The sequence below is a fragment of the Diceros bicornis genome, chromosome 30, assembly GCF_020826845.1.
Source record: "Diceros bicornis minor isolate mBicDic1 chromosome 30, mDicBic1.mat.cur, whole genome shotgun sequence".
NCBI lineage: Eukaryota > Metazoa > Chordata > Mammalia > Perissodactyla > Rhinocerotidae > Diceros > Diceros bicornis.
Window position 1 is genome coordinate 10039317 of NC_080769.1, and position 72089 is coordinate 10111405.

Sequence of the window (72089 nt, forward strand, 5' to 3'; positions counted from 1 at the left end):
TCAGGGAGATTTTTAACCTAAGAGGTGTATCAAAAGACTTTTATGTTCTAAAACTTCAGCACAATATATCACACTTTTAAAAAGTCTGCACAAAGTGTTTAATAAAGGTCTTTTTTCCAAGTGCAAAATTCAACTCTAGACAAACTCACCTTGGGAAGGTGGAGCTTCCATTAGCATCTATAAGACCATGAGAAGAAGCTGAGACTCCAAATTTGATTAAGTTCTTAAGACTAGTCATTATGAGAGCACTTTTAAAAATTTTTCCTATTTAGAAGTTTTTCCAATTTAAGGATCCATCCTCTGACCACTGATAAGTGGGATCTTAATAGTAACTCAAACCATAAGCACTTATGGCATAGCTATGGATGCAAGAGACATCCCCAAAAGAGAGCACAAAAGCAGCCCTCACAAGATCCAGAACCTTCACTCCCTAAAACAGTCCAAGAAAACAAAGGCCTCCACTGCGTGGGCAGTAGTGCACTAACAAGTAATGAAGGTTGAGATGACAAACGGCCCCAAATGGACTGGGACCCCTCATGACAAACTTTCCTGACAGCTGATACAGCCAGACAAAGAGAGTACATCTTGGAACCCCAATATACTTGACTGGCCATCAAGATGCATGCTGGTACATGTTTCTTCTGGAAGGCAGAGACCAAAGAGGTCACAGAGCCAAGCTCTCAAGACATAGAAAAAGACAAATTATTAAAACCCTCGTCTTATAAGCACATTAACAGCTTTAGCTAATCCTTGGGGTCTCTCGGAGCCAAACTTATACCCAGGATGGAGGTGCCGTGGGATTGGGGATTGTGTGGTGTTTTACAGAGTACCGTAATGCACAGAAATTTTCTTGAGGTTAGTGGGGGACCTATTATCATCTACCATATTCCATGACCAACCTATCTTATCATGGGAATTTTCTTGAGGTGGCAAGTGCCCTAATGGCTCTTAACTGCTAGACTCATGCCCACCAATTTTGTTGCCTTTTTGGCTTCCAAAATGCCCCTTAGCAATAGCTTTCACCTTATGTGCATACTTAACCTACAGCAAAGTTTACTGAGGGCCCGTCCAGACAACAGTCTTATGGAAATGCCTGCATCTTGCCCTATGGTTTTTTCCTTTTTATGACAAATGACACAAAAGACAGAGACAAAGGAAAAATAGTGACCATCTCTGGGAGTAGACGGATCAATAAACAAATGAGTACTCAGTAGCTTATACTACATACTACGTACTTGTAGCTAAAAGTCACCCAATTTGGGAGAATACAGCCTAAGGGGCTACAGGTGGGCATCAAATTAGTGTTTCCCATTGTTTCAGAATTTAGACATGGTCAGTCCAAATTATATTTATGCTGCAGCTAGAAGCAGATTGTGAAAATTTTGGGTGTCACCAAAACCAAGACCCTCACAATGAAGGCCAAACCAAGGCTTCCTTCTAATGGCCAATGTAATTCCTCTGAGGCTGACTACAGTTTGGTAGGCCCATTAGCCACAAACCAGAGTGCAACCCACATTTCTGCCTGATCATCTCTGACTGCAAAACAGAGTGCAATTGCACTTTTGCCCAACTGTATTTTGGGACCTACAACCTGATGATTATTAAGCCAAGCCTTCAGGACACTATACAAGCTTGGTAAGATTCTTCAGTTCTTTGTAAACATTTAAGCTTATGGAACTTTTAGGTTTTGAACAATTATGCCAGAAGGTGGTGAGATCAACTCTTTAAAAAATTTCTCTATTACCTGGCTCTTAAAGAAGAACACCAAAGTGGCCACTGTAATTTTAAATTATCCTGAGTTATCTTGCCAGCTGTTTAGTTATTACCATTTTAGGGAGCTTTTCCCAATGTTGCTGCAACAAACAAGGTAATTTCTAAAGAGAGTTTGTTATAATCACGGAGAAACTTAGTCCCCAAACAGCCAATTTTAACAAATAAGACAGTCAGACATAGACAAACATGAACAGGCACATAAATCCAATAATCTGTGACACTAACTGAGGGTACTCTTGGACCCTACCCCAGAGCTCGAGACTCTAACTCAATTCTTTGAGTGCTCAAGCAGCTGTAACCATTTTGTATTGTCTCCCATGAACCCACAATTCTAGCCTTTGGACTTTAACCCAACAAAAGTAACCTCAGTGGGACTTCTAAGCCATGATCCTAATGAGATTAGAGAATTTTAGGCACAGGCACATTTTAACAAGTCAGTCACCCAAAAAATGTCTGATCCTGGAGCTGTTTCTTCTCCCAAAAGAAAAATAAAATGCCTTGGGGCCTGGAGTGTTGAAGCAGGAAACAGGGATCTGATCAGTCAAGCCTCTAGACAAATTTGTCTAGGCAGCCACTTAGGGTTGATGAAAAGATCCCACACCACATGGGACGTTCAAGAGCCTCAAGTGGGTGATCACAAGAACTTTCCCCTTCTTGGTTGCCAATTGTTACCACACAAAATCTGGATTCTCTTGCCCAATGCACATAAATGGCCAATTATTTACGGCATCAGCCTTTGGGAAAAGAGATGAGCTTTATTCTGCGAGATTGACCTGCAGGGAGACAAGAGGCATGTGCCCTCAGATCTGCCTCCCTGAATCAGGATTTGGGACAACAAAATTTAAGAGGTTAGGGAGAACAGGCTGGCACATGGAAATGGTGACAGGACACGTCTTGATTGGTGGGCTTCAAGCATTTATGGTAAGGTTTTAAACACTAATGACAGGGTTCTAAAGACTTATGATAAGGTTCTAAACTTTTATGCTAGGGTTCTAAACATTTTTGATGAGGTAGGGAAGGAGTTTTAACACTGGATCTTCCTGAAAGAGGGATCCTTCACTTCTGATGAGTCCAACTTTCAAGTTCCAGTCATGTCCCAGTCCTTGGGTTCCGTGAGAAGAAGGATCTTTGGTTCCATGGTCATTTCAGGTCATGATTTCCTCTTCTGTGCACGTTCTGGCTATGTGATTTTGCACGTTTTCTGAAAGACAATTATTAATAACTCCGTTGGTAAAAGATGGGGTCAGTTGAACTGGTCCTGGAGTGCCTGTGGTTACCCCTTCACAGGATTTAATTTCAAAGTTAGAAATTTCTCCCTCAGGGATGTGTTAATGTTACAAGGACCCCAAAAGACTTGACCCTCAGAATTCTTCTGTCACAAAAATGAAATGCATGAGAAGGCCCTTATTTCCAGGAGGAGATGCAGACACTAGTGGCATTGCTACTGAAAAATGTAGCGTTTTGAAAAATAGTAATATCCCTTAGAATTTATTGGGCACGTGGGGCTACTGCAGACCTCAAGGAGAGCAATTGTGATGGAGGTAGAAAGACCCCAGATGAGTTGGTTGAAGAGACGGTGAGCAGAATGAAAATGGACGTTGCAAGTATAAACCAAATTCTCTATATGTTTGGTGCAATACCCAAAGTGGAGTTTCATGAGAGAGTTTCATTTTCATTGAAAGAAATGGGAATGTGGAACATCCTCATGACATTTGAAATTATAATATTTCACACAGACATTGGAATATATGGGATTAAGAAAGGATAAGGGATAGCATAAGTTCCCCCCCCAAACTAGGAAGGGATGAGATTCAAAATTCAGCTGGAAATTTTTAAGAGGCAGTCAGTAATAAAATAATTATACAAGTAACTATTTAACTACCATGGTTGCTAATGTTGTGATGAACAGTGTAGTGTCCAATGAGAGCATATATCTTGTGGGGGCCCTATACCTGAGAACTGAAGGATCATGGGTAGGATTCAGGCAAGCATCAGCTTGTCTTTCTAACTCCTGACTCTCTCAACAGGAACTTCTCCCTTTGCCTCTACAATTAATTGACTTATGCTGCACCTGTGCGGACCAGTGATCACCAGACTAATACATTTGACCTCTGAGATAACTGCACCAATGGAGTGTTCTATTCACCCCTCACCTCAACCTTTCAAAAATTCAACTGATATTTTATTATCCCTAAAATATTGCTCTTCCTGTTATTCCCATACTGAGAAAGCTCCCACCATCAACTCTGGCACCATGGAATTGTTCTACTCCAGTGGTTCTCAATTAGGCTGATTTTGCCCCCTAAAGGACAAGTGGCAATGTCTGGAGATATTTCTAGTGATCACAACTCAGTGCTGGTATTTAGTGGGTGGACAACAAGGTTCTGCTAATTATCTTACCATACAAAGGACAGCCCATCAGGACAAATAATTATATAGACTAAAATGTTGATATTGTCTTTGGGTTGGAAATCCTGGTGAAGACTTTTGAGGACTAATGTTAAAGTTTTTATCTCAAATATCCCAGCCAGTCTATATTAATAATGATATTGAAAATATCTGAAAGAAATCTCACAATCTTGTTCCATTATTTTGTGCTACTTCATCTTTTTTACTGTGCTTAAATTTATATAATATAAAATGTACCATTTTATGGGAAGAGGGGAGTAAAAGAGTAGAGCTTTCAGATAGAGGTCAAACTAAAGAGACTATAAACTTAATATAGATTGCTATACACGTAGGTTATTATATAAGAATCTCATGGTAATCATAAACCAGAAACTTACAATAAACACAAAAAACTAAGAGAAAGGAACCCAAACATAATACTAAAGAAAGCCATCAAACCAGAAGGGAATAGAGCAAGAGAAGAAGGGAGAGACAGAGACGAATTACTTAAATACTGAGAAAAAAAGTAAAAAAAAGGCACTAAGTACATACTTATCAATAGCTACTTTAAATGTCAATGGACTAAATGCTTCAATTAAAAGGCATAGGGTGGCTGGTTGAATAAAAAAACAAGACCCATATATATGCTGCATACAAGAGACAGACTTCAGACCTAAAGACACTCACAAACTGAAAGTGAAGGGATGGAAAAAGATACTCCACGCAAATGACAATGAAAAGACAGCTGGGGTAGCAATAGACCTTAAAGACAAAATAGACTTTAAAACAAAAACTGTAACAAGAGACAAAGAAGGGCACTACATAATGATCAAGGGAACAATCCAACAATAGGATATAACACTTGTAAATATCTATGCACCCAACATAGGAGCACCTAAATATAAAAAGCAACTATTAACAGACATAAAAGGAGAAATAGACAGTAACACAACAACAGTAGGGTACTTTAACATTCCAATTACACCAATGGATAGATCATCCAAACAGAGGATCAATAAGGAAACATTGGTCTCAAATGACACACCAGAACAGATAGACTTAGTAGATATATACAGAACATTCCATCCAAAAACCAAAGAATACACATTCTTTTCAAATGCACATGAAACATTCTCCAGGATTGATCACATATTAGGCCACAAAACAAGTCTCCATAAATTTAAGAAGATTGCAATAATACCAAGCATGTTTTCTGACCACAATGGTATGCAACTAGAAATCAACTATAGGAAGAAAACCAGAAAAGCCACAAATATGTGGATATCAAACAAAATGCTACTGAACAATGATTAGGTCAACGAAGAAATCAAAAGAGAAATCAAAAAATACCTGGAGACAAATGAAAATGAGAATACAACATGCCAGAATTTATGAGATACAGCAAAAGTGGTTCTAAGAGGGAACTTCATAGCAATGCGGGCCTTTCTCAACAAACAAGAAAAATCTCAAATAAACAAACTAACAGTGCACATAAAAGAACTGGAAAAAGAAGAACAAACAAAGCCCCAAATCAGTAGAAGGAAGGAAGCCAAAAATCAGAGCATAAATAAATGAAATAGAGACTAAAAAAACATAGAAAAAATTAATGAAACCAAGAGCTGATTCTTTGAAAAGATAAGCAGAATCGACAAACCTTTAGCTAAACTCACCAAGAAAAAAGAGAGAAGGCTCAAATAAGTATAATCAGAAATGAAAGAAGAGAAATTACAATGGACATCTCAGAAATAAAAAATGTTATAAGAGAATACTACGAAAAGCTTTATGCCAACAATTGGATAATCTAGAAGAAATGGATAAATTCTTAGAATCATACAACCTTCCAAAACTGAATCTTCCTCTTCTGCTATTCTCCTCCTCAGTCTCTCTGCTGCAGCCACATTCCCTTCAGGCCACCTGTCACCATATTTTTGTATTAACCTTACCCTCTGCCTGGGGTACTCTTTCCTCAGATATGCACTCACCTCAGTCATTCACTGTCTTCACAAATGTAACTTTCTCCATGAGGTTCATTAGGATCATCCTTTATAACATGACAACCTGTCCTCCTCACACTCCTGATCCTCTTTATCCTTTGGAGTTTAGCCTAAAATAATGACTGACACACAGTAAATACTCAGTAAAAATAGATTTGATAAATCGAATATACATTTGTGGTTCTGAAGGGGCCGCCAGTGATTTTGTCTCCTGACCACATTTGATTGGTCCAAGGTGGGAAGAGGTCATGGTTATGTTAACAAGAATCCATTTCTGAGATTTTTTTTACACATGAGGAGTTAAATTAAATCCAGTTCCTCTTTAGTAATGAAACTGTGAAGTGTGAGATGTGAGAGCTGCTTTTTTTTGAGTCTCTTCCCATGTGGAGGTAGCTAGTCTGAGAAAACAAAGCTGATAATCTGAATGTAAATCCTCATAGTATTTGAGACCCTGCGTCCCAGCTGAGCCTTTGCTCAACTATATTCAGATGAATCAGGAAAATCTCTTCTATCATTTGCCACCAAAGCAGACCTGTCTGGTGCAGCCTTATCTTTACATGAGCCAGGACCATGAGATGATCCTGCCCAATGAAAATCAACACAGAGTGCCTTGACAGACCCTCCACTTTCTCAGCTCAAAGCCTTATCATTCAATTGTTGCCAAATTCTAACTCACACACATCTCTTGTGGCAGATTAAATAATAGCCTCCCAAAAATGTTTGAAACTGTGAATATATTACCTTAGATGGCAAAAGGAACTTGCAGATGTGATTAAGTCAAGGATCTTGAGATGGAAAGATAATCCTGAATCTGGGTGGGCTTAATGTAATCACAACCATCCTTATAAAAGGAAGGCAGGAGGGCTAGAGAAAATATTGATGATGCTACACTGTTGACATTGAAGATGGAGAACAGGACCATGATCCAATGAATCCAGGGAGCCTCTAGAATTTAGAAAAGACAAAGAAATAGATTCTCCTCTAGAGCCTCTGGAAGAAAAGCATCCCTGCTGACACGTTAGATTTCTGCACTCCAGAATTGTAAGATAATAAATTTGTGTCATTTTATTTTACTTTATTTTATTTTATTTATTTATTTTTGTGAGGAAGACCAGCCCTGAGCTAACATCCAATGCCAATCCTTCTCTTTTTGCTGAGGAAGATTGGCTGTGGGCTAACATCCGTGCCCATCTTCCTCCACTTTATATGGGACGCCGCCATAGCATGGCTTGATACGCAGTGTGTCAGTGCGGGCCTGGGATCCGAACCTGCAAACCCCGGGCCGCCAAAGCGGAGAGCATACATTTAACTGCTGTGCCACTGGGCTGGCCCCTAGATAATAAATTTGTGTCATTTTAAGCCTCCAGACTTAGGGTAAATTGTTACAGCAGCAAGAGGAAACTAACACATCGTTCTTCCAAATCTACTCATCTCATTGCCACTGTTTTAGATGGGATCTCCATCATCTCACCCTGGACTGTTTTCACAGCCTCCTAACTGTTCCCTCTGTCTTTAATTTCTCCCTCTCAGGGCGATCCTAGAGTATTCATATTATACGTATGATTAGAGCATGGATCTGGTGCTCAATTACTTATAAATCCTTGGTATATAAAAATAGACTCTCAATGGTCTGTCTTCCATCTACATATCCAACTTTATTTCTAATATCTCAGCCATAAGTTCCATATATCTTCCTGATATGCCTCACTTTGGAATGTCACCTAAACCCCTCTCTGCTTAAATTCCTACTCATTATTTGTTCTTCAACATTCAAGTATATTCTCCTATTAGAAGTTTTTCCTGAACACCAATCATTGGCCAAGATGTGGAAAAACTGCAACTTTCATACTTTCCCAGTAAGAATGTAAAATGGTGCAGCCACTTTGGAAAACAGTTCAGCAGTTTCTTAAGAGGTTAAGCATAAATTTAACATATAACTGGGTAATTGCACTCCAAGATATCTACACAAGAGGAATGAAAATGCCTGTCAACACAGAGACACGTTCACAAATGTTCATGGCTGCATTATTTATAATAACCCCAAACATGAAATATCCAGATGTCCATCAGCTGGTAAATGGATTAGCAAAATGTGGTATATACATATAATATAATACTATTCTGCAACTAAAAGGAACACAATATTGATACATGCTTCCACATGGATGATCCTCAAAAACATTGGTAAGTAGAAGAAGCCAGATACAAAAGACCACATATACCATGTTTCCATTTATATAAAATATCTAGAAAAGGCAAATTTACAGAGACAGAAAGTGAAGAGTGATTTCCTAGGGCTGAGGTGGGTGTGGGAATTAATTGTAAATGGACACAAGGTTACTTTTTCAGGTGATAGACATATTCTAAATTTGGGTTGTAGTAATGATCACATAACTGTAAATTTACTAAAATTATTGGATTTATATTAAGATGGGTGAATTATATGTATGTAAATTATGCCTCAATAAAAATGTTAAAAAACAAGGGTCTAAAGATTTTTTCTTAGAATTACTTAAAGTGAGTTGAAAACTTTTCCCTTTGTTTTCCACAGGATCTAATACACACCCATATTATTATGCTTACCACTGTGTTTTGCAATCATTTCTATCTGTCTGATCCCCTCCTCAATTTGTACACAGTAGACAATGAATGCACATTGGATTAAACTTAATGGAATCAAAGGGAATTGAAGCCACATCAAATAAGTCTTTCACCTCTAATAAATTATAATTTGGGGGCAATTTTGCAGTTCTTACTATGTTTCCAGTAATTACTTACATTTTTCTCTCTCAAAGCCCCTAAATCCTTTCATGTTAGTGTCTTGATACACCTGTGTTAGTTTTGGTTCCCATAGAAGCAGATGCTAAGTGAAGGATTCATGTGCAAGCACTTTATTGGAAGGAGCAAGGAACATGGATGGGAGAGAGGAAAAGGGCTACAGGGAAGAAAACACATCCAATAATCTTGCATTAGATCAGCTACCACTGTGATTGAGCAGAGTTTTCATTCTATGGGGAAATTCTTGAAATGGAAAAAAATCCAAACCTCAGCATTATCCCTGTTAAATGGTAGGAGACATGGCATACCGCACATCTCTCCCTCAGGGCTGTCTCTGATGGGGCATAATTACTTGTCACTTGTAGCACCACATATTGGGCAAAGTAGGTTCCAGCTGGTGCTGGCCATTGGCAGTCATGCAATGGAGATGGTGAGAGGATCACAGGGGTTGTGGTGGGAATGTTGACAGCATCTATTACTCTACCCTTCCCTGCAGACTCAACTGTATCAACATTCTTCTCAAAAAGTGAATAAGTTCTGAACACCTTCCACACGTGTTTAAGTATGATTCCTGATGGCACCTCGAGAGTGTCAGAAAAAAAAAACCTTGTAAAGAAAAACTAGTTCTATCGGACTCATTACTACACACTTTAGAATCTTAGAGGGTGTATCTCAAAATTGCAATGATGGGAAATAAAGGTCAAAAAAAATAAGGAAAGAAGGAGGAGGGAATAAAAACAGGAAGGAAAGAAGGAAAGAAGGAGGGAAGGAAGGAAGGCAGGAAAGGAGGGAGGGAGGATGAATGGAAGGAAGGAAGGAATAAAAGAAGGAAGGAGGAAAGAAAAGATGGGAAGAAGAATGGATGGAAGCAAGGAAAGATGGAAGGAAGAATAGAAAGAAGGGTCACAAAGAATGAAACAACATCTCAGAGTTATTCTAGGTGGTATATTATTGTGAATCATCTGAAGAAACCAGCTTTCAAATCTACATTGCTGCTTTGAAGTTGAAAATCACATCACTGTTCTCATGAAGAGTAGTATAGCAAAGTCAGTGTCAGTTAGCCAGGTTAGATTCCAATTCAAACGCAGTCTCTTCTTTTGAAAAGTGGGGCAAATGAGAGACAATATCTCAAAGGAATGTTTTCAAGATGCAATAAAGTCATACATGTGAAGAAGCAAGCACAGTCCTGATAGGCACACACTTTGTTGTGACTACTGTATGATTTTCATTCCATTTCTTCTGGAGGAAAAAAGGACACAACCAAACGAAGGTGAAGAAAATCAACGTTTGAGAGGATAATTTTGGGGGATACCATGTCAGCGCTTGACATGATAAATGCTTTAAATCTAAAGTTGGAAATCTTTAGAATGGCTACAAGAAAGCTGACCAAACATGACAGCACCTAAGCAGAAAGGTCAAAAAGGAATCACTGAAGGGGTTGTTGAGGAGAAACTAATCAAAGCAAATAAAAAGGAAATCATGGGTGTTTTGGGGATTGAAGAAATCAAGCATGACATTTAGGGGAGAAAAAGAACCTGATGATGAAATTCACAATATTTGCCTTTGGAGCTGACAGTGTGCAATTAGTTCTGAGGCCAGTGGCCCATCACAGAGAAGAGGCTGCTCGGCTGATGAGCCTTCCCAGGGCCCCCTTGACATCCTTATTCCTCAGGCTGTAGATGAAAGGGTTCAGCATGGGGGTGATCACGGTGTACATCACTGAGGCAATCGAGCTTCTGTGGGAAGAATGGGTCACAGCAGAACTGAGGTAGACTCCCAGGCTTGTCCCATAGAACAAGGAGACTGTAGAGAGGTGAGACCCACAGGTGGAAAATGCTTTATATTTTCCTCCTGCAGAGGACATCCTCCTTAAGGAGGAGACAATCTGAGAGTAAGAAAAGAGGATCCCACTGAGGGGAAACACACCCAGCAGGGCAGTGGCCACATACATGGCAACGTTATTGATGAGAGTGTCAGAGCAGGCTAATTTGAGAACCTGAGCCAGTTCACAGAAGAAATGTGGAATTTCAGTGCCTATACAGAAGGTAAGCTGCCTCATCAGTAAAATATGAAGCAGAGAGACCCAGAAAATGATGAACCAGGATATCAGAACCAGGAGGCCACAGAGGCGTGGGTTCATGATGATGCTGTAGTGCAGCGGGTGGCAGATGGCCACAAATCTGTCATAACCCATCACAGTTAGAAGGAAACTGTCCATTACAGAAAAAATCATAAAAAAATATACCTGAGTGAGACATCCTTTGTAGGAAATGTCTTTACTCTGTGCCTGGATGTTCACCAGCATCTTCGGGACAATGGTGGAAATGAAACAGATGTCCACAAAGGACAGATTGGAAAGGAAGAAATACATGGGGGTGTGGAGGTGGGAGTCAGAGCTGATGGCCAGGATAAAGAAAAGATTCCCGAGAACGGTGACCAGGTACATGAACAGGAACAGTCCAAAGAGCAGGGGCTGCAGTTTAGGATCCTCTGAGAGACCCAGGAGGAGGAATTGTGATACTCCTGTGTGGTTTCCTACTTCATTCAGCTGGTGTGTAAGGAGGCAAAAGCAAAGTTCAATGAACATCCAACTGGCACCTGAACTAGTCACCACATCTTGATTCCACCTTTTGGTGGACAAACTTCACTCTGTTGAATCTTTCCAACGACAGTGACTCACTTAGTCAAGTGGTAGCCTATTTCCATTTTAAATGTAATTATTTAGCCTTTTTAAAATTCAGCAGAAAACTCTTTTTATCTCCCACACACTGGTTCTAATTCTCTTTGAGGCTATGTTCATAAACCAATTTCTTCTCTGATATGGCTCTTTTGAAATAATTGAAGACATTTAACGTCTTTTCTTTGACACTCTCCATACACTCTTTATCCAAATAGCTCTATAATTGTTATTAAGATGTGGATTCTCATCTCAAACAACCTTAATTTTATGACTTGATGCTTCTTATTGATGTCACAGTTAACACTCAAGTGACTTATTTTCTTTATTTGCTAAATATGTGGTTACTGCTATTATCTTCTTTGTGAGGTTTAGAAATGCCTTTGGGCACAGTATGATCTCAATAAATTATAGCTATTATTATCATTATTAATCTGTTCCTTTTATGACAATTATTATTATTTTTTGTGAGGGGGATCATCCCTGAGCTAACACCCATGCCAATCCTCCTCTTTTTTTGCTGAGGAAGACTGGCCCTGGGCTAACATCCGTGCCCATCTTCCTCCACTTTATATGGGACGCTGCCACAGCATGGACTGACAAGCGGTGCATTGGTGCACGCCCGGGATCCAAACCTGGGCCGCCAGCAGTGGAGTGTGTGCACTTAACCACCACGCCACGGGGCTGGCCCCTGACAATTATTTTTAACATGTAACTCTCCAAAAGTGCAGTATAGAGCTTTGATTTAGAAAATGGGATCTTGAGTCAGACTTTCAAAAATAGAATTTTACTCTACTAACTTACTATCTGTGTAACTTAGAGAAAGTTGTTTAATCTCCCTCAGTTGCAGATTCCTCACCTCTACAATGGGAGTAGCAAATATTCCCTACATTACAAGGCTGATGAATGAATTAAATTAGATCATGCATGTAATTTTTTTGTGATTCATGCGACATACAGTGGACACTTGATAAATGTCAGCTTCTGTTCTTAACATCACAATAAATCTATCTTGTATGGCTATCACTTATTAAATTTTCCATAACTGGAGAAGCCATCAAAGATGGAATTCTGATCATTATAAACACAACAGGTCTGTTACCTCCATGTAGCACTAATTAATGAAGATCCCTATGGCTCCCCCTTTCAGAGACTGCCTGCCAGGTGCATTCTTCCAAGAAGAGTGAAAAGCCTGTGGACTACATAGATAAGATGAGGGGGAAAAATCACAATTGTTAAAATAAAATACAAACCATGTTTGAGATGTGTGCTCATGTGTACATGTGGGGATGTGTTATATTAACAATAAGTGCACTTAATGCTAAAAAATGATAGATTTGATAAAAAGTATACAAAGTTTGTATAAATCAAGCCACCATTAAACAATTAAAAGGCAAATTAAGATGCAAACAAATGTTTATATTCTCCATTATAGAAAAAGTTTTCATTATTAATGCCTAGAGAATGCAATTAATTAGAGAAAAAAATCATTGAGGACCAATTTAGTCTGTGGAGGTGGGTAGAAAAAGCTTCTCTAAAATATGAATATTTGAGCTATGAGGGGAAGGATGGGTAACTGTAAACCAGGAGAAATAGGGAAAGGGCAAGCATTTTGGGCTGAGAAAAAAGATATCACATTTTCCCTGTGGGTTGATGAGCTTGGGAATGGAAGGGATTTCAGAGGCCAGTGAGATGGAAAACAGAGAGTGAGGGTCAGGAGGACAGAGTGGGGAGGCCCACAAATCCAGCATCTTGTACTTTTCCTTGATGTGCCTCTCACGTAGGTAATTTTATGTTTATTTGTGAGTTAGAGGACATGAGTGTTTTTTCTCACTAGTGCCTTTCCAGGGACTTACATGATGCCTGGCACATAGTAGGCGCCCAACACATGCAAATGTTAGATATATAATAAAGATTGAGACTAAATGCATCAACTGTGACACAAAAAAGAAATCTTCAAGATTAAATATGCCTGAATACAGACATATTATTATATGTCTGTATTTATATATCATATTATTATATGTCTATATTTTATAATATAATATATATAATATAATAATATATAATATAATATAATAATATTATTATAAAATATAATAATAAAGTTAAACCAAATGCATTCCTATCTATTTTAAGAGAATAATACATCATGAATAAGTAATAACTACTTTAGGAATGGGAAGCTGGTTTAATACTGTGATGTTGGTTCACATAATTCATGATAAAAATAGGTCAAAGAAGAGAAATCAGAGCCATAACCACAATAGAAAATGAAAATGGGAAAATGTAAGCCACTACTGCAGTTAGCAGCCATGACAGAGCCTCTCACTAAATGAGGAAACTAAGAACAATTTCTTAACCCAAGAAAGAACGTTTGTTTTACAACGACAGCCAACAGGATATTCTACATTAAAACAGTAAAACATTTGTGTTAAATTCATGAACACACCAAAGCAGTCTACTCCAACTTCAATCACTCGACAGTCTCCTGAACATTTAAAGAGATTGGTAAGATGAGAAAAGGAAATTGGACTGAGTACTGAACATCACAAATAAATACATTATTTATTGTAGATGATAATGTGGACACTAACGTGAAATGACAATCAATACAGAACTATTAAGTGCTATCAGTAAGGTGAATCTGCTGCAAAAATAGAAAGGGAATATAATAGACAAATCCAGTCACATAAGGAATAAAATACACTATACCTTGTGCATAATAGATCTCCAGTGATTAGATAGAAAATAAATGATTGGACACAGGAAAATCAACAGGAACCTACAATTATGGGTAAAAGTAGAGAAGAGGTGAGGATTCGCCAAAAAATAACTCTTATCAGAGAGAGGCCCTAGATTCCAAAAAGAGCATGAAGAAAACAGAAAAGAGCTGGAAAAGACTAGTTTCAGTAGAAACTAGAGTACCTGCAAAGTACAGAGACATCACTTTCATAGACAAATAAATATGGGACTGTCCCTGTCTCATTACTCTAGAGGGAAAGCCCAGTACCCATTTTCTCTCCTCTTTTCCTTCTTACTCCACCAGCCCTCACTGGGACAGACTGACCCTTTCTGATGGTTATCACTGATGCCTTCTGTTCTCTGAAGTCTGCCCTTGGGAAGCCCAACTGTGTTTTCCCTAGACAGAAAAGAGAGAATTATAGGAAAAAGGCAACAAGGACATGCTGTTATCATCTCAAGGGTTGAATTCTCAAAGCTCCTCATTAAATAATTTGTTCTACTGACTTTCCTCTTTCCAAGCAATTCAGCTCCCTTGGGGTACAAAGATAAATGAATGGAAGTTTTCAGCCAACATTGCGTTCGTCCAGTCAACAGTGGGGGAAGAAGAAGATATTTTCTCAAAGGAAAAATTCTTCTTTCTTTTGTTTGACTTAAAAGTGACAAGGGGGCTCCTAAGGAAAGTTTCATGTCTACAGAACCAACCCAGGAACGAACTCTCTGTGATGTTCTTCTCTCTTGAAGAATCTTTGTTGATTTCAGGGATCACTTGGTGTCCACAGTGTCATGGAGGCAAAGAGGTCCTTTCTGAAGAAAATCAGAGTGCTTAATAGTTTTGGTTTTTTGGAAAAGACTAACCAAATGAGGATGGAAAATATTCTTTGACATTTGCTAGTGACTTGGACACCCTAAAGGAAGTATTGAGTATAGGACAATTAAAAAAAAATTAATGGAAGATATGAGAACATGATTAATTCCAAGGAGAATGATCATATTTAGTGTAGGCATTTGAATACACAGGAAATGGTGACTACATAATTCACAGGATGTAGTATACACTCTAAATTACTGACAATTATAATGCGCTGTATCTTTACTTTAGAGAATACATGGGTCCAGAAATTGAGGGTTGGAATTTGAAGCAGCCCCATCTAACATCATTTCCACGGAGCCATTGGGGAGTTTGTGCTTCAGGTCTTCACACCTCTGGCCTCTGTAGGTTTAGAGGTTTTGACTCCTAAAGTAACAACACTTCCAGAGACATCACAAAAATCCCATTAAGCTTCCAGCTATGCTGGTGCCTGGCACTTCAGGTCTCTTATGCCAAGAAGAGGAATCACTATCCTGGCAGGTGTAATTTACCTGGTCATCATTGTCATTGTGTGATCACGGCAATGGGCATGTACTGGTACTCTGCTGTGCTCAGTCAGTAGCTGGGAGCAGCCCAGGAGCAACCTCAGTACAAAGACAGTGGTGGATGCAGATGTCTATCAGTTATATTCCCACAGCAAGAGATCTGAGTGGTGTGACCTTGAGTGAGGCAGTTCCCTTTAGCTGAGAGCACTTCTCAAAGAGGGCTGAAGGCTCTCAGATGGCTTCAACCCCTGTACCTGGAAGAATAAGCCCTTAATTCTGAAGGAGGACCTGGGCAATACAGTACAGTATTCACTAGAGTCCATCCCTTGGGACATTTGGATCAACTTTTTTTAAATTGAGATATAATTGACATATAACATTACGTTAGTTTCAGGTGTACAACATGTTGTGATATTTGTATATATTGGGAAATTATCACTACAATAAGTCTTGTTAACATCTATCACCACGTGTAGTTATAAATTTTTTCTTATGATGAGAACTTTTAAGATGTATGCTCTTAGCAGCTCTCAAATATACAATACACTATTATTAACTACAGTCACTAATCTGTACATTACATCCAATGACTTATTTATTTTATAACTGGAAGTTTGTACCTTTTGACCTCCTTCATCCATTTGTCATCCCTCTGGCAACTATTAGTCTGTTCTCCGTATCTATAAGTTTGTTTTTGGTTTGTTTGTTTCTTTGTTTTTAAGGCTATCTTGATCAGTATGTTAAAGAACAATACACCATGGGTCAACAATGCTTATCCAAGGAATTTAAATATGCTTCAATTTTAGGAAAACTATTTACATTCATTTATTGCATAAACATATCAATATAAAAGCTAGCAAGTTCAGTAGAAATCAAAATGTATTCGATAATTTTTAACAGCCACTGCTGTAAATGGCAGGGTGTTGGGGTGTGTGTGTGTGTGTGGGGGGGGGTGCCGGCTCTCAAAGTAGAACAATAAGAATTTATCTTTCAAATGATAAATAATGTGCATTTTTCAATGAAAGATATGTACTTTTGAACATGGAAGCATTAAGAATGACAATTAATTAACATTCAAGAATTGCTGCTATGAACCATAAGCATTTAATATTTTTATAATAATTCAAATTCATAAGATGAAAATAGGAAGGGGACATAAGCATTGTGAAGTCAAAGACAAATGTATCACTATTATCAGATAGGATTTCGGAGGCGGAGAGCCCTCAGGCCTCTGATGATTCAGCCCTGTGTGGATCCTTAGTAATCCATTTCAGCAAATCCCCTAGGGCAGTTGTTTTCAAATTTTAGCCATGCATGTGATCCACCTAGGTCCACCTTATGCATTCATAAGATGCATATACACAAATGGCTGTGCCTGACCCTGGACTTTCTGATTCAGTAGATCTGGGATGAAGGACAAGAATTTGCATATCTAACAAGTTCCCAGGGGATGCTGATGCTGGTCTGGAGACATTTTGAGAAACACTTGTTTGTGTCCCTTGTACTCTGGTCTAATGAAAGTTTTCCCTCCACTGTTCCCATCTACCCTCCTCCAACCCACCCCCAGCCTTTACTGGGACACACTGGTTCTTTCAGATGGCATCATGGAAACCCCTCGTGGCTCTTGCTCTTTCTCTACAGCGACTTTACAGTAGGAAAGTATAAGGAGATGTTTGAAGTAGGGAATTCATAACCCATATCTCTGGAAGGCCCAAGAGGGTTTACCTTGGGGACAATGGAACCTTATTTAAAGTTTCCAGGAACTTGGGGGCCGAATTCTCAGTAAGTCTCATGAAATATATTTTTCTATTTTCATTCTACTCTTTAAATAATCAAGGTCCCTTCAGGGAGAAGGAGAATAATTGAAACAAAGCTTCCTGCCACTTCTATTTCCATGAAGATAATTGTGGAGAGGGACAGATTTCATTCTTCCAATTATTCATTCTTTATCTGATACATGCAAACATTTGCAGGCAACAAAATCATTCTCCTGGAGATGAAAAAAGTTGCTTGGTCTTCCTTCAAAAAAGTCTCCCAGGGCTCCTTAAGATACTGCCCTATTTCTTGCCTCCCCTACACAGGACTTAATTTCAAAGTTAGGAGTTTTTCCCTGAGGGATGTGTTAATGTCACAAGGAGCCCCATAAACTTGACCCTCAGAATGCCATGGGCACAAAAATGAAATGTGTGAGAAGGTCTCTATTTCCAGAAGGAGAAGGCAGTCAGTAGTGACACTGCTACTGAAAAATCAACCGTGTTGAAGAATGAAAATATCCCTCAGAATTTATGGGGCATACGAGGTCCCTGAAGATCTCAGGGAGAGCAATTGTGATGGAGGTAGAAAGACTCTGGATGAGCTGGTTGAGAGAGAGTGAGCAGAGTGGAAATGAAGTTGCAAGTATAGACCAAATTCTCCAGAAGTTTGGAGCAATACCCAAAGGGGAGTATGGGTCTATGCATGAGTTTCATTTTCGTCAAAAGAAATGAGAATGTGGAACATCCGCATATCATTGGAAATTATAATATTGCATGCAGATATTGAAATATACAAGTTAAGAAATGATAAGGGATAGTGTAAGTTTTCCCAAAAGTTAGGAAAGGATGGAATTCAAAGTTCAGGTGGACATTTTAAGAGGCAGGCATTGAAAAAATAATTATATAAATAATTATTTAATTACACTGGTGGCTATTGAGAGGATGATATAGCGTCCAATGAGAGCACATATCCAGTGTGGCCCTATAACTGAGAACTGAAGGATCATGGGTAGGATTTATCCCATCATCAGATTGTCATTCTAACTCCCAACTCTCTCAGCAGAACCTTCTCCCCTTCTCTGTACAGCTAATTGATTTATGCTGCCACCTGTGATGACCCATGATCATCAGACTAACACATTTGATGCTGAGATAATACCACCAATGGAGTGTTCTGTTCACCTCTCACCTCAACCTTTCCAAGATTCAGCTGATGTCTTATTCTCCCTAAAATGTTGGTTTTCCTCTTATTCTCTTCTCTTTGAAAGCTGCCACCATCAATTCTGGCACCCATGGAATTGTTCTATTCCAGTGATTCTCCATCAGCTTCATTTTGCCCCCCTGCGGGGCAATTGGCAATCTGGAGACATTTCTGGTTTATCACAACTCACTACCGGCATCTAGTGGGTAGAGGACAGGGATCTGTTAAAAATCTTACCATACACAGGACAGCCCCTCACAGCAAGTAATTATATAGAACAAAATGTCAATATTGTCATGGGTTGGAAGTCCTGGTAAAGATTGTTGAGGACTAGTGTTAAAATTTTGTCTAAAACATCCCAGACATTGTTTATTGATTTATAATGATATTGAAAATATTATCTGAAAGAAATCTCACAAGCTTTTTCCATTATTTTGTGCTACTTGATCTTATTTATTGTGGTTAAATTTATATAACATAAAATGTAACATTTTTAAGTTACAATTCTGTACACTTGGCATTAAGTACATTCACATTATTGGGCAACCATTGCCAACATCCATCCCCAAAACACTTCCATTTTCCCAAACTAAAACTCTGTATTCATTAAACATTAACTCCTTATATCCTTCCTTCCCCAGCCACTGGCACCCACCAATCTACTTTCTGTATGTACAAATTTGACTACTCTTGGTACCTCATACAAGTGGAGCCATATAATATTTATCAATTTGGAATATCTCATTTTTGACATTTCAAAACCTGAACTTCTGATGCCCCTTATCCTTCCCAAATTTGTTCCACCCACAGCCCTCCCTGTCTCAATGGATACAATTCCATTCTTTCATTTGCTCAGTCCCCAAACCCTGGAGTCATTCTTGTCTCCTGTCTTTCTCTCACACACATATCCTGTCTAGCAACAAATCCTCTTGGCCCAACTGACTGCTTCTCAAACCTCACACTACTGTCCCCTTGGGTCCTAGCCTCCTATATCTCACCTGGCTTGCTGCAGTCACATCCAAGCAGGCTTCCTCACATCCTATGATCTACTCTTAACCCAGCAGCCAGACTGACTTTTAAAATCCTAATCACGTCATGTGTCTGCTCAAAACCCAGAAATGAGTCCCCATATCACTCAGAGTAAATGAAAGCAAAAGTCCTTCAATGGCAGAGAGAGCCTCACATGATCAGCCCCTGACACCTGTCTTCCTCTTCTATTGGACTCCCCCTCACTCTCTCTGCTCCAGCCACATTCCCCCGAGGCCACCTGCCACCTTAGGGTCTTTGTATTAACCTTATCCTCTGCCTGGGGCACTGTTTCCATAGATATGCACTCACCTCACTCATTCACTATCTTCACAAAGGCAACTTTCTCAATGAGGTTTATTAAGACCATCCTTTATAACATGACCACCTGCCCTCCTCACGCTCCTGATCCTCTTTATCCTGCAGAGCTGAACCTAAAATAATGATTGACCCATAGTAGATACTCAGTAAAAATAGCTGTGATAAATTAAATAAACAAATGTGGTTCTGAAGGGGCTGCCAGTGACTTTGTCTCTTGGCTGCAGTTGTTTGGTCCAAGATAGGAAGAGCACATGATTGTGTCAATTACAATCCTTTTCTGAGATTTTTTTCTTTGCATATGAGGAGCAAAAATAAATCCAATTCCTCTTTAGTAAAGAAGCTGTGAGGTATGAGTTGCGAGAGCTGCTAGTTTCTGTGTCTTTCCATTTGCAAGTAGTCAGGCTGAGAAAATAAAGCTGATAACCTGAAAGGAAATCCTTGTAGTCTTTCAGCCCCTGTGACCAGTTGTGCCAGTGTCCATCTGAGCCTCGGCTCAGCTATGATCAGAGGAATCAGGATATTCTCTTCTATAACTCGTCAGCAAAGCAGATCTGGCTGCTAGTGCAGACTTATATTTACATGAGCCAGGACCATGAGATGATCATGCCCAATGAAATCAACAAGCAGTGTCATCACAGACCTTCCACCTTCTCAGCTCAAGGCCTTATCACTCAATTGTTGGCAAAATCTAACTTACACACATCTCTTGTGGTAGGTTGAATAATAGCTTCCCAAAGACATCCATGTACTAGTCTCCAGAACCTGTGACTAAGTCACCACAGATGGCAAAAGGCATTTTGCAGATGTGATTATGTTAAGGATCTTGAGTTGGGAAAATTATCCAGAATTATCTGGGTGGGCTCAATGTAATCACAAGCAACCTCAGAAGAGGGAGGCAGGAGGTCTAGAGAGAGATTTGAAGATGCTATACTACTGACTTTGAAGATGGAGGAAGGGGCCATGAGCCAATGAGTGCAAGAGGCCTCTAGAAATTGGAAAGGCAAGGAAGCAGATTATCTTCTAGAGCCTTCAGAAGGAAAGCAGTTCTGCTTATACCTTTTAGACTTCTGACCTCCAGAATTGTAAGATAAATTTCTGTCATTTTAAGCCACTAGACTCATGACAATCTGTTACAGCAGGAATAGGTAACTAATACAACTTTCTTCCAAGATCTACCCATCTCATTACTACTGGGTTAGGTCAAGTCCCCATTATCTCTCCCCTGGACTATTTCCACAGCCTCCTACTGTTCCCTCTGACTCCAATTTCTCCCACACATGACAATCCTAAAGTTCCCATATTATACATATGATTACAGCAAGCCCCTGGTGCATAATGCTTAATTGCTTTTAAAATCTTTAGTATACCAGATTAGACTGTCAATGGTCTGTCTTCCATCTACACATCCAACCTCATTTCTAATATCTCAGCCATAAGTTCCATATATCTTCCTGATATCTCTCACTCTTGAATGTCTCTTGAATGTCACATAAACCTTTTTGTTGGAATTATTCAAAGTGAGCTGTAAACTTTTACCTTTGTTTTCCACAGGCTCTACTACACACTGATATTATTAGGATCACCCTCCATATTGCAATAATTTGTACCTTTCTGATCTCCTCTTCAATTTGTACACAGTAGACAATAAATGCATGTTGAATTAAACTTAATGGAATCAAAGTGAATTGCAGCCACATCAAATAATTCTTTTGTATCTAAGAAATTATGATTTTTGAGTAATTTTGCAGTCCTTTCTATGTCTCCAATAATTACTTCCTTCTTTTTCTCTCGAAGTGTCTAAATCCTTTCATGATATTGTCTTAGTACATCACAGTGTTTATCACCTGTAATAGTTTTGATTCCTACAGAAGCAGATGCTGAGCCAAGGATTCATATGCAAGCACTTTATTGGAAGGAGCAAGGAACATGGATGAGAGAGAGGAGAAGGGCTACAGGGAAGAAAACACATCCAACAAAGCTTGCATTAGATCAGGTACCACTGTGATTGAGCAGAGTTTTCATCCTGTGGGAAAATTTTGGAAAATGGTACAAAAGGCAAACCTCAGCATTATCCTAGTCAAAGGGTAAAAGACATGGCATACCCCACACCTCTCCCTCAAGTGCTGTCTCTAATGGGACATAATTCCCTGTCACTTCTGCCACCACATATTGGGCAAAGTAGGTTCCAGCTGGTGCTGGCACTGGCAGTCATGAAATGGAGAAGGTGAAATGATCCCAGGGAATGTGATAGGAATGTTGACAGCATCTATTATTCCATCCTTCCCTGCAGACTCAAATCTATCAACATTCTTCTCAATAATGAACTAGGTTCTGAACACATTCCACATGTGTGTAACTGTGATTTCTGATGGCACCTCCAGAGAGTCTCAGAAAAACAATTAACCCATGTAAAAAGACAATCTGATTCTATTGTATTCATTACTGCCTGTTTTAGGATCTTAGAGGGTGTGTCTCAATTTGCAATGATGAGAAATGAAGGTCAAATAAAAGAAGAAAAGGAAGGAAGGAGAGAAGGAAGGAAGAAAGGAATAAACGAAGGAGGGAAGGAAGGAGGAAAGGAAGAAAGGAAGGAATGAATGAACAAAGGAAGGAAGGAAGGATAGAAGAAAGCAAGGAAGGATGGAAGGAAGAAAGGAAGGATTACAAAGAATGAAGCAACAATATTCTAGGTGGTATATTACTATGAATCATCCAAATAAACCAGCTTCCAAATCAACATTCTTACTGTGAAGTTGAAAATCACATCACTGTTCTTCTGAAAAGTAGGAGAGCAAAGTCAGTGTCAGGTAGCCACGTCATAGTCCAACTCAATCTCAGTATCTTCTTTTGAAAAGTGGGGTGAATGAGAGCAAATATCTCAAAGAAAGTTTTCTGATATGAAATAAAGTCATACATGTGAAGAAACAAGCACAGTCCTGATGCAGTAAGCACTTTGTTGTGACGACTATGATTTTCATTCCATTTCTTCTGGAGAAAAAAAGCACACAATCAGATGAAGGTGAAGAGCATCAAAGTTTGAGAGGATAATTTTGGGGGAAACCATGCCAGCACTTGACATGAAAAATGGTTCAAATCAAAAGTTAGAAATCTTAAGAATGGCTGCAAGAAAGCTGACCAATAATACAACTTTGTGGAAAGAAAATATGGAAGAAAAGTGAAAAAGGAATTACTGAAGGAGTTGTTGAGGAGAAACTAATAAAAAATAAATAAAAGTGAAGTCTTAGGTGTTTTGGAAATTGAAGAAATCAAGAATGAATTTTAGGGGAGAAAAAGAACCAGGAGATTTAACTTTGCAACATTTACTTTTGGGGTTCACAATGTTCACTTAATTCTGAGGCCACTGAGCCATCACAGACAAGAAGATGCTCGGCTCAGGAGCCTTCCCAGGGCCCCCTTCACAGCCTTGCTCCTCAGGCTCTAGATGAAGGGGTTCAGCATGGGGGTGACCACGGTGTACATCACTGAGGTGACTGAGCTTCTGTGGGAAGAATGGGTCACATCAGAACTGAGGTAGACCCCTAGGCTTGTCCCATAGTACACAGAGACCCCAGAGAGGTGAGACCCACAGGTGGAAAATGACTTATATTTTCCTCCTGCAGAGGACATCCTCATTACAGGGGAAACAATCTGAGAGTAAGAAAAGAGGATCCCAGGGAAGGGAAATACACCCAGCAGGGCAGTGGCCACATGCAAGATGTTATTGATGAGAGTATCAGAGCAGGCCACCTTGAGAACCTGAGCCAGTTCAGAGAAGAAATGTAGAATTTCAGTGCCTATACAGAAGATCAGCCACATCATCAGGAGAATATGAAGCAGGGGATTCCAGAAAATAATGACCCAAGATGTCAGAACCAGGAGACCACAGAAATGTGGGTTCATGATGACATGGTAGTGCAGTGGGTGGCAGATGGCCACAAACTGGTCATAGGCCATCACAGGCAGGAGGCAATTATTCATTCCAGCAAAAATCATAAAGAAACACACCTGAGCGAGGCAGCCTATGTAGGACATGTCCTTGCTCTGTGCCTGGATGTTCACCAGTATCTTCAGCACAGTGGTGTAGATGAAGCAGATGTCCACAAAGGATAGGTTGGAGAGGAAGAAATACATGGGGGTGTGGAGGTGGGAGTCAGAGCTGATGGCCAGGCTGACGAGCAGTTTCCCAAGCATGGTGACCAGGTACATGGACAAGAAGACTCCAAAGAGCAAGGGCTGCAGTTCAGGATCCTCTGAGAGACCCCGAAGGAGGAATTCTCTTACTCCTGTGTGGTTACCTGATTCCAGGTAGCTGGTGTGTCTACTGCAGAAGGAGGCCAAAGCAATGTTCAATGAACGTCAAACTGACACCTCCGCTAGTCAGCCCCTCTTGATTCCATCTTTGCATGGACATCCTTTTCCCACTATTAGTCTTTCCAATGCAGTGATTTATTCAGTCAAGTTGTAGCCCATTTTCATTTTAAATGTGTGTAATCACTCAGGCTTTCCTTAATTTAGCAGGACTCTCTTTTTCTCTCCCCTTTATTTACTACTCACTGGTTAAAATTCTCCTTTTCAAATCTGTGGACATAAACCAATTTCTTCTTCAATACGACTCTTCCAAAATAATTGAGAAATTTAAAGTATTTTCTTTGGTAATCTCCCTAATTCTTTCCTTGTAATAACTTTATAATAGTGATTAATATATGAGGTTTCAACTCAAACAATGTTAATTCTGTGACCTGATACTTCCTAATGATGTCACAGTTAACCTTCACGTGTCTTATTTTTTTCTTCCTAAAAATGTAGTTACTGCTGTTACCTTCTTTGCGAGGTTTAGAAATCTCTTTCTTCACAGTAGGATCTCAATAAATGATAGCTATTATTATCATTATTAATACATTCCTTTTATGACAATTATGTTTGACATGTAACTCTCCCAAAGTACAGTATAGAGATATGATTTGGAAAATGGAATCCTGAGTCAGACCTCCTAGAATTGAATTTTGCTCCACCAACCCACAATCTGTGTGATCTTGAGAAAGTTATTTAGTCTCTCGTAGCTGCATATACCTCACCTCTACAATGGGAGTAGTAAATATTTCCTCCATTGTAAGGCTGTTGAATGAATTAAATGAGATAATGCATGCAACTTTTCTAGTGTAATTCCTGTGACATACAGTGGACACTTGATAAATGTGAGCTGCTGTTCTTAATGTCACAATAAATCTGTCTTGTATGGCTAATATTCCCCTTAAACTAGGGCAGTCATCAAAGGTGGAATTCTGATCATTTTAAACACAACAGTCCTGTTATCTCTTTTCACCCCCATGCAGCTCTTCTAAGTAATGAAGATCTCTATGACTTCCTCTTTCAGACACCATCTGCCAAGTGGATTCTTCCAAGAAGAATGAAAAGCATGTGGACTACATAGATGAGAAGAGAAACAAAATCACAAAAAGATTAAAATAAAATACACAGCGTGTGTGACAGTGTGTGAGAGTGTGTATGTGCTCAGAAGTTGGGATGTGTTGTATTAAAAATCAGTGGAGGGGGCCAGCCCGGTGGTGCAAGCGGTTAAGTGCATGCCCTCTGCTGCAGCAGCCTGGGGTTCGCCGGTTCAGATCCCGGGCGCGCACCGATGCACTGCTTGGCAAGCCATGCTGTGGCGGCGTCCCGTATAAAGTAGAGGAAGATGGGCATGGATGTTAGCTCAGGGCCAGTCTTCCTCAGCAAAAAAAAGAGGAGGATTGGCAGATGTTAGCACAGGGCTGATCTCACACACACACAAAAAAAATCAGCGGAATTAATTGCAAAAAATATAATTGATAGACTTTAAAAATATTCAAAGCTTCTATAGATTAAATTATCATAAAAATTGAAAAGCATATTTAAGATTTGATAATAAATGTTTACATTCTCCATGATAGGAAAAAGGTCAGTGTTACTAACGGCCAGAGAATGCTAATTAGTTAGAGAGAAAAAATCACTGGGGACCAATTTAGTCCGGGGAGGTGGGTGGAAAAATCTTGTCTGAAATATGAATATTTGAGCTGTGAGAGCAAGGATGGGTAATTGTTAACTAGGGGAAATAAGGAAAGGGCAAGCATTTTGGGTCAAGAGAACAGAATTCACGATTGCCTTGTGGGTTGGTGAGCTTGGGAATGGAAGGTTTTTGAGAGGCGAGTGAGATGGAGAACAGAGAGTGAGGGTCAGGAGGACAGAATGAGTGAGGCCCACAAGTCTAGCGTCCTGTACTGTTTCTTGATGTGCCTTTCATGTTGATAATTTCATGTTTATTTGTGGGTCAGAGGATTGAATGCTTTTGCTCACTATGGTCTTTCCAGGGTTTAAATGGTGTCTGGCACATAGTAGGTGTTCAATACACACAAATGTTAGATGTATAATAAAGATTGAGACACAACACATCAACTATGACACAAAAAAGAAATCTTGAAGCTCATATATGCCTGAATATAGACATAAAATGGAATGAAAAGTTAAATCAAATGCATTCATATCTATTTTAAGAGAAGAATACATTATGAATAAGTAATACCTGTTCTAGGAATGGGAAGCTGGTTTAATACTAGGATGTTTGCTAACATAATTCAGCACAAAAATAGGTCAACGAAGAGAAATCATAACCATAATTGCAACAGCAAATGCATTTGGGAAAATGTAACAGTCACTACCGTGGTTAGCAGCCAGGACAGAGCCTCTCGCTAAATGAGGAAACTAAGGACAACTTCTTGCCCAATGAAGAATGGTTGTTTTAAAACTGCAGCCAATGGGGCCAGCCCAGTGGCACAAGCGGTTAAGTGCGCGTCAAGCCATGCTGTGGTGGCGTCCCATATAAAGTGGAGGAAGACGGGCACGGATGTTAGCCCAGGGCCAGTCTTCCTGAGCAAAAAAAAAGAGAAGGATTGGCAGATGTTAGCTCAGGGCTGATCTGCCTCACAAAATAAAATAAAATAAAATAAAATGAAATAAAATAAAATAAAATAAAGTAAAATAAAACTGCAGCCAATAGGATATTCTACATAAACACACTAAAATACTTGTGTTACATTCCTGAACAGACCAAGGCAGTCTACTCCACTTCAATCACTCAATATTCTCCTGAACATTTAAAGAGATTGGTAAGACGAGTAAAGGAAATTAGCCTGAGTACCAAATGTCACAAATAATTATATTATTTATAGATGATATTGTGAACGCTAAAGTTAAACAATGACAATAGTCAATACAGAACTATTAAGTGCTATCAGTAAGTCGAATCTGCTGCAAAAATAGTTACAGAATATAGTAGGAAAATCCAATCACATGAGGAATAAAATAGACAATACCTGGTACATAATAGATCTCCAGTGATTAGTTAGTGAACAAATGATTGGACACAGGAAATCCAACAGGAGCCTACAATTATGTGAAAGAGGAGAGAAGAAGTGGAGACTCTCCAGAAAATAACTCTTATCATAGAGAAGCTCTATATTCCAAAAAGATAGAGAAGGAAAGAGAACGAGAGCTGGTTTCAGTAGAAACTAAAGTGCCTTCAAAGTACACACACTTTGCCTTATAAACTAAATAAATGTGGGACTGTCCCAGTCTCATTACTCTTGACGTAAAGCCCAAAACCCACTTTCTCTCCTCTTTTACTTTCTTACTCCACCAGCCCTCTCTGGGACACTATGACCCTCTCTGATGGTTGCCACTGAAGCTTTTTATTCTCTGAGGTCTGTCCCTGGGAAGCCCATTTGGGTTTTAATCTAGGCAGGAATCAGAGAATTATAAGAAAAGGGCAACAGGGACAAGCTATTATCATCTCAAGGGTTGAATTCTCAGAGGTGCCCATTAAATAAATTGTTGTATTGACTTTATGCCTTCCAAACAACTCAGCTCCCTTGTGGCACAAATATAAGAGAATGGAAAATTTTCAGCCAATGTTGTGTCTGGGTAGGCAGCAGTGGAGGAAAAAGAAGATATTTGTTCCAAGAAGAAATTCTTTCTTTGGTTTGACTTAAAAGTGACAAGGCGTCCCCTAAGGGAAGTTTAATTTCTACAAGAACCAAACCCAGGGACCAACTCTCTGTGATGTTCTTCCCTTGAAGAATCTTTCATGATTCTATAGATCACTTGGTGTCCACAACATCATGGAGGCAGAGAGGTCTTTTCTGATGAAAATTAAAGTGGTTAATAGTTTTGGTTTTGTTGAAAGGACTAACCAAATGAGGACGGAAAATATCTCTTGGCATTTGCTGGCAACTTGGAGGCCTTTGTTGATACTAAGAAGAGCTCCATTTATTATGTCTAAATAGAGGGGCAGGGGCAGAAATAATCCAGGTAGAGTGGGTTGAAGAGTGAGTATTGAGGAAACATAGATGGCAAGTATAAATCCCCTATAAAATTTGTGAGGGAAAGGGTGGACAGAGTTAAAACAAAGCCTTAAGGGAATACGCAGCATGGTTAGTTTAAAAAAAAAATTCAATGGAAGATATGGGGACAAGATTAATTTCAAAGAGAATGATCATATTTAGTGTAGGCATTTGAATACATGGGATATTCTGGCTACATAATTCACAGGATGCAGTGTACACTACAAATGAACGACAATCATCATGTGGTGTATCTCCAGTTATAGAATTCATGGGTCCAGAAATCAAAAGTTGGAAGTAGATGTGGCCCTAGCTAATAACACTCCCAGTGAGTCTCTTGGAGAGTTTCTGCTTCAGGTCTCCAACCTCTGGCCTCTGCAGGTTTAGAGGTATTTACTCCTAAAGGGGTAACACTTCCAGAGACATGGCAAAATCCCATTGAACTTCTGCTGCCTGTCACTTCACGTCCCTCATGCCAAGAAGAGTCGTTATGTGGGGCCAGCCCGGTGGTGTAGCAGTTAAGTGAGCACGCTCCGCTGCTGGCGGCCCGGGGTTTGGATCCCGGGTGCGCACTGACGCACCGCTTGTCAGACCATGCTGTGGCCGTGTCCCATATAAAGTGGAGGAAGATGGGCATGGATGTTAGCTCAGGGCCAGCCTTCCTCGGCAAAAAGAGGAGGATTGGCATGTTAGCTCAGGGCTGATCTTCCTCACAAAAAAAGAAAAAAAGAAAAAAAAAGAGTCGTCACTCTCCTGGCAGGGGTAACTGATCCTCAACATCATGTCATTGTGTGACCATGGCAATAGGCATGCACTGGTACCCTGCTGTGCTCAGTCAGTGGCTGGGAGCAGACCAGGCACAACCTCAGTGCAAACACAGTGGTGTATACATACAGCTGTTGGTCAGTTATGCTCCCACTGTAAGAGATCTGAGTGGTGTGACCTTGAATGGGGCAGGTTCCTTTAGCTTAAAGCAATTCTCAATGAGCAATGATGGCTCAGGGTTGTCAGATGGCTGCACTCCCTGCTCTTGGAAGAATAAGCCCTTAATTCTGATGGAGAAGTGGGCAACATAGCACAGGGTTCACTACAGTCCACCCCATCAGCCATTTGAATTGTGACCTACAACAACATGTACAGTGTCCCATGAGAGCTTATTTGTGGTGCATGAGGGTCAGAAGTTGTGAAGGACTTTCCTTAGGAAGTGAGAGTTAATCTGAGAATGAAGGATCATGAGTAAGGCTCAGCCAAGCATAATATTGTCTTTCTGATCTGCTTCTCTGTAAACTCAATTCTCTCTCTCACTACTGCCATTAAGACAGAACACCAGACTAACACATGCCACTGGAGTATTGTTAGTGGGGTATTATTAATAGTAGGGTATTTCATAGGCACATGTAACTAACCTTTCTAAGAACCAACTCAATGTTTTTTCCTTCATTTCTTTTTTCCTTCTTTCTTTCCTTCCAAACATGTTATATCAGAGAGAATAACACCATTGACAGCATCAATGGATCCACATATGGAATTGTGCTAGATGGTTAAGTAACAATAACATTATGTTAAAATGGGTTTCCTTAATTAGTCTTTACTTTTTATATTAGCAATTATCACAGTTTCTATTTTTGCTATTTGCTTATATATTATTTTCTTTCTCCTAATAGAAAGCAAGCTCTATGAAAATGTTCCTTTATTTTGTTTCAAACTTCATACCAGTACTTATTAGACATCAGGAAATAAATATTTAAAGGCACAAATCAATCACACAAATGCTAATACTAGAATTAGAAATGAACTTTGGAGTGCAGACATGTTTCCAATTTGCTCTCTCTCCCAGTCTTTGCCTGATAGTAAACATCATCTACACAAACTGAACATTTGTTACTGTCAGATTTGTATAGTGGATTTCTGCTTGTTTCTTCCATTAAGCCATCTGTTAATTTCAGAATATCTTGTTTTTCACATATATATTACCGACATAAAATTTAGGTAATTTGCCTCTTTAAAGCAAAAATCCAGATCTAATAGCACTGTAAATATGGAATAGAAAAGGAAACATGGACTACGGTTTAGACAGCATGTTTACCACATGATGAATAAAAGGGAATAGTTACAGAAGGGTATATTACACACATCTTTGGCACTGTTATGGATTGAGTTGTGTGCCCCCAAAATTCATATGTTGAAACTCTAATACGCAATACCTCTGAATGTGACTGTATGTGGAGAAAGGGCCTTTAAAGAGGTAATTAAGCTATAATGGGGTCATTAGTGTGGGCCCTTATCCAATCTGACTGATGTCTTTATAAGAAGATGAGACAAGGACACACAGAGAGACACCAGGGGCATTTGTATACAGAGATGACCACATGAAGAGGCAGCAAGAGGGCAGTCATCTGCTTAGCCAAGGAGAGAGGCCTCCGAGGAAACCAAGCCTGCTGGTACCTTGATCTTGGATTTTCAGCCTCCAGGATGGTGAGAAAATAAATGTCTGTGGTTTAAGCCACCTAGTCTTTGGTATTTTACTATGGCAGCCTTAGCCAGCTAAGAGAGGTAGCAATTCAAATCTTCTTGCCCCATCTTTTTGTTTCAGCCATGTCTTCTTTAGTTATTTCAATAGAGGCTGTGAGAAGTTTTGCATAGCTGCAACTGGACAGCATATTCCTCCTCAGGCCCATGCCACATTCCTCCTGCTTCCTGCCCTGAAGCTTCTCTGATACCACAATATGGGACACCTGAGAGAACATTCTCTGTACTCATAAATGTGCAACTCAGAAATGTGGGGATGTCAATCCCTCTGGGATCACCCTAGGCCAACAGAAGATACGATCTGTTGTCTTTTCATCTACTCAAGGGAAAGTTCTGAGACGCATTTTATAAAGCACCTCAGAATGGTTTGGTGGCATTGAGCAGGAGTCATGTATAGAGGGGTCAAAATGATAACGAGTCCTTTCAGTGTCTTTCCTTCTTTCTCTCTTTGACTCCCATTGTTCTGTACTCCTGTTCCTTGGGATCAAATTTCCCCCCCAGAAAAGCCATCTGTACACAGTCTTTGTATTGAGGGGCTGTTTTCAAGGAAACACACCATAAGATGGGAGAAGAGCAGTAAAATAATGCTTTTGCTCATGAAATAGTAATAAAATTGTTAATGTTAATGAAATAATGCTAAACTATTTGCGGTTATATTAACGTGCCTTGGTTTGTTATACCTCAATGTCCTCGTGTATGCTGTTTCTGATTTTAGAGTTGACTCAGGATTCCAAAGATGATAATTTACCATTCAGGTACACTCATATTTATGGAAAATATTCTATGTACAAGGTTATTCATTGTAGCGTTGTTGTTATATAAGAATGAAGGACAACCCACCTGTCAGTCACTAGGCAACTACTTAGATAAATGAGAAAACACTTGTGCAATGTAATACTGTGCAGATAAAGAAAAGCAAGATGTATGGTTAATACAAACACATATACAAAGTACTCTAGCTACTAAACAAATTCAGCAAGCTCACGGGGTACAATATCAATACAGAAAAATCAATGTGTTTCTATACACAACAATCTAAAAAGGAAATTGTAAAAACTCCATTTACAGTTGCATCAAAAAGAATAAAAATACCTAGGCATATATTTAACCAAGGAGGTAAAAGACTTGTATACTGAAAACTACAAAACTTTGCTGAGAAAAAGTAGAGGACCTAAATAAAACAATGATGAGATACCACTACACACCAATTAGAAAGTATTGTATGATTTCATTTACATGAAATGTCTACAAAATGCAAATCTACAGAGACAGAAAGTAGGTTCCTGGTTCCTAACATCCAAAGGAGCTTAGATGTTAAGGGAGTAGGAAAATGTGGGTATGAGAGCCAAATGGTATTTTTGTAGTGATGTAAAGGTTCTAAAATTGTGATGGTTGCACCAGTCTGTGAACATACTAAAAACAGTGAATGGTATAGTTTTATTTTTTTATTTATTTATTTTTTAAAGATTTTATTTATTTATTTATTTTCCCTCCAAAGCCCCAGTAGATAGTTGTGTGTCATAGCTGCACATCCTTCTAGTTGCTGTATGTGGGACGCGGCCTCAGCATGGCCGGAGAAGTGGTGCGTCAGCCGGGCCGCCAGCATCGGAACGCACGCACTTAACCGCTATGCCACGGGTCCGGCCCACGGTATAGTTTTAAATGGGTAAATTGTATGGCATGCAAATTATATCTCAATATAGCTGTTGCAGAAAACAAACAGAAGAGAAAATCATGAGTAGCTACATCATTAGGAGTTTAAAAAATTTAATGTCTCTGAAGCACCTGGAGTAGTGAGATGAAACAAACTTTAACAACCATTATAATTTTAATTCTAAATGTTAAAACTTAATATAAAACTATTGTAATTAAAAGAGTATAATATGGGCATAAGTAAATATTACTCACATGGAAGAGTCTAGAAATTGAAACAGGTATATATAGAAATTTATTGTTTAATAAAGGCAGAATTTCAAATCAGTAGGTCAAGGATAGTTTATCAATAAATGATACTACAACCAGTGGCCATCTTTCTGGAGGAAAAAAATTGAATCCACTACCCCACACCACATGCCAAAATACATTCTTTGATGATTAAAAACTAAAATGTCATTAAAAAGAACAAATTTTAGAAGAAAACTAGGAAATTTGAATGTAATCTAGAGTTTGAAGAGAACTTTTAAGGCACGCAGGAAACCCAGAAACTGTTTTTTAAAAAAGACTTTCTTGGCTACGTAAAAATTAAATATTTTGTACAGCAACATATGAAACATTCATGAAGCAAAATAGTTATCAATTCAATAGACGTATAAAACATTTCATAATGCACGTGAACAATTCTTGGTAAAACGTTCTAGTAAATCAGGAAGTAGAAAGACTTTTATTAACTTCACGAAGGCCACCCGCTGAACCCTGCAGCAAACCTGATTACCAGAGAAACTGTAGAACCATTCTTGAGTTAAGAAGCCTGGTATCAGTGCTATTACACAATGTAGTATGGGAGGCCCTGGACCTTATTACCACCAAAATAAAAGCAAGAAATATATATTTGAAGTAGAAAAAAATAAAAGCTATAGAAAAATGTCATTACACTAAAAACGCAAAGGAATCAATGCTTAGAGTTTAGCGTGGTGTCCAAGGTAAATAAGGAGAAATAAGGGGAAATGAAGGTTAAAGACGGGATCGACTGAATGGAGGAGACAGACCATCTCATGGACAGGCAGGCACATTATTACGGGAGAATCACGGTAAGGGCTCTAGGAAGCTGAGGACAGGCGGGCGGAGAAGCCTTTGATGAGCACCTGGCGGCCTGAGTCCCCAACCTCAGCCTCTCTCTTTGGACCTCTAAACTCCGCGGGGGTCCTCGTCCCGCCTACAACCCCGCCCCTAGGTATCGGCCCCGCCCTCCCTCCGTAGCCCCGCCCACAAGCCTGCTTCCATCCTTTGCCTGGTTGGATGGGCCTCTTTCCGCCCCCAGTCCCCGCGTGAAGCCGACCCCAGCGCCATCCGCACCCACGCGGGTAGAACTACAATTTCTCTGCCTGAGATAGATAGACGTGATTGGCAGCCCGAGCCCTGGAGTCCCGCCCTTTACCTACAGAGGCAGGAACCGGAAGTGGCGTCACTGGTTTGCGCCATCTTTTTGTCCGGTGACTCCGCGCATCTTGGAGCTGTCACGTTGGTCCCCTCGCGGTGACCGCGTCCCTGGTGAGGCCCGCGTGCAGGGAGCGCCCTGGGAGGCAGGAGGGCGGTAAAGGACAGGTGTGGCCCGGACCCCGAGGGGCCTCCTTAGAGAGGCCGGGCCCTGCGCTCGCGTCCGCCCGGCCGCTGTCCCCGCGCGGAGCCGGGGCTGTTCAGAAGCCTCCGAAGTAACCTCGGGACTTTTCTCCAGAAGGAGAAGAATTTCCGCTGCTCGAGTCGCGTTGCTCAGGCCCCGCGCGCTCCGGTTCTCACGGACCTGGCGACCCCGTCGTGTTCCCGTGAGTCCGGGGGAAAGTTGGCTCAGGGGCGTCTTCTGCTTCTCTTGTGCAAACGAATGTGTCGTCTGAGAATTTGGCTTTGTCCTTGCGCGTTATTTATTTCTGAATGTTACGTAAAGGTAAGATAGTTTCTTAGGTGTTAAGAGTGAGCATGTCTGTGTATATAATTGTAAACAAATGTTGGCCACAAGTCTTTCATCTAAGGAAAAGCGAGAAAACTCAGCTATCTCATCATTTGAACTTCCTAGGCCCGTACATCCCCACAGAGCTTTTAATTAGGGGCCTCCAGGAGAAAAAGATGGAGACTTGATGACACTAGTTCCAGAATAATTCAGTTTACCGTTAACAGGGTATTTCGACTAAGTGTGTTTTTTCCCCCCACATTTTTCTTTTCTGAAACCTTAAACCTGCAGAAAATTTGAACATCCAGTACAATGAGTGTTCATTGTAGTAGATTCATTCATTTTTAGCATTTTGCATGTTTGCTCTCTCCATGAATAAATACATTTCATGGTGACTGAAAGTAAGTGACTTGAAAATAAATTGCAGACATGATACTTGACCTTTAAATATTTGGTAATCCATCTTCCAGGTATAAGAACATTATCCTATTAAAACCACAATAAAAAGAATAATGTCATCAAATATGCAGTCCATGTAAAAAGTAAAATTCTCCACGTTGTTCCGTAATATGTTTTTGGATCTCGGACACAATCAGGGTTTATATATGTCAGTCATTTACGTCTTTTAATCTTTAACCTGCATCAGTTGTTATTGTTTGTCCATTGAATTGACTCTGAGGAATGACACACATTCTTTTAGAATGTCACACATTTTGATATTTCGGATTTTATTTTCATGGTGTGTTTAAATGTTTCCTCCATTTCTTCTATTTCTTGTGAACCGGTAATTGGGTCCAGAGCAAAGGTTGGCAAAGTTTTTATCTGAAAAGGTCCAGATGATAAGTACTTGGTACTTTGCAGGCCGTGAGGTGTGAGAATTACTCAGCTCTGCCTTTGTGGTGGGCAGGCAGCCATAGACCTAAGTAAGCAAATGTGCATAGCTGTGTTCCCACAAAGCTTTATTTACACAAACAGGCCTGTGACCAAAGTGTGCCAACTCCTGGTGTAGAGGCTTCGAAAGATGATTTCAACAGATGTGTAGGTGATGTGTACATGAAATTGCATTCCACAAGGAAGACACATATTTATGCCATCCCTCAGTTAGTGATGCCAATTTTGATTACTTGCTTAAGGTAGTGATTACCAGAGCACTCTGTTTTAAAGGTAGATTTTTCCTTGTGAATAAAAAAGTCATATGTGGGGTGATATTTTGATACTCAGAATATCTTGTTCCCCAGCAACCTTTCTGACAACTATCTTAGCATCTGTTCATCACGGGTAGTGAATAAACTTCTGTATGTGTTGTCTCACATTTATGGGGGTGTATTTTCAGGGTAAGCTTCTCAGGTTGTTTTCCTAGGTCAGAAAGCAAATATGCATTTACTTTTGCTGGAGATCATAAACTTCCTTTTACAGGTCTTGTGCCATTTGGTAGTTTCTGAATGAACTTTTTAAAAACATGTCTAAAAATATGGAGAAACATAAGGAACTAATTTTAGTTTTAAGCTCAAGGCACTGGTTTTCCAAAAGAATATCCTGTCCACTTTCATCCTGATTAAAAATATTCAAATATTTTTTCTGACCAGCAGTGTTTTGGTTTATATTGTATTCTATGCAGACATTTTATGTGAGTCTTACATGACTTTTAGATTGTAATTCTCTTTTTGCGTTCCTTTTATTTGTGCATACTATATGGTAACATTCTTGTGGGGAATGGCATTTCAATCCACAAGTGGTCATTGAATTCCTTTAATAAGCTGGGTTCTGTACCGTGGACAGAGAAACAATGGCCATCCAAATGGACAGAGGACTGCCACCATGGGGCTTCCAATCTATTTGGGAATACAGATATTAAATGAATACTGGCAAGTTGGTGATTTGGACATCAGAATGGCTTAATAGGAGGTGGCAATATGTATCGGGAGGGATTGATACTTAAGTTGTGAACCAAAGCCTGAGTAGGATTGACATAGTCAGGTTATTGAGCTATTGTGAGGATTTGTAGAGTGGGTGAGAACATTTCAGGTGAAGAAAACTTGATGAGCAAAATCCAGCATGGTTAAGACCTTGGTGTATTTCTTCAACTGAAGAAAGAGTGTTGGCAGAAGCAGAACAGAGTGGAGGGAGATAGCGTGGAGAGCAGGGACAGGACCAATGGAATGAAGTGCTGTGGTCAATATTCTAAGGCCATGGAAATGTCTGAGATGTTTTAGCAGGAGAGTGATTTGAATCCATTGCAACTTAAATAGAACCCTGTTAACTCCTGCTTCAGAATGGACTTCACGAAAGAGGAGAGTGAAAGCATGGACTCAGGATAGAATCTTATGATGCATAAGTTTTAAAACATGATCATGGTACCTAAATGTGGATAATTGTTATGGAAAAGAAAATGAAATGATCTGAGAGTTTTGTAGAAGGCACAAGTGAAAGAATCTAGGCGTTTCCTTCATCTATTCTTTTATTAGAGGCTGTACCCCCACCTAATGAATACTTGAATGTTTGGTTATTGCTTAGTGAAAAAATTCAACCCCAGGCTGTTCTTAGGACACTTGTAAACTACTGGAGGAGGCAAACATCTATCCAAGAAAATAAATTTTTTTTTACAAATTGATTAGGGTTCTGTAGGTAAAGTAGAGGACAGTATTATTTTCTCTCTCTTTCTGTGGGAGTAGGTGAAGGTAAGGGAATTGGTAAATATTTTAGTAATACAAAGACAAGATAGAGGAGTTATCCATGTTGGAAGGGATGGGAGTAGGAGATGGAGAAAGCATTCTGTATTTGGTTGATTACATTCTTAGGGTGAGAGAGGGGAGAGCATCAACGGTTACTCCCAGATTTGACAGTAGAGATCTTTTATTTGGTTGGGGAAAATGCTGAGGGTGGATTCTAATCTTCAGTGTGTACCTGACAGGAAAAATAAGTGATATCTGTTCAAGTGATGTGAATTGAGAAAATAGGAGAAAGTATGAATGTGTTTTAATTTTATGAATAGCACATTCATTCAAGGAATTAATCAGAATCAGTAAATCACTTGTGTTATTATCAATCTTAGCAAATGTTTAACGTCTGATGGTTTTGTAGTCCACCTGGAGAGTCCTTCTCCTACCGAGATTAGGCCTTTGATTCCCTGACTGAACATCCAGAGTAACCCCTCCTGTTTGACTTTTTATAGACACTGATGCCTCTAGGGGGCTAGAATCACTCCACAGGTAAGGGACCAGAAGACTCCCCGGACAATGCAGGTTGCCAGAAAGCACTGAAGGGTCCATGTGGCTTGGTAATATCCATGTTACCATGTCTGTTTGCCACTTGGGTGTCCCAGTGAGCTAGCTGTGCCATAGTGAGACAACTGATGAGGATTCTGAAGATAAAGTAGGTGAGGATATGCAGATATTGTGTTTCTGTGAATGTCTTTCCTGTTGGCAAGGAGCTCAGCTCTTGTTCAGGTCCAAAGGCTTGACTAAACATATCCCCAAATCTCCTCTTTACTTGTTTGTTTCCAGGGATCACTGTTCTTCTCAATTGTGTGTGAGTCTGCATGAAATCAAGAGGTAGAAATCACACTTTGATTTAAACAAAGGAAGTGTAATATAAAGATGTAAGGAGAATTGTAACAGATGTCCTCAAGATGATGGAGAGTCCCTGAGGAAACTCCAACTTGTAGGGGGGGCCCTCTCCCCAAGCTGGACTTCAAACCTTGTTGGAGAAGGTATCATGGCAGCCCATTGGATGGTGAAGCAGTTCACTAGGTTGCCAGAACCAGAGGTAGTCAACAGTCGCTGTGCAGGCGGTAAGCAACCCTCTGGATGCAGACAAGTCATGACTGGTTAGTGGATGGGGAGAGGGAATCCAGTGTCAATATGAGGGCAAGACCTAGAGTACTCAGTATCCATATAAGGAGGCCATGGGAAACAACTGACTGGTGTGCAGAGAAGCTGAGGCTGGTGGAGGAGTGCACAGAAGACAGTGTTCCTCCCACCCTCACATTCTCAAGTAAGTAAATATATTTCTGAAAACTGAGATGTATTGTGTCATGAACAGTTATTTAGCTGTAATCTAGGTACACATGAAGGGTGGTGTGAAGGATCTGCTGCCTGTTGATCACCAATCACTGGGTGCCTTCAGTGAGCCAGGCTCTGTGCCACTCTTTGTACTGGCAGACATTGGCATCCAAAACAGACATAATGCTGCCCATGAGATGGAAAAAAAAACCTCTCTAGAAGAAGCTGATCCTAATGTCAGACAACATTGTTTAAAAAGCAGTAGTACAGCTACAGAGGTCATTATGATAAACGTTTCTGTTTCTCCAAATATATGAAAATTGAAATGTATATCCACTCAATAATATTGTGGCAAATTTATAAAGTGTTGCTTTACAGAGTAGAAGAAATAGACAAGTCCCTAATTCTAGTGGGAGATTTTAATATATTTTGCCCATATTGTTAAACTAAACAATAGAGGAAAAATCAATTAGGATATACTTTGGAAATGCTATGTCAACTGCCTAGTGTACATATGCAGAATAGTGTGTCTAGTAACTGACTGAACTCAGAAATTAGTTCTCTGGGAGCAAGGGGAAAGGAATGGACTAGAAGGAGCAAGAAGGCTTTAGGGAGATCCCTATGTTGTGTATCTTGTTTAGTCTGGTGATTCCACAAGTATTTGCAACTGTCAGAACTCAGCCACTAAATACTTAACGTGTGTATTTAATTGTACATTAATTATATCTCAATTACAAAATAAATAAGAAAGGAAAACATTGGCACCTCCTGGCTAAACAGATTCTTGGGCCTGTTGAGCCCAAGGACCCCCAGTTTGAGACCCCTGGTAGTGAGAACAGTTATACTGTGAGTCTAGACATTTTTTTGTGACCGTATGTGTTTCTGGTTTTAGTCTTCTGAAGTGTAGAATAAGGACTGTGGGATTGTGAGGATGATATTGGTTCATAAATAAACATTTGTGGGACTTTCAGTGGGTGTCATCATTCAAATACCATTTTGTAGGTCAACATTTGGCCTGTTGGTCTGTGTTTGATTTATTAAAAGTTATTTTTTGTTTTTTAATTGTGGTCATATTGGTTTATAACATATAAATTTCAGGTGTACATCATTATATTTCGATTTTTGTATAGACTGCATCATGTTCACCACCAAAAGTCTAGTTGCCATCCGTCACCATACACACGTGCCACTTCACTCCTTTCACCCTCTCCCCACCCCCTTCCCCTCTGTTGACCACCAGTCCGTTCTCCATATGTATGTGTGTGTTTGTTTATCTTCCACATATAAGTGAGGTCATACGATAATTTTCTTTCTCCATCTGACTTATTGCATTTAGCATAATCCCCTCAAAGTTCATCCACCTATTTGCACATGGAAGATTTCGTCTTCTCTTATGGCTGGTAGTATTCTGTTGTATATATACGCACTACTTCTTTTTCTATTCGTCTTTTATGGGCACTTAGGTTGTTTCCATGTCTTGGCTATTGTGTATAATACTGCAAGAACATACGGATGTGTATATCTTTTGGAATTAGTGTTTTCGTGTTCTTTGGAGAAATACCCAGAAGTGGAATAGCTGGATCATATGGTCTTTCTTTCTTTCTTTCTTTTTTTTTTTTGTGTGTGAGGAAGATCAGCCCTGAGCTAACATCCATGCCAATCCTCCTCTTTTTGTGAGGAAGACCAGCCCTGAGCTAACATCTGTTGCCAATCCTCCTCCTTTTTTTCCCCTCTTCTCCCCAAAGCCCCAGTAGATAGTTGTATGTCATAGTTGCACATCCTTCTAGTTGCTGTATGTGGGACGCGGCCTCAGCATGGCCGGACAAGCGGTGTGTCGGTGCGCGCCCGGGATCTGAACTCCGGGCTGCCAGAGGCGGAGCACGCCCACTTAACCGCTAAGCCACTGGGCCGGCCCCAAAATGTCATATTTTTATGCTACTGGGTTCCTGTTGATCTTCATGGTGCTTAATGAGTTGTTCCTCTGCCAGTGCATTTAGAGTAGGAAACATTTTTCATATTTGGTTAAGCTTTGCTTATTTTGATTCTGAGCTGCTTCTAGTTGTATTTGAGAGCCTGTGCTTTCCACTCTCCACTGTCTCTTCCAGATGAGTCATCAGTGTCCTCATTGTGCTGTTTGTGCCTCCAAGGTTGCTGGTTCCTAGCTGCCTATGCGGTCACTGCAGTTGCTAGTGTAATCCCCAGGGTCACTAGCCTGTGAGAACCTCTGCTTCTTCTGGGGTCGCCTGGGTTGGAGTTTCCCCCATTGTGGCAGGGAGCACAGGGAGAGTGGGGCAGGAGCTGGGGTCACAGACACCTCCACCATGTCTGAATGTTTTGGGGTCTGCAGGTGCCGCTGCTATGGGTGAGGGGACAGAAGTAGTATGTGCCTGCTGTTCCCCTGCTGCAGCTGGGGAGGACTGAGGTTGTTGGCCTCATTGTTACTGTGTCTGGCTCTTTGTGGGCTCTCCATTGGCTTGGGCACTGCTGCCATGGGTCACCTTCTACTGCTGTTCCTGGGTTATCCGGGGGGTGCTGGAAACGCTGCTGCCAGGGATGCTGAGTTTACAAGTGTTGCCGCTGCTGCCAGTGGGGCTAGGTTCGTGTACAACACTGCCAGTACCACAAGGAAAGTAGTGCCTGGGTCATGAGTGCCACTGCAGCTCCCTAAGTTCTGGTCTCCAGTGCCTGTGTGGGTCCTGGCACTTCAGAAGGTCACAGGCACCACCACTGCTACCAGAGACCGGGGGGTATTGTATGCAGCACCCGCTGCTGGCAGGGCCAGTGTCAGGGCAGCACCACCGAGGGCTGATTCCTGGGCACCACTGTGGCTCTGAAACCTCAGGTCACGGGTGCCACCTGCTACTGCTTGGGGAACTGAAGGGCCTGAGCCATGAGTGCTGCCACAGCTCTTGCAGCCTCTGGTCTTGAACACTGGCATGATTCCTGGAATCTCAGATCACGGCTGCTGCTGCCACTTCTGGGGTATCAGGGTCTTGGACATAGCCCTTGCTGCTGGAAGGGCCAGTGTTGGAGGTGCTGCTACCAGGATAGGGGGAGGATGCTGGGTTGCAGGTATTGCATTTCCCAGAGCCTCTGGTCATGGGCCTGTAGGGATTCCTGGCACCTCCAGCAGCGTGGGCTGCCTGGATTGCTGTGGCTTCCATTTGTGTGTGTTACCTCAGTTCTTGGAGCCTCTGTTCAGAGGTGCTCGGCCATAGTTCCTGGAACTTCTGGTCTCAGGAGCTGCCGCCACTGGTGCCCTGCTTCCACCACATCCAGGAAATTTAGGCAACCCTCCTTCAGATGTATAGATGTATGGAACTCTCAGGCATCCTGGTGTGCTGTGCAGAGAGCCTTTTGGTGGTCTGTGGATGTCATACAGCTTGTAACTTAGAGGGGAGAGACCAAGGGAACGACTCACTCCACCATGATGCTGTTGTCACGCCAAAGTTTATTGATATTGAACAAAAAGAAGATAACTTTCAAATACAGAATGTTAAAAGGCAATTTAAGAAACATGAAGGAAGTCTGTGGAAGAAATGAATAAATATTAAGGCCAATTGGGTTGAAAATGGAACTGATAAGTAAAATGAAAAGGTGGTCATTTGAAAAGACTCATAAAATAGATGTTGGGGAAAGTATGATGTGGCCTTGCACCATTCCCAAGGCAAGGGGAGAGTAGAAACCTGATTGATTTGAGTGTTTGCAGCTGAGACTGTGGGGGCTTCCCATACTTGAATGTATTCTGAGTTCTTTTGTAAAAATTTTCACGTATTTTTTCTGATCTTTTAGGGTCAGATGTGGAAGTAGAAGATGTGGATGTGGAAGAAACAATAATTATGTCCCTTTTTTTTTTCCATTTTCATATTCAGGAACTGGTAGAATATATGTGCATTCTGTGTGTGTGTGTGTGTGTGTGTGTGTGTAGGACAGTTGTTATTTTCTCCCCTGCTTGATTGTTTTCCTGTATCAGCTATGAATTGGCGTATCTATTATTACATTGTCATCTCTATTCTCCAATAGGAATGTTGGATCTTTAATATCTAGAACATTTTTTGTATACGGTACTGGTCTCAACTGAATGCCTAGCACAACTTCATTATTTACTGAAAGAATAAAGGAATAAGGCAGTGATAAGAACTTAAAAGGAGGCCCAGAGCTTCAGACTTTTCTAACATCCATCAAGGGAAGCTCAAGAGTGTTGGCTGAATAAAGTATTTCATTTTTCCTCCCTTCATATGCCCAGGAGCAGTCTCGATCAGCACCAACCTGTAGAATGTGTGGTCATACATATAATGAAAAGATTTACTTTCACTTCTAATCAGTATTTAAAAAAATGAGATATTATGCATTATTATCTATATTTGAAGTGTTGTAAATTCAGTGAACACTAAGTTTTTATTAAATATACTTGAATTGTGTTTAGATTATACACAATTTAGAGTTGAAAGACTAGATGCAGATATTGAAGTTCCAAATTTATAAGTGAGCTATAAGCTCCTACTGAGACATCTGGTACAGATGTTCGTCGGTGTCTTGACATGAGTACAGCCATGTTTGGCCGCTCCATTGACCTACAGCCACCAGCACAAAAAGAAATATAAAAGCTGCTTTCTGTGTGGTGGGAACTGGCCTTTCTCTCACGGAGGGAGTTGCAAGTTGTAACATTTCAAGGCTCTTGGAGCGTCGTAGCACGGGATGGACTGGCCATCTGTGCCGGGCTGGGACGATAACCAAAGAGAACAATGCACGTACACAACTACTGGGCCGGGATGTTAGCCAGGGGGCTCAGTGCACGTACGCCACTGATAACCATTTTGTGCATGGGAACACTAAATGCTTGCTCTGCAAACTCTGTAATTGCTTACTCTGAAAATTACTGATGGTATAAAAACTGCTGGAAACTGAGACCCGGTGAGAGTTCCACCTGTGGAAGGGACACCTTGCCCAGGACGTGTGATCCTTGCCCAGCCGCGTCGATTGACAGGGCTCTCCCGGCAGTGGGGCGTGGATGTTGTGAGTAACTGATTTGATGTGAAGCAATTGATTTGATATGAAGTAATTGATTTGATGTGTTCTCTTTTTGGTCAACCTGGTGTTTCTCTTTCTGGTTGATTTGTGTCATTTCTCTTCAGCCGATGTGGGTGCTTTCCCTTTCCAGTCGGGCTGATGTTTTTTCCCTCTTAATATTTGACCTATTTGGATCTGTTTGCAGACTGTCACCTTTACTATCCTCTATATAATAAAATATACCTTCAGTCCATTTGTTTGGAGTGGAAAGTGTCTTTTACGTCTCCGATCGAATCCCCGAACCTCTCATAACAGTCGGTAAATGGCAATTGATATTACTGATACTCTTGTTATGGAGTATACTATTGTAGTAGCTTTTAGATTCTCCCTGCACAATATATAGTCCTTTGGTCTGGGCGTGAGCAGTCATGCTGCTGGTTTATCTAGGAGGAGCTTAAGTGGGCCAGAGAAGGCTGTTCTCTAAGTCTGCTTCCTGGTATATATGCATTAGGTGGAGTTGCTGCATAATCTCATTTATCAAGTTTATTGCCTTGACAAATGAAGAGCCACATTCTTTAGGGCTTAAGTTTCCTTCCCTGTAAAATGAAACCATTATGCCTTTCCTGATGGGCACCATGGCTCTCAGTTCCCTTTGGTGGCTCCAGGTGAGACAGGACTCCTCTGTCATTTGATGGCAGTAGTGTGTATTTGTGTGAGACTGCTTGAGTGTGCAGGGATATTTGGGAATTTTAAGCTAGAATGGAATTGTAACCGAGCAAGGGCTTGTTCTGCTAGCCGCAACCTGATGCCAGTCAATTACAAGATGAGTCAGTGATCGAGAAAGGGATTTATTCAGTTATCTAGCAAAATCAGAAGATGTTGGACTCATGTCCCAAAGACCATTTTAAGCAAGCACAAAATCTTGAGGCAGTAATATGGGAGGAGAGAAGAAGAGAGAGGAGGTTGGGCTATTTCTAGCGTCCGTTCTCCAGGCTTCTCGTCTTCTGTTCTGCCTGGCAGGGTCTGACACTATTTCCTTCCTTAACAGTGGGTTTCGGTCTCAGGCATCCTTTTTAGTTTCCTGAAAAATGACTCATTCCAGTGTTGGCAGAGTTTCATGTCAGATTTGAGAACTCGCTGAAATATGTTTAAACATGTCCCTGTAGCCTTTGTATAATAGCCTGGTTACATTATAGGTTAATGATCAGCAATATGTGATTAGCAGTTACAGTTGCCCACTCTTATCAGACTCTCATCATAATCATATCATGGTTTTGGGAATAGGGCCGTTGGAGTCTGTCTGGCTACTTCCTCCTGGCTTAGGGCATCATAGGGGAGTCACAGTGTGAAAACGTTTTACCTGTTTCTTAAAGTATTCTTGGGTACCGTTTTGAAAGTGTCTTGGCCACCTGAATAGGAACTGCTTAGTGCCCCCTTTTGCCAGTGAGGAAGTACATCTGGTAATACACATTAGACAGAGCCGTACAGCAGCATATGTCAAAATTAGTAACAAAGGCAGAACTAGTCTACCCTTTAGGAGATCCTCCAGTACTGAGCAGTTACTTGAGGGAATCCAGGAAAATAAATTGGTAAACCAGTTACTTATCCCAGACAAGAATGGAGGAGGATGATCTAAGGTTTCCTGTAGCCAGGTAGCTTGTTCCCTGACTTTATTTAGGAGTTATTAATATAAGCACAACATGAGGTATTGGCCACCATACATACCCTCCTTGTTCAGCCAATAAATAGTCTAAGACGATTCTATTATCTAAAACTTGTAACAGGGGAAAAACTAAGAAGCGTTGTAGCTTCTCTTTTGATGCTGGCCCCAATCAGTTCCTCTACCTTAAACCCAGCATATGTGGGGTTAAAACCAAAGGCACTTATTCCCCCTTCCCTGCTTCTCTAAGTTATATTCACATGTAGATATTGGTTGTTTTATCCTTTGTGTCCCCGAATTCCACAAGACAAACGGGAGGTAATAAATTGTTAAAAGCCCAGGTGGCTACAAACTGAAATTCTGGCTAATTACCAGTTCTTGAGGTTTGTTACATGGGAGACTGATATCTTGAAATTATCAAGAAGCTGAAGCTCCCCAACTTCTGGTTCCTGGCGCCGAATCCACCATCCATCACAGGGACAAACGGAGGACACCTGCAGCTTCCTGTATCTTGGCTAAACGCAGGCTGATGGGAGGACACCAGACTGCAAAGCATTAATTGGCAGCCGTTTCCTTCCACTTCCCCAGGACCCAGTTTCGGGTGATGCGGGAGGAATGATTGATGGAGCCCTAAATCTCTGCTGTAGATAGAGATAATAGCTGGCTTGGCGCCAGAGAGCTCTGATCTCTCCTCCAACCAGTAATCACAGTGACCAAGGGTACATTCTTTCCCACAAATTCTCCTTTAAAAACCCCAAGTCTAATGCCTCAGGAGGACTGTGGATTTTGGGGCATGAGCCCACTGCGGCCTCATTTTGCTGGCAAATTAAACCATTTTTCTTTTCCTTGATCCCTTGTCATTGTGTTCAGTGATTCAGCTACGGTGACAGGGTCCTGGGTTTTTCTGGCTGCAAGAAACTGTGTGTGCAAGAGTCAAAGAGAGATTTGTAGATTTGCTAGAGCATGGGCAGTTTCATTAGCAGTGATCACCAGCAAGCAGGAAAGATTTCTCAGTACATGTTGGTGTTCAGCTACGCCCACCAGGGAAGCAATGTGTAACCAAGAAAGGAGGCATCCCCATTGAGGATGTCTCCTGGGCGGTCTCAGCTCACCCCAGAGAATAGTTTTAAGGAACTGGTCCAATGTTTGGTTTCATTAACAGGATGTAAGGTAAGGGGTACTGTTAAGGAACCTAGAAGGCACTGTCCGGAATCCGTTTTATTATAAAGGCAATTATATGCCCAGAGAATCCCTTTATGACTGCACACAAAAACATATCCCTTGGGGGCACAGTCCATTATATGACTGGTACCACCAATAGGTAAGGCCATACTTTGTAGCCAGGTTAGGTCCTGGGAAGACTCATCTTTGTCCATGGCTAAAGGAAAAGTGATGGTTTTATTACTACAGATAAAGAGTTTCTTTTCCCTCTGGCCCCTTCATTATAACTAGAGTCTCTTCCTCATTAGTTTCAATGGGAATGGATAAACAAGGGGGGTTTTGAGTCCCAAAAGAGAAGCGGGCTGTACACACCCTATAGACCAAGCAAGGGACATAACTGAGGTATGGAGGTGGCAAAGAGGAATACCTGAAAAATTATAAGCAGGATGCACCAGGGGATCCCCCTGATCATGGACAGAATGGAGCTTTGGATGACAAACAGCAGTTTGTCACCTTAGTAGCCAATGTAGTAGCCTGAGACATTCTCACTAGAGCATTGCCTTGCCATTCCCTAGTGGGTGGCAGAAGCAGGGGAAGCAATTGCAACAGCTCAAGACCATTTTTTGAATACATATCTGAGATCTTGTAGAGGCTCCCACTTCCACCATTGTGGGCTTCCTGGCCCAGGTTCCAAATCGGAAGGGGCTGCCTTTATCTGGGTGTGATGTATCCACGGCTTTACTCTGGCGAGTTTTACAGAGGAGTGCGTGGTGAGAAGGACATCAAAAGGGCCCATCCATCTGGCAGATAACCGGATCTCGGGGCCTTGTTCTCTCCAAGTCTTCAGCAGGACTCGGTCGCCCAGTCGGAAGGAGTGTAAGGGGTCATCAGACAGGTAGACTGCTGCCTGTTGGAGGCACACTCATGAACAGAGATAATACAGAGCTCAGAGACTTCACTAGTTGGTAGTCATTATGTCCCTTAAGGCCTCTGGGGAGCTCTTCACAAGGGAGGAGGTCTGAAATTGTCAACCGTTAAGAATTTCATAAGGGCTTAACTTAAGCCTACTTTGGGGGCCTATTCTGATTCGCAGCAGGGCAAGAGGCAGCGCCTTATCCCAAGTTGATTGTGTTTCCTGGCAGATCTTAACAATGCTGCTTTGTAAGGTGTGGTTCATCTTTTCTGTTTTTCCCATTGATTGAGGCCTCCAGGCCAACTGGAGTGTCCATTTGATAGCCAGTGCTTTAGACACTTGTTGGGTGACCTGAGACACGATGGCAGATCCATTGTTACTGCAGAGTGCTGAGCAGGCCAAACCTAGGAATAATTTCTTTTAGTAGGAGGTGGACTACTTCTGATGCCTTTTCAGTTTGAGTGGGAAAAGCTTCTACCCACCCAGAAAAAGTGTGCACACACACTAGTAAATACCTGAAGTTCTCAGTTACTCGTGGCATCTGAGTGAAGTCTGTTTGCCAGTCTTCAGTAGGCCAGTCCCCTCTATGTTGGCTTCCCATATTTGGGGGTCCCGGAACTGTTGTGGAGTTGTTTTTTGCACAGACCATGCCTTTCTTGGTCACCTATTGTATGGTTTTCTGTAAATGAGGCCCTGTGATGTACTTCTGGACCCACTGTAGGGTAGCATCCCTTCCATAATGGGTACTTCCGTGTACATGTTTTAAGATGGAGTACAAAAGGGCCTCTGGGATCAGAATTATTCCATGGGTATCACTTTTCTAGCCCACTGGGTGTTCAACATTGTATCACAATTCTTTTGCCCGAATTCTTTCTATGACTGTTTTGGCTGATACCCCGATAGATCTATCTGTGGCAGTAGAGGGCCCATCATGGTGGGGGTCTCTGTCCTAGCTGTCCTTTTGGCTGCCTGGTCAGCCGGTCTGTTGCCCCTGGCTGTAGGAGTTTCTCCCTTTTGATGCCCAGGGCAATGTATGATGGCTACCTGGGAGGGCTCATTGATAGCCTCTAACAATTGCAATATCTCTGGACCGTGTTTAATTTCTTTCTTGTCTAAGAATCTTCTTTCTTTCCAAATTGCCCCGTGGGCATTTACTACTGAAAATGCATATTGGGAATCTGTATAGACATTTACTTTCTTCCTTGTGCTGAGAGTAAAGCTCTGGTGAGAGCGATGATTTCAGCCTTTTGAGCTGAAGTCCCGGGGGGTAATACTTTGGCCTCTAGGGTTTCCTGCAAAGTGACAGCCGTGTACCCAGGGTGTCTCCTACCTTGGTCCATAAAGCTACTACCATTGGTGAAGAGGTCCATGTTGGGTTCCTCCAGTGGATGGTCATTTAAATCTGGCAGGCTGGAATAACCTGTCTCAGTAACCTCCAAGCAGTCATGTTCTAAGGCTTGTGAGGTTTCATTGGGGAGCAAGCTGGCCAAATTTAGAGCTGAGGTGACTTGTAACCTGACGTTTGGGTTGTCCAGGAGGGTAGCTTGGTATTTGCTCATACTTCCTGAGGTAAGCTAGTATCTTTCTTTCTGTTCCAGTACTGTGAGGAGGTGATGGGCCACATATATTGTGGTGGGCTGGCCTAGAGTAAATTTTTCTGCCTCTCAAAGAATATCACATGTGGCTGCCACTGCCCAGAGGCAGAGGGGCCAACCCCTCACTATCTGATCCAACTGTTGTGAAAAATAGGCCACCAGCCTAGAGGTTGTTCTCAACCTTTGAGTCAATACTCCCAGACTTATGCCCTGTCTCACATATACATAGAAGCTAAAGGACTTGTCCAGGTCTGGCAGTCCTAAGGCTGAGGCTGAAGTGAGCTTAGCCTGAATGGTGTCAGGTGCCAGCTGGCACTCTTTAGTCCAGTCTGATCGTTCTGAGTCCAGACCCTTCAGAGCATCATAGAGGGGTTTCACTATGAGTCCATAATTAGGGATCCAAATCTGACAGAAGCCTGCCATTCCCCCAAATCCTTACAGTTATTGATGGGTTTTGGGAGGACCTAAACACACTTTGGCCTTTTTCGGATCTGGTAATAATTCTCTTTGGCCTTTGGATCTTGTAAATCCCAGGTATGTGACTCTCTGCTTACAGATTTAGGCTTTCTTTTGAGAGACCTTATATCCAGTGGTAAGTATATACCTACCTTTGTGGTAGGTAATTTAAAGTCTGTTTTGTTGGCCAAATGTTGTCCATAATTGGAGCTTGCTAACAGCAAGTCATCCACATATTGTAATAACAGCCCCTTGTAGTTTCAGATGGCGGAGGTTTCTGGCCAGGGCTTCCCCAAATAAAGTGGGAGAATTTTTAAATCCCTGGGGGACTGTCCAACAATGTTGTTGAGTTGTCTGAGTATCTGGATCACGCCATTCAAAAGCAAACAATTGCTTGGCTTTCTCTGCCAACGGTATGCAGAAAAATGCATCCTTTAAGTCCAAGACTGAGAACCCACCATATTCTCCCAGTATATTTGTTAATGTGGTGTAGGGGCTAGGCACCACAGGGTGTAAGTCTTGAACCATCTCATTCATGCATGCAGATCTTGAATGAAGTGATATTCATTAGAATTTGGCTTCTTGATGTGGAAAATAGGGGTGTTATATGGAGGTAGACAGGGTCTGATTCATCCTCCTCCAAGAACTTTTTGAAAATAGTCTGTATGCCCTTTTGAGCCTCCTGTTTTAGCAGATATTGTTTCAGGCTGGGCTTTATTTTCTTTTCCTTTAAGGGTATCCACACTGGTTGGGCATCGTTTGCTTTCCCCAGGTCCTGTTTGCTTATACATTGGGCCTTAGCTGCTTGTAGATTTCAGGTGGCACCAGTTCTGGTTCTGGTTCCTTGGCCCCCAGCAAAGCCATCTGCAAGCTCAGGGACTGTTCTGGAGGCACTTGCATATTGAGTTGTCAAGAAAAGCAAGTCCCAACCCAAGAGTGAGATAGGGTGTTCTGGCATGTAAAGGAAACTTTTAAAATTAGTTTCCCTATGTGGTATTCTAGTGGCTGCAGGAACACACGATTTTGGACTTCACCAGAGACCCCTGTCACTGGAGTTGAGTTCAGTGTCTTTTGTGCTAATTTGGTATTTAGGACTGAATGTGTGGCTCCAGTATCCACCAAAAAATGAACCAACTTATTCCCCACTGTCAGTTGTACCTGAGGTCCTGTGGGGAAATTCGGATTGGATATTTTATGTCCAAAAGAGTCCCCAGGCACCTTCTGTCCTCATCAGAGCATTCTTCTCTATTGACCATCTGAGTAGCTTCCCCTCTCTTCCCATCAACACTTCCTTTATCTTTCTTTGGGCATTCCTTTTTCCTATGTGCCTCCACCTTGCAATAGGCACGTTGATTTTTTTGTAAAAAAAAATTTTTTTTTACCTCCCTTTAGTTGGCTTGACTTTCCCCTCTTATGATTTGTTTCTGTCTGCCCAGAGCAGCTGCTAGAAAAGTGGCATTTCTTCTTGCATCTTCCTGCTTTTTCCAACGTTCCTTGTTGTTGTATACCTTAAAGGCAGTGTCTACCAACTGAGAAGGATTCATACCTAATGCCCCATCTAGTTTCTGCAGTTTCTTTCTAATGTCTGGGGCACTCTGTCCTGTGAAGATCATATTTACCATCCTAAGGTTTTTCAGAGGCTTCCAGATCTGCATCCATATATCACCTAGAGGCTTGGTAGAGCCTTTCTAGAAATTCAGAAGGATCTTCATCGGGTTTTTGTTGGATAACCTGTACCTTGTTTACACTTTCCTGTTTAGGGACACCCACTTTTAATCCAGTCAGAATGCACTTCTTATAATATTCTAGTCTGAGTCTCCCTGTGGCATCATTAGTATCCCAGGCTGGCTCAGTATTAGGAACAGCAGCATTTGCCTCTGGAGTCCAGCTGGATCCGCTAGATGGAGCCGGTGTGCTTCCTCCCTTGCTTTATCAATTGCCATTCTTTTTCATCTCTGGTTAGGAACATATTCGTTGGGATATGAACATCTGCCCTGGAGGGATGCTGAGTAGCACAAATGGAGGCAAATAACCCAGTCATTCTCTGTGGAGCCTTCCTATAGGGCAGATTATTGTTCTTCCCATTAAACAAGTCAGAGGTCAGGGGGTTGTGCATCCATACAAATCCTGCTGGTTGGCCCTGGCCATTTACCCCTATGGGATATTGGCGCATTGGAAATTGCCCTGCTCTGATAGTAGCCACCTGGCCAAATTGTGTCCCTTGTCTGGTCCAGGAAGAGGAAACACCCTCTCCCGGTCCTGGTCTCATGTCAGGCATTCCTCCCTCGGTGGCTGGTGACCCCAGAAGAGGGGGTCTCACTGGGACTGCTGCTGGGATATTTAGGGTTTGTAAAATCATCAAATCCTCATCATCCTTTTGTCCTTGTATAACACAGGGGGGTCTTTGCACCATTAAATGATCTCTACCCTACTTCTTTTCATCCCGGTATAATTACATGAAAGCTCATATGTACGGGATTTCATCATCTTTTCCTACCTTTCTGCAGAAGAGCTGCAATTGCAATATAGATTAATGGTTCAGTGACACATTTGTTGGCCATTTCTCCCCAGATCCTAGAGAGTACTGAGGCCAAGCTGTACTACAATAAAAAACTGTCTTTTTCTTTGACATTGGTTCATAACTAAAATCTGTTCATCAGGTTAGTATTAGACCCAGGGGACTTTCCTTGGGCACAGATAGCACAGCACACATACACACAACACAGAAACACACACACACACACCAGTTAACAGAGACTAGTCCATGAGATATTCTGGGTAGTCCTACAACTATTCTCTCTGCACAAATGGTGCCTGTGATCAGATAGACCCAAGACAGCTTGGTCTCCCAGACAGGAAAAGAAGTTCTCGGAATTGCACTCTGAAGTGTCTTGCCTTACTCTAGATATGAGTTTGTCAACTCACAGATGCTTGTCCATTTCTCTGTCCACCAAAAAGGTGTTGAAGGTAGTCGGCAAATGAGGAAACTCAAAGGACAGTCCGTGGGAGAAAATGAAATCCCAGCAGCTGCTGGGAGTGTCCTGAGATTTTCCCCAGAGTCCACTAGCCATTGACAGTCTAGTCCCGTTGTGGTCGCCAAAAATTGTAACCAAGGAAGGGCTTGTTCTGCTCACTGCAGCCTGATGCCAGTCAATTGCGAGATGAGTCAATGATTGAAAAAGGGGTTTATTCAGTGAGCTAGCAAAATCGGAAGATGGTGGACTCATGTCCCAAAAACCATCTTAAGCAAGCACTAAATCTTGAGGCAGTTATATGAGGAGGAGGGAAGAATAGGGAGGGGGTCAGGCTATTTCTGGCATCCATTCTCCAGACTTCTCATATTCTGTTCTGCCTGCAGGGTCCAGCACTATTTCCTTCCTTAACAGTGGGTTTCGGTCTCAGGCAGCCTCTTCATCCCTTTTTGGTTCCTGAAGACTAACTCATTCCAATGTAGCAAAGTTTCATGTCAGATTTGAGAACCTGCTGAAACATGTTAAAACATGTCCTTGTAGCCTTTGTGTAATAATAGCCTGGTTACACTATAGGTTAATGATCAGCAGTATGTGATTAGCAGTTTCATAATGATTTCCAGGCAGGTGAATATGGGAATTATGTTCATCTCTGGGTCCTCATGCCTTCTTTCTTTTCTCCTAGGTCTTCTTTTTAAGGACCCTTTCTGCCTTCCTCAGGAAAAGACAGAGGCAGAAAAGATGGTAACTGATGGTCTGACAAATTTTTCTCAGGTAATTAGAAAGCGTATCCTTCTACAAAATGGCATATGACATCCACCAGTTACACACATTTCCTTTTAGGTAGATCTGTTTTCCTAGTTTCTGAAAGAAATAAAGCCACTCAAGGACTGAGTTCCTCTTGAATTCCCTCGTGAAGTGGAGCCTCTCATATTGATTCCTGTGAATAATCTCAGTATTTCAGTGATCACCTTCTAATATTGTCTTTTATGATGGTGACTGCATATTTTCCATTTTGCTGCATGCTCTGACATGGTAATGTGTGCACAAGATGAATGTGTGCATTTATCAAAGAATTTATTCATTCATCAGCTTTTCCAAGTGTCTCCAATTTGCTTAGAACCATGCTACAAGAGGGAAATAAGATGAGAAGGGCTTTTAAGTCTAGTTCTTGTGAGGTAAGTTCATGTGTTAGAGGTTCCATTAAATCCATAATTGGAGGATATCAACTGTGGGTGAGTGTAGACAGAGAGAAGAGTACTTAGGAGCATTCCACCCTGGGAGAGATGATGAGAGACCTCAAAACCCTCTGTTGCCCTTCGGTCTCCTTCATTCCTCAGTGAACACTGGTGATGATGTTACTTTACTGAAGTGAGCTTGTGTGTGATGGTTTAGGACTCAGTTACCTTCGCTGACGTGGCTGTGAACTTCACCTGAGAGGAGTGGACTTTACTGGACCCAACACAGAAAAATCTATACAGTAATGTGTTGCTGGAGAACTACCAGAACCTGCCCACAGTAGGTAAGGCTGCCATCATTCCTGTAGCCTCTTATAGAACAGATGTATATGATGTATTTACTATTTTCCAGTGTTGGTGATGAGACATCTGAACACAATGGAAACTAAGAGACACTGGACTCTATCTACACTAATGGGTTTTTATCCAGTGTGGTTTCTGTGAAAATGTGGTTCTAGGACTAACACCATCCCCATCACTCTTAGAAATGTGCATTCTCAGACTCCACCTTTAACATAGTGAATGAAATTATGGATTGGGACCAGACGTTTGTGTTCTAATGAAAATACTGGACATAACTCCAATGGACAATGAAGTTTGACAACCACTGATGTAGTGGTTTCTCCATAAGAATGAACGTCTGTTTTGCACTTATTTTATTTCCTATTTCAACAAAGTCTCAATGCCTTGTAATGTGTATATATACCTCTGAACGTGAGTTTCAGCGGCCCAAGATAACCAATCTCTTTGAGGCACAGAAAGAGGGGATATTTGCTACTTTATCTCTTTTTAAATAGTTTTACTACATTCATTAGAAATATAGGAGCTGATTCATGGGAAAGTTTCTCATCTTTTGCAGGGCCTTTTCTATTAATACATTTTTCACTATAAACAGGGTATCAGTTGTTCAAACCCAATCTGATCTCTCAGTTGGAAGAAGAAGAAGATTTGAGAATAGTGGAGAGAGGAGTCTTCCAAGGTGAGTGATTCCGAAGAACTTCCCTGGTCAATGAAAGTTTCAGTATGTTTGGAATTATAATGAGGAAACTTTAATACGTGCTTTCTTTCAGAAGGCCGCGGTCATTGGACTCTGAAGCTTTGGAATAGAAAGAACTTTCCTACTTATTTTCCCTGATAGTATTCTTTCTCTTTTCCCCATCATATTTAATTTTCATAGAATCGCTTTAATCAACTCCTGAATTTTGACTGCACATCTGTATCATTGCCAAATTTCTGATGTAGCCAAACTTCTCAAATCTCTCTTGCCCTTTTCTTTAAATATGTTTAATTTGGAAATAATACAAATGATCCGTGTTTTTTTTTTTTTTTTTTTCTGAGGAGATCATACCTGTGCTAATATCTGCCAATCCTCCTTTTTTTTGTTGCTGAGGAAGACTGGCCCTGGGCTAACATCCATGCCCATCTTCCTCCACTTTATATGGGACGCCGCCACAGCATGGCTTGCCAAGCGGTGCATCCGTGCGCGCCCGGGATCCGAACTGGAGAACCTCCAGGCTGCCGCACTGGAGTACACGCACTTAACCGCTTGCGCCACTGGGCCTGCCCCCTGATCCTCATTGTTTTTAACTCCTTTAACCTACATTTCTTTCTGCGAATTCCTACATTTGTTACTCTTTTTTATTTTAGAATGCGAATTGCAACTGAAAACCAGAGACTCGACAATTCAGCAGGATATTTTTTGGGGAAAAACAGCCGATAGGCTAGAAATGGTAAGATCAGTAAGTTAAAAAAGAGGTATTGCTTATTTTCCACATTCAGCAAAGACTGAGATTTTCATTAGATAGAACATGAGTACAACTGATCAATATTTGAGATAAGTGTCATTTGTCCAAGAGAAAGCACTGTCTGGAAAGATACGCTGACTATGTTGAATTAGGGGATATCCTAAACCTAGCTTGAAAGTTGTTGCTTCAGAATCCCCACAAGGACTCATTTCCACTTATATAGTGACTTTTTAAACAATTCCATGAAACTGTACAAGAATCTTTTAAGATCAGAGTAGATGGCATGTCATTCTGGCAGAAGGTTTCCATCATTGAATTTGAAGGAAATCAATAGGGTAGGAAGTGTATGAATGTAATGGAAATGGTAATCATCATCATAGTGATGTTTCTATTTTCAGATGGGTGGGATCAATTAGTAATTGAGTCTGAGAAATCTTTGAATTATCATTCTTCATTTTTCAACAGGAAAGAATCCACAGTAGGTGGGAACTCTGTGATTGTGAGCACTGTGGGAAAGTCTTCATTGAACATTCATGTCTTAAGACCCAGAGGAGTACTCAAAATGGAGGGAACACTTATGAGGATAATCAGTACGGACACAGCTTGCTTACCCTACACAAGAAAACCTCTACTAGAGAAAAACTTTCCATGTTTAATCATTGGGGAAAAACCATCAGCCTGACTCCAGATATTGTGTACTGGAAAACTAGCATGCAACAAAGCCTTTGTTAATCAGTCTTACCTTCAGGCACCAATGAAAGTTCACAGTGGGGAAAAACTCGATGAATGGAAGGAATGTGGAAAAGGCTTTCAATGTTCTTCGCACCTTAAAGTTCACATGCGAAGCCTCACTGGAGAGAAACCCTATGAATGTAAGGAATGTGCGAAAGCCTTCATTGACTCTGCAGGCCTTACTGACCATAAAAAACTCACACTGGAGAGAAGCCTTTTCAATGTGACACAAGTGGGAAAGCCTTTACTCTTTCCTCACATCTTAACAGACATTTTAGAAGTCATACTGGACAGAAGTCTTTCAAGTGTAATAGATGTGGGAAAACATTTACCAGGTTGTCGTACTTTATGATTCACAAACGTATTCATACTGGAGAGAAACCCTATAAATGTGAGGAATGTGGAAAAGGCTTTAAATGTTCTGGGCACCTTAATGTTCACAAGCGAACCCATACTGGAGAGAAACCCTATGAATGTAAGGAATGTAGGAAAGCCTTTGTTATTTCCTCACATCTTACTGTCCATTTTAGAACTCACACTGGAGAGAAACCCTATGAATGTAAGAAATGTGGAAAAAGCTTTAAAAGTTCTGTACACCTTGACATTCACATGTGAACCCACACTGGAGAGAAACCCTACGAGTGTAAGGAATGTGGGAAAGCCTTCATTCAATCCGCAGGCTTGATTGACCATATAAAAACTCACTGGAGAGGGCCGGCCCCGTGGCATAGCGGTTAAGTACGCACACTCAGCTGCTGGCGGCCCGGGTTCGGATCCCAGGCGCCCACCGATGCACCACTTGTCAGGCCATGCTGTGCGGCATCCCATATAAAGTGGAGGAAGATAGGCACAGATATTAGCCCAGAGACAGTCTTCCTCAGCAAAAAGAGGAGGATTGGCATGGATGTTGGCTCAGGGCTGATCTTCCTCACAAAAAAAAAAAAAAAAACTCACTGGAGAGAAGCCTTTTAAATGTGTCACTTGTGAAAAAGCCTTTGCTCTTTCCTCAGATCTTAACAGACATTTTAGAACTCATACTGGACAGAAGTCTTTTGAGTGTAATATATGTGGGAAAGCATTTAGCAGTTCTGCATACATTTTCACTCACAAGCGTACTCACACTGGCGAGGAACCTTATAAATGTAAGGAATGTGGGAAAGCCTCAGTTTTCCCAATTCCTTCCGGCATCATGAAAGAACTCACCTGGAGAGAAATCCTACCAATGTATGGAATGTTGTCAGGCCCTCACTAGTCCCAGTTCACTTCAAAAGAAATGAAAAGGCCACATTGCAGAAATGTTCTGCAAATGTAAGGAATGAGGGAAAGCTGCCAGGATTTCCTCACAACCCAGCATGTAAGGACTCACAGTGAGCCATACTATTAAGAAACATGGAAAGCCCTTCACTGTTTCCTCAGTGAAATATGTTTCTTATATGAGAGATCTTAGGAAATCCAACTGTTGTAAGATATGTGGGAAAATTGTTGTTCTGCTAATAGTCACTTGTGATCTTTCTTTGGAGAAAAACTTTATGAATGTCAGAAATGTTGCAGAGTCATCATCATTGTCCATTAGATTGTTTCTCATCCTTAGTAAACATAGGGTGATTCACAGTCAAGAGAAACTGAATATAAGCAGTATGGGAAAGGCTATCCTGAGCGTGAATCTTAGGGTTCTCTGAGATGCATAACATTCTTGGTGGTTCTGTAAATCTATTCTAAGCATTTGTGATTTGGCCCTGAGCATTCCTATGGACGATGTGTCTTTCTTTCTGCTGATAGGCCAGTCTATTTGCTACATCTCCCAGGTTGCAACCTGCTCAAAACTGGGTCCACAGGATTTATACTTAATCCTCTTCTAACCACCTGGATTCTCTTGTTGGAATGACATGGTCTTTGTGAAGACAGTGACTGCTTGACAGTTCTCACTGAACTCATTTACACTAAGTCACACCAGCCAAGGTGGAGGGTAAAATACATCTCTGTAAATTTTGTAAAAATTACCTTGTCCCTGTCACACCTGATCCTTTCAGATAAAAAAACAGTGTCAAGTGTGGGGGTAGTGAAAAAGTGAAAGTACACCTACTGCTGTGGGACACCCTGATTTCATGACTTTGGGGGATGAACAACAACCCTGCCACCTGGGGAGGACCTTTAACCTCAAGCCGTACAGGTTGATGCTGAGAATAATGAATGATCTCTTTCACAGTGGTCCCAGCACCACAGCCTGGGAAAACAATGATATCATTTGTCTGTGTTAAACAACAACTGTCACTGGTGATATGTTTGTCATTCTATCCATGGGCTGTGAAAATGGAAAAACTCATGTGAATACAGCTGGTCCTGATAATCTGCTCTGCTTGATGCCCTCACTGGCTGTTCTGAATGTGACCCTTGGGTGCAGACAGACCAGCACAGCCTTGTTTCAGCTTCAGTGATACAAATTCACATAGTTCGGATGCTCAGGCAGCTATGGGTTATGTCAAGTATGCAGGCCATCAGGCATGCATCTGCTTGATGACACTTTCTTGAGGCTTAATCAAAAGACTGTATGATAATCTAGATCAAGCTGAACAATAAATCCCAAAGGAGAATTCTCTGTGCACCTTTGTGTTACATGTTTGTAGGTGTGGAGGAGTATGCCATGTTGTGGTAACTACTGGGCCTGGATATCGTTATTTAGTCCATCTGTTGCCTCTTTAATTATTGGCAGCAACACCAAAGATCAGCAGATTAGTCTTACCCATTCGTGTGTGATGTATGGGTAATCGATTAGCCTTAGATGAGATCCTAATTGTCTGAAAGAAGACCTGTTGGTCCTACCAGAATTTGGAACAGTTGCCTGAGTGTAAGACTTTGTGGGTAGTGTTTGAGGTCACTCCTGCAGGTTGGCCTCATTCTGCTGCTGGCAGTCCTGGTGACAGCATCCTCAATAAGTGCTGTGCAAGAGAAGTCAAGCATATTTGCAAAATAGTTATCAACTCAATAGATGAATAAGATATATTTGATAACATCCGTAAACAATTCTTGATAAAATGTTAGTAAATCAGGATTTAAAAGGTCTGTGTTAACTCCACTGTGGCCACCCACTGGAACCCACAGCAAACATGGTTACCAGAGAAACTTTAGAACCATTCCTAAGTGAAGAATTTCTGGTATTGGTGGTATTTCACAACATTATATGGGAGGCCTTGGACCATATGGTAAAATTAAAAAAAATTAGAATAAATACTTATTTGAAAAAGAAAAGAATGAAAAGATTTATAGAAAATGTCATTACATTAAAAACACAAAGGAATCAGTAATTAGAGTTTAGCATGGTGTCCAATGTAAATAAAAAAGGAGAAATAGATCTAAAGATGGCATTAATTGGATGGAGGAAATAGACTATTTCATGGATTGGCTGGCATGTCATTACAAGAGAACCATTGTAAAGGCTCTGGGAACGTGGGGTGAAGCAGGTAGAAACGTTTTTGATGAACGTTCTAACCTCCAACCTTGACTCCAGGTGAGAGCTCTGCCCTCTGCCTGTAGCCCAGCATACAGCGCTATTCTAGACTCAACTGTATCTCGGGATGTTTCTGCCTCCGGCCCCGGGACTGAGCCGACCTCGGCCCATCCGCACCCATGTAGTTCAGTACAATTTCAGTCTGAAGTAGTCCTTGGCTGACAGCCTGAGCCTCAGAGCTCCCCCCCTTCCAAGCCCAGGCAGGAAGCGTTAAGTGGTGTGACTTGTTCATTCAGGCTTTTCTCCTGCCTGCTTCTAGTGTCTTGGAAACTTTCATGTCGGTGTTAGTCCGGCCCAGCCCTGCTTTGGTGAGGCCTGCAGGAAGGGAATATGAGGGTTGAAGGAAGGAGTCAACGGGCGTGTTTGGTCCCAGCTGTGTAGGGGACGGCTAACAGAGTCTTTGAGCGCGCCGCTCACTGCCCCGGGGGCAGCGGGCCTCTCAGCACCGCTAGGTCCCAGAGCCGGTTTGGGCTGTGTTCCCCGCAAAGCTTTTAGTCGGGAAATGCTGTAAGGGTGCGGGCATGGCATCTTCTCCTCCACTGAGCTTCCCTCTTCAGAGGCCTCTAAAACAACCTTTGTGACGTGTCTCCAGAAGGAAAAGAATTTCCACCGTTGGAGTGATGTTGACTCAGTCCCCGCATTCTCTGGTCCTCCCGGATCTGGCAGTTCTTGCCGATTCTGGGGAGCACTGGGTGAATGTTGGTTCCAGAGGGCCTCTATTTGCTTTGTATGCAAAAGAATGTTAAATTGGGAATTTGTTTTTGTCTTTGTGAGTCCTTCATTTATTTTTGATACATTACATTCAGGTAGACCTTACCTATTAACCTCTAATTCTGTTTTCCCCTCTCTCAATCCTTGGGAATCTTTAATCTCACTATAAATTCCTCATATAGGGGAAGCACACAGTATTTGTCTTTTTGTGTCTCGTTTATTTCATTCATCATCGTGTCTTGAAAGTTCATCCATGTTGCAGCATGTGTCAGAATTTCCTACCCTTTTCTGAATAATGCTCCATTGTACCTATATACCACATTCATATGTCAGTGTACGCTTGGGTTGTTTCCACTTTTTGGCTATTGTGACTAATGCTGCTGTGACCATGGGTGTACAAATATGTATTAAAGTCGCTGCTTTCAATTCTATTGGGTATACATGCCCAGAAGTGAAATTGCTCGATCATATGGTAATTCTTTGTGTATCCCATTCACTTATTACTCCTATCATTTCTTGGCAGGTCTTTTCTTCCTAGATATATTTGAAAATTCACAGAGTGTTTTTCTTTTAAATTGTGGGAAAGAACACTCAAGAGTTACCATCTTAACTGTCTTGCGGGTACAGTTCAGTAGTGTTAAGTATATGCACACTGTTGTGCAATAGATCTCCAGAACTTTTTCAGCTTTCAAAAGTGAAACTCGATATATCCAATGACCACTATATCCCTATTTCCCTTCTTACAGGCCCTGGTAACCACCATTTTACTTTTTGTCTCTATGAACTTGGTTACTGTAGGGATCTCATAGAAATGAAACAATGCAGTATTTGTGTTTCTCTTAAAGGGACTTTTTGAGATGTAAAAAGCCCCACTTTGGTTGTCTAAATGTAGTAATAGAAGTCATAACACCCACGCATTTTAACTCCTTTCATGTTTCCCCTCCTTTGCCCCTAGATTGATACTTATATAGAAGCATCCTCTGGAGGACGCTGCAAGGTGTTAAGCGCCCTAAGATTTGGTTCCAGTGGCCCTTTTCATTAATTCGCTTGGTGAACATGGCCACGTACCTGATCGCTCTGTGCCTGTTTCCTCATCCATAAAGTGGGAAAAGAAGAGGAAGCCTTCTCAGCACTTTTACATCAGGAACCCCTGCCTTGTCCTGCCCTCTGTCCTGGCTCCACTCTGCCTCTCAGACATGTCCCCGCCTTTTCGACTTACTTCCGCCTGCGGACGCTCCCAGTTCTCTTCTGGCTTAGGAAGGTCATGGTACCCACTTGCTCCCTACCCCAGTCGCCCCTCCGCGCTCTCTGTTCCCGGAGCCCTTCCCCTCGCTCTCCCCAACGGGAAACGGAAGTGTGCGCCCCTAGCAGGCTCGCTTCTCCTGGCTGCTCCTTTGTCTGGTCCGGAGATTCGGCTTTCAGGTGAACCTCACGGGACCGGGAGCACGGGCGGGGCAAGGGCGCCCACCCGGACTCCACGTGGACACCAGGCAGCTCCAGAGCCGCCGCCCTCTTCCTGCCGGCCAGGCTCCTTACCTCCCTGCGTGGTATCTATCCTGGCGGGTGCCCGCTCGGGACCTCCTCCACGCTCCCGCCTTGGGTCTGCGATCCCCAGCCTGCTCTCTGCTCTGGGGCCACGGCCTCTCCCCGAGGCGGCAGGGCACGGGGACTGGGGGGGGGGGGGGGGGGGGGCGGTAGCATCTGTCCCAGGGAGGAGGCGGATCGGGAACTGCGGTCAGGGAACGTCCACAGGGCCTTTTCTTCCGCTGTGCTCCGCTTTTCAAAATGCCTCCTAAGCAAATTTTGTTGCCCCATTTCCAGAAGGAAAAGCATCTCAGTCCTTCACAGACCTGGGGATGCCGGCAGTTTGGGTGAGCCCTGGGTGAGTTTGCTCCGGTTGTGGGCGTCAATTATTTCCTTCATTATATTCAGGTGGGAAGGTAAGACGCATTCTCAGACTATTACGGAGGTCATGTACCTGATATCATTAAGTTCATGAGTGAATGAATACCTGAAAATACGAAATTTACTACCACGGAAAAGCCGGGCTACTCAGCTCCACCTGATCTCGCCTGACCTCCAGAGCCCTGTCAATCTCCCAGAACTTCAAAATATGAGTGTTTAGAAAAAAGACGATGTAAGCTTCTTTCTGTTAGTAGCAGCACTTGGAATTCAATTTCCTAGAATTCAGGAAGAATAATTAGTAAGCTGAGGGACTAGGGTCGGCACTATAGGAATATCTCGTTTCCTGACATTTTTGATATTTTCCTGGATCACGTACTATGTGAGTGTTACCAAATAATGATTTTCCGGTGCACTCATTCTTAGCTAGCAGGTTCTATCTTTTTTTTTTCTACCTCTTGATTATTATGTACTCCTGGATTCTGTCTCAATGTACTACAATCAATATATCATTCTTTTTGACAGTTCAACATTATCTAGGGGTAGCTCCTTTCAGCTCCCTCCATTTGACACAACCCTATTGATGTTTGAGGACTTGGTTGCTTTCTGACTCGACAAGGTGTTGCGGATTCATTTTGTACATGCCTGCCCCACATGTTGAGGCAGACATTTCTCCCAGAAAGCCTGGTTCTTTTTAGAATTCATTATCTGTTTGCTCCCTGTGCTAAATTCTAGTTCAATATCATTGCTTAAAGGCCCTTCCAGAGCTAGAAAACGTTTTGTAAAATCATGTTTGTATAAATATTACCAATGCAAACTTAATATTGTGGTTTTTATCTTACTCCTCTGATTTTAAATTTTTACCCCTAAATCTTGGTTCCTAATAACATTAATTTCTTATTTGGCTTATCTCTGTGACACACCCAAAAATGCAATATTGCAATACTAATGTTACCAAAGTTTCATATTTCTTACTAGTTCTTTTTGTACTTAGTATATATTCTTTTTATTCTTGTTTCCATTTTTAAAGTGATTTTACTTCTTGAGCATGTAAAACTTTTACATGGTCAAAAAGTCAAAACAGTATGAGAAAGTATACTCAGGGGCCGGTCCCGTGGCTTAGTGGTTAAGCGCGCATGCTCCGCTACTGGTGGCCCGGGTTCGGATCCCAGATGCGCACCGACGCACCGCTTCTCCAGCCATGCTGAGGCCGCGTCCCACACACAGCAACTAGAAGGATGTGCAACTATGACATACAACTATCTACCGGGGCTTTGGGAAGGAAAAAAAAAAAAAAAAAGGAGGAGGATTGGCAATAGATGTTAGCTCAGAGCCGGTCCTCCTCAGCAAAAAGAGGAGGATTAGCATGGATGTTAGCTCAGGGCTGATCTTCCTCACAAAAAAAAAAGAAAGTATACTCAGAAGTTTTCCATCCATGTCTCATGTTTCATTAACATCTTTCCAGTGTTTGTTTTCTTTTCCGAAACAAGCAATATATGTGTGTATATGCATTCTCATGGACATTTGTGTATCTTATTTCCTTATAACTTAATCGTTTCCATTTCATATTTTCACTTAAACATATATGCTGGAAACCACCTCAATTTATAGAGATCTTTCTTCTTTTTCCATCAGTTTCCCAGTAATAGGTATACCATGTTTAATGAGTTACCTTTGGATAGAATTTGAGTTGTCTCCTATTTTTGGTTATTAGAAATCTTGCCAAATACACTCCACTTGATTTGTATCATTTTACAATGTTAGAATGCATTTTTCAAAGCAAAGTTAAAAGTAACTGTTCAGAAAAATAAGCAACATTTTTGTTTTAACAATTCTGAGAAGGATGTTTGTTGCCCATCAGTCCACAATCTCTGGGTGCCTTCAGTGAGTGCCCTGCAGTGATCTTTACATCAAGGAAAGGAGTATTCAGGTAGATTTTACCATCAGCCTCACAGGATGGCATCTATTGATTTGTTGTATCGGAAGCCCTAGGTGATGCTCCTTTTCAGACTCTCCTTTAGGTCACCCCTGCACAATATGGCGTCAAATGGTCTAGGACTGAGCAGTACTGCTCTGATACATTTAAGAGGAGCTGAAGTTGGCCTGAGAATGCTGTTTTATAAGTCAGCTGCTCCTATATGTCCTTTGGGAAAAGGTGCTGCATAATCTCCTTCATGAGTCTTCTCACCAGGGGCAGATAGAGAGTCCTATTTCTCAGGGTTGAAGTGTCCTTACCTGTAAAGTTAAGACTGTCACCTTTTTAATCTTGGGCAGCATGGCTCACAATCCCCTTTTCTGGCTCTAGGTGAGACAGGACTACTCTGGCAATTGATGGCAGTAGCATGTCCTTGTGTGACTTTTCTTGAGTGTGCAGGGACATATGGGAATTTCAATGTGGGTTGGAATGACTTCCAGGGAGGTGAATGTGAGAATTACAGTCAGCTCTGGGTCCTCATGCATTCCTTCTTTTCCCCAAGATCTTACTAGGGACCCTTTCAAAAGGCTTTCTGAGAAAAAGACAGGATGAATGAATGCTGGCTGACCTGCTGACAAATTGTTACTAGGTAAACAAAGCTTATCCTTCTAAAAAATGACTGACTTTTGGGCCAGCCCTGGTGGCCTCGTGGTTAAGTTCAACGTGCTTGGCTTTAATGGCCTGGGTTTGGTTCCCAAGCATGGATCTACACCACTCATCTGTCAGTGGCCATGCGGTGGAGGGTGAATCTTCCTCAGCAAAAAAGAAATAGATAGAGGGCTGGCCTGGTGGCATAGTGGTTAAGTTCATGTGCTCTGCTTTGGCAGCCCAGGGTTGACAGGTTTGAATCCTGGTTATGGACCTACGCACCACTTACCAAGCCATGCTTTGGCAGGTGTCCCACATATGAAGTAGAGGAAGATGGGCATGGATGTTAGCCCAGGGCCAATCTTCCTCAGCACAAAGAGGACTGGCAACAGGTAGACCTATCTTTAGAGCTTTTCAAAGCAAGTAAGGCCCCATTCAACTAAGTCCCCAGTTGAATATCGCCACATAGTGGAGCTTCTCATATTGGTGAGGGATTATCCTGAAAATCATCCCAGTAGTTCAGTAATTCCTAGTGAATCGAGGTGTTGACTGCCTGCTTATTTTGCTGTGCTCTGACAGCAGGTAAGGAAGATGAAAGTCTTTTTCTCAAAGAATTTGTGTATTCATCAGCATTTATCAGTAGTGTGCAATGTGCTCGAGTATGCTGAAATAGAAACAAAGTGAGAAGTTCTCCTAGACTGGTTGTAGTGAGATAAGTTCATGTGTAGGAGGTGCAATTCAAGCCCTGTGACTGGAGGAGATAAACAATGGGTGAGTGTAGATACGGTGAAGAGTACCTAGGATCACTGAACCCTGGGGGAGGTAATGGGAGACCTGAGAACCCTGTATTGGCTTTGACTCTCCCATCCTCATTCTCCAGTGAACACTGATGAAGACGTTACTTGCTCAACTCAACCTGTGTGTGATGGTTTAGGATTCAGTGACCTTTGATGATGTGGCTGGGAACTTCACCCAGGAGGAGTGGACTTTACTGGACCTCACTCAGAGAAACCTGTACAGAGATGTTATACTGGAGAACTTCCAGAACCTGATCACAGTAGGTAAATCTGGCATCATTCCTTGTACCCTATTATGGATCAGATATATATTATGTACTGACTGGGTTCCAGAATTGGTGATTCAAGTCTGAATACAATGAGAAAGAACAGACTCCCACTCCCTGCACTCATGAGTTTGAATCTACTGTTGTTCTCAAAATGTGGCTGCAGGACCAATAGCATCACCATCACTCCGTTAGAAATGTACATTTTTAGACTCCACCTTTGACAGTGAATGAGAAAGCTGTGGCTGTTGCCATCTTCTGCTTTACGAAGCCCTCCAGATGATTGTGATGCACTCTGAAGTTTGAGAACCACTGCTCTAGTGGTTTCCCCATCAGAACAAAGATCTATTTGTTGCATTTCCTTTATGTCTTTGAATCAAAGCTTTAGGGTTTTGTAAATGCATACATAAGGCTGAATGTGGGTGTCAAGGGTCAAAGATAACCAATTTTGGGGGGCCCAGAAGAGGGAGATGTTTGCCTTTTTTTAAAAATTTTATTATTATTATTTTTTGTGTGAGGAAGATCAGCCCTGAGCTAACATCCATGCTAATCCTCCTCTTTTTGCTGAGGAAGACCGGCTCTGAGCTAACATCTATTGCCAATCCTCCTTTTTTTCCCCAAAGCCCCAGTAGATAGTTGTATGTCATAGTTGCACATCCTTCTAGTTGCTGTATGTGGGACGCGGCCTCAGCATGGCTGGAGAAGCGGTGCGTCGGTGCGCACCCAGGATCCGAACCCGGGCTGCCAGTAGCGGAGTGCACACACTTAACCACTAAGCCACGGGGCCGGCCCATGTTTGCCTTTGTAGCCCTTTTAAAATAATTTAGTGTTTCATTGGAAGGTAGTTCCTGATTTGTGGGAAGATTTGTCATCTCTTGTGTGAGCCTCTTCTATTAATGTATTTTTCACTGTGGATAGGGCATGAACTGTTCAAATTGAGTCTGATCTCTTGGTTGGAACAAGAATTGAGGAGACTAGAGACAGGTGTTCTCCTTGGTGAGGGTTTGCAAAATACAACCATGGTCAGTGAGAAGTTCAGTATGTTTAGAAGTATAATGGGGAAAGTTTTTAACATGCACTCTTTTCTCAGAAGGCTGAGGCTGTTGTTCTCTGACATGTGGGGATATCTTCAGCTTCCCTTACTCTTGTTTTATGTTTACTCAAACTTTCCAAGGAGCACAAAATGTCCTTTTTTTCCTTTAAATTTATTGTACTGATGTCAGCTAATTGTCCAGATATTTCATACTTACTTCCCTAATATTTTCTCTTTCTTTTCACCATCATTTTTAATTTTTATAGAATCACCTGTAGTAAACTACTTAAAATTTTACCCCATGCCTTTACTATTGCTACATTTTTAACATAACCACACTCCTCAAATCTATCCTTATTCTTTTACTATATTTAATTTGAAAAGTAATACAAATGAGCCTGATCATTTTTAACTTCTTTAACCTAACATTTCTTTCTGAACTCTCAAATTTGTTTATCTGTTTTACCATGGAATGAGAAATGGGATGTAAAACTAAAGAATCAGCACTTGAGTGGGATTTTTTTGAGGGAGTAGAGCCCTCCACTAGGATACAAATGGCAAGATAGATAAGTGATATTTATTTTCCACATACAGAAAAGATTGGGAATTAGATTACATAGAAAATCAGCACAAATGGAAGATATATGAAACAAGGGGCATACAAGAGGGTGATGTGTCTAGGGAGATGCTCTGAAACTGATGACTACCCCAAATCTAGCTTCAACCTTGGTGCTTCAGGGTTCTCACAAGTGTACAATCGAACGTATTTAAAGATGTTGAGTTTTAAAAACCCTTTTATGAGGGGCCGGCCCCGTGGCTTAGCAGTTAAAGTGCGTGCGCTCCGCTAATGGCGGCCCGGGGCTCGGATCCCGGGCGCACACTGATGCACCGCTTGTCAGGCCATGCTGTGGCTAACATCTGCCAATCCTCCTCTTTTTTGTTGAGGAAGACTGGCCCTGGGCTAACATCCGTGCCCATCTTCCTCCACTTTATATGGGATGCCGCAACAGCATGGCTTGCCAAGCAGTGCGTCCGTGTGCGCCTGGGATCCAAACTGGAGAATCCCAGGCCATCGCAGCGGAGCGCGCACACTTAACCACTTGTGCCACCGGACCGGCCCCGAAATACACACATCTTAAGTATTCAGTAATTGACCTGAAAACTGCACATACTTGAGCAATCACCAGCCTAAACAAGACACAGAACATATTAATCTTCCCCAAAAGCCCTCTTGCCCCTTCTAGTCCATTCCCTCTACCTCTTCCACAGACAAGCACTTTGTGATTTCAACAGATACTAAATACAGTATTCTGTATACACAGATTAGGCAGTTTGGTCATCATTTTCAAATCTATGTTTTAACTGATTTTTCTCTATTGTTTAGAGAAACAACACGGGAGAAAGATGTTTAAATCTCCCACTGGAGGACAGCCCCATGGCTTAGTAGTTAAGTGTGTGCGCTCCGCTACTGGTGGCCCGGGTTCGGATCCCAGGTGTGCGCTGACACACCGCTTCTCCCGCCATGCTGAGGCCGCGTCCCACATACAGCAACTAGAAGGATGTGCAACTATGACATACACCTATCTACTGGAGCTTTGGGGAAAAAAAGGAGGAGGACTGGCAATAGATGTTAGCTCAGAGCTGCTCTTCCTCAGTAAAAAGAGGTGGATTAGCATGGATGTTAGCTCAGTGCTGATCTTCCTCACAAAAGTCAATCAATCAATCAATCAATCAATCTCCCACTGGTATTGTGAACTTTGAGTCTATTTCTCTTTGTATTTCTGTCAAGCATTGTTTTACATATTTTGTAACAATATTTATCAGATGGATTCACCTTTCAACTTTTTGTATTTTGAAGAATCTGAGTCTTTTATCTGAATTAACTCTATCTCCAGAAATGCTTTTTGACTTAGAATCAATGTTATCTGACAATAGGATCTGTTTTTTTTTAGGAAAATTATGCACGTCATGGGCAGCATTATGCATCTTCCGATTACCAATGTTCCTCTAGTATCTGACAAGGAGCCCTGACGACTGGCACCCAGTGATTCTTGACTAACAGACAATGGAAATCCTTCTCAAGATTGTTAATGGATACCTACATATAGCAAAATAACTGGACCTTAGGTTGCTTGATGTAATACAGAATCCTCCATGGGGCATAATTAAATATCCATCTAGAGGCAAAGGAAAACAAAAGCATACAGTGTTCTGGTGCTACAGTTGCTACTGCTACATCTTGATACCCAAACTAGAGACTTTCTATATATCAAAATCTCACCAGTTGGTACATTTTCCCAAAATCTGTATGAAACACACAACTGTCCAAATAAAGTAAAATTTAAAAGTGAATGAGGTAAACATAGAATTACCATAATATCTAGCAGTTTCCCATTTCACCCAAAAGAATCAAATGCAGGAAATTCAAAAAGACACATGCACACCCATATTCATAGCTGCATTATTCACAGTAGCCAAAACATGGAAGCCACCCAAGTGTCCATCAATGGATGAATGGATACACAAAATGCATATACATACAAGGAAATATTTTGTTCTTAAAAAATACAATTCTGTCACATCCTACAACATGGATGAACTTTGAAGACAATTCTGTGATGTGAAATCAGCCAGACACAAAAGCCAAATAGGGTATGATTCCACTTTTACAAGGTAACTAGAGGAGTCTTCTTCATAGATACAGAGACAGAAAGTAGAATGGTGGTTTCCAGGGACTAGAGACAGAGGCTATGGCGAGTTATTGTTTAGTGAGTACCAAGTATCAATTTGGGATGATGAAAAAGTTCTAGAGATTGATGATGCTGATGGCGGGACAACAATGTGAGTGCATTTAATGCCACTGAGCTGCACACTTAAAAAAATTAAATGAGCAGATTTATGTGATATGTAATTTATCACAATAAAACATTGTGAATGGAGGATTATTATTAGTATTCAATGGAGCTTTCCAAATCACAGATCTGGGGAAAAAGAAATTCAAAACCAGCTTCTCTGGCAGTGCCTCTCATAGAAACCAAGTTCAATAAAATACCCACCCATAGACAGAAGGACGTTAAAGTGCTTGAGATTTTGTTAGTAATATTAAATTTATACATCTGAGGTATTTAATCAAAACACATTATAAATCAACTTGCAAATAAATAGCCATAGTTTAAAAAGGTCAACGTTTAAATTACTACTAAATTCAGATCATGAACCGAGGAACATAGTGTGTTAAAAAACGAGAATGAAAAACCAAACTGCTCTGCTAGCATTTCACAGAGTGACCTAACACAAAACAGTACACTTAAATGCCCACATGTTGTAGGTTCCCTGCACAGGGAGGTTAACAGCATCACGAGTACAGCTGCCACAGCCACTGAAAAACAGGAATGTCCTGTTATTTACCAGGCAGGGTCTGGCAGGTGGCTCACAGAGGGAGAGTTGCAGATAGACACCACTGAAGGCCAGTAGTTGCTGAGGGAAAGTAGGTGGACTTTGATACAAATCAGCCACTGAGAAGTACTTTAAGAAGCCCTCACAACAAAGTGTCCTCTCTGCCTCGCTGAGGGTAGCCCAATACCTCTGGGGGCCACCATTGTAGAGATCTCACCTGAAATCTGCATGCTCTAGGCACTGCAAAATGCCAAGAGTCACCATGGGATGAACACATCCCAACACTGGTGAAGGGAATGGGCATCTAAACACGTTTCTTGACCAACTCTGGGCTTTGCTCTAGAGACAAGATGTGCTATATTGAGGCAGAAGTAAAGCCCCAACCTCTCCCAACACCATGAGGAAAGAATGATGAAACTGATTCCATTTTCATGGAATGAAAGCAATTCCATTTTCCCTTAAGGGGTAATGGTGAAACGAGGTATGTTCCAATGGATCAAAAGTTAACTGGTTCAGAAGCTCAAAGAGTGAAATGAAATATCTCATTTCCTTCTCTAATTCAACACAAATGCAAGCTGACCCTGCTCTACTCCTCATTTCTAATGAAGACCACTTGGCCTTATCTCAAGGCTCTTGTACTAAAGGGATGACTTTCTGCCCTTATATCCTGTGGAAAGACACATTGCTCAGAGACAGTAATTCCTTTTGTAATGTCCCTCTCCCCAGGGATCTACAGGCCAACCTTTACGTGAAAAGTGGCAGAGGAGTCAGAGGGAGAAAAGTTGTGATGAGGGCAAGTCTGGGCTATGAGTGAAGAAAAGGCCAGAGCTGCAGTGACTGCAGTGGTCCCCAAAAGACCAGGAAACAATACCAGTGGAAAACCCAACAGATAACTGGCAGCTGAGGGAGACCATCAGGAGAAAAGACTTCTGGGGTAGAAATGGCTAATGTGAAGCCTGAATGTTCGAGGCAAAGCTGAAGATTAAGCACACCTGTCCCAGTCATCACTACTAAGTTTTGTCCACACATGGGCAATCATGCAATCTCCAATCCTGTGTCCTCTTAAGGAAGTGGCCAATTTTTATCATAAGATAGTGCTTTCAGTTTAGTATTTGATGATACCCAGCACTTCTTCACAGGGGCATACACGTCCCTGTCACACATATCCTCTCACAAGAAGGGGAAGCTCTCACACCTCTCAGGGGGACCAGTCCATCTTGCACCTGGACCTGTTTAGAGGCCCCTCTGACTATGGAATTATTTCTAGGTCTGTCTGCCAGCGTGCTGCTCTGAACTTGAATAATGGCCATTAGTGCATGTATAAGTCCCAGTACACTTCGTAGAAGAGAAAAGGTGTTAATTCAGAGTTAAATGAAAGATGTTAAAGGATTTTAGGGTAGCAACTAAAATAAAATTAGGAGATTATATAAATTTCAACCATCAACAGTAAAATCATTTATATGAAGAAAAATAAGAGCAGAGAGGGTACAAAAATGAGCTACATTCTGAAAAAAATTAGATGATAGACATAAATCCAAATTTATTAGTAATCACATTACAGACTAAATGTTCCAAGTTTAAAGAAAAAAGATTTTAAAGACTGTATTTCAAACACTTAGATATTTCAAAACTGCATTATGTATAAAAGGAGACACGTAAAAATTAAGGCTAAAGTAAGATTGAGAAATTAAGGAAAACCATGCTGATATAACTACTGACATACCAGGCATATTTGCATGAGTCTGTTTTCACAGCACATAGATGGAATAACAAACACGAAAGCAGGTCATACCACCAGCAGCAGCTGTTGCCTGAGCTGCAAAGATGACATGATTGTTATGCCAGGCCATGGTGCTGGATACAGGGGTGAAAGAGAACGTTCATTGTTCTCCCCTTCTTCCTGCACAGCCTAAGGTCAGACGTC

General features: G+C 41.4%; 2 protein-coding genes, 2 long non-coding RNA genes and 1 pseudogene across 4 annotated transcripts in view; 2 read left to right on the forward strand and 3 right to left on the reverse strand.

The window, feature by feature from the left end:
* Nucleotides 1–10539: 10539 nt before the first annotated feature.
* On the reverse strand, nucleotides 10540–16031 carry LOC131394423 (olfactory receptor 7D4-like). Its single transcript, XM_058525786.1, has 2 exons — nucleotides 16022–16031; nucleotides 10540–11468 (listed from the first exon to the last, which is right to left on the reverse strand). Exons 1-2 carry the CDS (start codon nucleotides 16029–16031, stop codon nucleotides 10540–10542), a joined length of 939 nt encoding a protein of 312 aa, XP_058381769.1.
* Nucleotides 16032–23448: 7417 nt separating this feature from the next.
* Nucleotides 23449–24216, reverse strand: LOC131394424 (olfactory receptor 7D4-like). Its single transcript, XM_058525787.1, has one exon. The coding sequence runs from the start codon at nucleotides 24214–24216 to the stop codon at nucleotides 23449–23451; it is 768 nt and encodes a 255-aa protein (XP_058381770.1).
* Nucleotides 24217–34060: 9844 nt separating this feature from the next.
* On the forward strand, nucleotides 34061–57244 carry LOC131394191 (zinc finger protein 239-like; annotated as a pseudogene).
* A 4741-nt stretch (nucleotides 57245–61985) lies between these two features.
* LOC131394436 (uncharacterized) lies at nucleotides 61986–69150 on the forward strand. The gene is made up of 4 exons (XR_009216131.1): nucleotides 61986–62090; nucleotides 64588–64674; nucleotides 65554–65734; nucleotides 68722–69150. It is a non-coding gene; the product is annotated as an uncharacterized LOC131394436 (long non-coding RNA).
* A 2799-nt stretch (nucleotides 69151–71949) lies between these two features.
* The window catches only part of LOC131394434 (uncharacterized), a 3768-nt gene continuing 3628 nt past the window's right edge, over nucleotides 71950–72089 (reverse strand). The window contains exon 3 of the long non-coding RNA XR_009216128.1: nucleotides 71950–72089. This exon is cut by the window's right edge and continues 112 nt beyond it. This is a non-coding gene — a long non-coding RNA (uncharacterized LOC131394434).

What these genes read in the sequence shown, in the direction of transcription:
- LOC131394424 (XM_058525787.1), bottom strand. Translation starts at nt 24,216, where the DNA reads ATGTACCTGGTCACCATGCTTGGGAAACTGCTCGTCAGCCTGGCCATC.